The 72,089-nt window shown below is 37.7% G+C and overlaps 1 protein-coding gene across 3 annotated transcripts; it reads right to left on the reverse strand.

The window, feature by feature from the left end:
• Nucleotides 1-6,667: 6,667 nt before the first annotated feature.
• On the reverse strand, nt 6,668-48,503 carry LOC129237932 (tetracycline resistance protein, class C). 3 transcript variants are annotated; one of them, XM_054872928.1, is made up of 8 exons: nt 47,664-48,503; nt 46,303-46,377; nt 8,780-9,117; nt 8,313-8,714; nt 7,982-8,250; nt 7,816-7,917; nt 7,366-7,744; nt 6,668-7,282 (listed from the first exon to the last, which is right to left on the reverse strand). In XM_054872928.1, the coding sequence occupies exons 3-8, from the start codon at nt 9,100-9,102 to the stop codon at nt 6,916-6,918; spliced, it is 1,842 nt and encodes a 613-aa protein (XP_054728903.1). In that variant the 5' UTR covers nt 9,103-9,117; nt 46,303-46,377; nt 47,664-48,503; the 3' UTR covers nt 6,668-6,915. The 3 variants fall into 3 exon arrangements, with proteins under 3 accessions (XP_054728903.1, XP_054728904.1, XP_054728902.1); XM_054872929.1 differs by lacking the exon at nt 46,303-46,377; XM_054872927.1 differs by lacking the exon at nt 47,664-48,503 and having other exon boundaries at nt 46,303-46,624.
• Nucleotides 48,504-72,089: the final 23,586 nt, after the last annotated feature.

A 72,089-nucleotide genomic window follows, 5' to 3' on the forward strand; every position in this document is an offset into this window, starting at 1 on the left:
CGGTATAAAATCTCAATTAAAATTCGCCGCCACTGGGCAAACACTCTTCGTCTCCTTCAGCCCACTACTTATACGCTTCAGTCAATATTTGAACGACGCTGACGGCAGGCAACCGAAGAGATGCCGCGCAGTCGGGAAGCGGCGTTGCAACAAGCGAGCAAATATCGAAAGAAAAACTAATTAAAGTATCGGCGCACGTTTTGATGCAGGCTTTTATTACTTCAGCTGGTGGTGGTGCTACAGGTATTGTTATTGCATTCGACCTCTGCTACCTTCAACTGTGGCGGGCGTAACGCAGTTTATTTTTTTAATCGACAACAAAACCAAAATGATGGAACTGCACAAAAAGCTCTGATTCACTACTTTAGCGATGGTGCGATGGAGCTCAACGAAAACAGTCGAAAATGTGACAGCAAAATCAGGTAGAAGTCAAGAGTACACATGTCCATTGTTTTTGTTATTATTACTGGTAGCCACTACCCAGATAAACGCATGTTCGTCAGAGTGTGAGTGAACGCCTGCAACCATAACTGGTAATCAATTGCAACAAAAACATCAGCTACAACAACTGTCCCTGTCTCGGCATAGAGTTGAACGTTCCACCGCCTGCCATGAACGCCAATTATCGGCAACATGAGCAACTCAATCGACGAGTTAAATACAGGTTGCTCGCCTAACATGCCCACTCAACCTGTGCGCGTGTACGATACATCCTTCACCACGGCGCAGTGCGACAGTGCGGTATGCCTCCCACTCCTTTGACCACCGCGCTTCGATCTGGAGGCTGCTAGTTGGCGGTGCGCGTTAGATAGAGATTACATTGCAATTGCTTGCTATCAGTGCAACTGTCGAATGTGGCCACAATGTGTGGGCTGTTGCCGCGATTGCCCGTCACGCTTTGGGGCGCATACATGCCCTCGTCGGGCCCATGTGTGGCCGGTGGCAGGCGCGACTAGTAAGTACGGGAGAAAATTAAGCCGGGAAATTTCGATGCGACCACACAGCCCAATTGCCGCCACCGGCGCCGATGTCGCTGTTGTCGTCACCACCATTCACCTCCGCCACCTGCGTCATCATCACGACAACAGCCAGAGTGTATTATGTAGCAGCAGCAGCAGCAGCACCATCGACGGCTACATCGGATAACCGCCAAGCATTTAACCGCACGCCTAACACTCAATAGCGGCCTCTCAGCCCGCTCCCTCCTCCGGCGAAACATATGCGACAGTAGATAAGAGTGCTGACGTTCACGCACACATACACATGTTTTCATGCATTCGGCCATGGAACAATTGAGCAATTTTCATTAAGTCGCTGATAGCAATAGTGGTCATGCGTGCTTGGAACCAGGTGTATGCGGCGTGCAATGGGCGGCGCGCAAGTGAAATGCCATTTATACGCCAGTTTGCGCCGGTTGATGGCGAATTTTGTGCAACAAATGTGATTTTAATCATATTGCTTATGCATGGCTTAGCTGGAAATTAAGCAATTAGCCATCGTGGGGCAAGCGAGTCTATTATGGTGAGCATTTCGCAGATAAAAGCCGTTAACATTTAGTTATTACAATTACCAATTACGCTATTAGAAAGCTCTCGCCTGATTGGCATTTTACTTATTTGGCATGCCCATAATAACTATCAATAATAAAAAGATTTAAAAAGTTCAGTAAGAATTAAAAAAAACCAATTTCAATGAAATTTATGCCGCCAAAAAAGTGCCAAATCGATTAAGGATCCTTTGAGCCTACAATCCTTCAGTGTTCAACTTTTTGTTTTTGTTTTTAGTCATGAGGTGTAAATCAAAATGTCTGAAACATCATCAAAAGTGCCGTCACACCAATGGTATGTGGGGCATGCTCCCACTAACACTATAACATTCCTCCTCCTCGCACAGTGCGGCCGATTCCAAAAAAGCTGGCCAAAAGTCGAAAAAAAAAGTTTCTAGATAGAGTTTTTTTGTCTTTGGGTTGGCTACAGTAATGCCTTCAGTAGTGAAAACCGTTCATAGCAACGTTCTGTACCCTAAGTATCCTCTGTATTTTCAGTCGCAACGTGGCCTTCGTTTGAGCATCGTATTACTGTCGATGAATAGTGAAAGTTGTACACATTTGAAAGATTTTGTAATGGAGTAAATCGAACAAAACCAAATGGAATCATCTTCGGAAGATTAGTAAAATAGGAGAAATCTTTAGTACATATCAATACCTCGACACAAAATTTTTAGCTGCAGCAATACGTAGATACATTTTTTGCAATTTTTTTTTATAAAATTTGAGTTTTCAAACTGTATAGTACTCAAAAAAGTAATGGTTACTGAATAAAACAAGATTCAGTTGCTACCACTTGCTACCTTGACTTTTATGCTATTTTTTGTGCACAAGTGCATCTTGATTATGTTCTTGAATATACGCTATTCCACATTGCATAAAAAATAATCTAGCTGGTCTTGCTACCTAATTAATTTAGTATCTTAATAGTATTGAATACTTAGTCTATCTTTCTGCGTCTACTGCTGCTGCCGCTGTAGTTGCTGCAGTAGCAATTGCTGCTATCGTTTCTGGGCTTTCCTTTCCCAGTCAATGCGGTTGAGCCTCATCACGACTGTAGCCGCGAACGTTTTTGCGGCGTCCCATTTAGTGATGATCGATCACATATCCTGGACGAATCTTGCGCGGCCTTCGCCAGCATTGCTCGTTCTTCACTGAAACGTCTGCAGTGAAAGACAACATGTTCTGCGCTCTCGACTGTATTCGAGGAACTCGGGCAAAAAAGGCTGTCGGCTAGCTGGAAATGGTGTAGATATTCAAGGAAGCAGATGTGTCCGGTGAGTATCTGAGTTAGGTAGTAGTCAATATCACCATGCTTCCTTTTCATCCACCCTGCAAGGTTCGGTATGAGTTTGTAAGTCCACCGGCCTTTGGTTGATTCATCCCATCTTCTTTGCCATTCGACCATCGATCGCGTTCTTTCTACCGCCTTTACTGCTATCGTCGGTTTCACTCCTTTTACTCCATAGCGACGATACAGCTCCATCGCATGAATATCCACTGATATTTTTCTAGCAATAATGCATATTGCGTCGTCTGATACGATCAGTGTTCAACTATCTTGAAACATGTTTAGGTAGCTGTAGTTGCACTCAAATGGCTTAAAAGTGTTTTGTGGTCGAACTTTAGTTCCGGGGCTATGCACGACTACTAACAGGCCGGTCAGCTTCGATTATTTCTGTGATTTTATCAACATATCTTTAACTTCAAGAATGCATGAATGGAATCGATAGAGCCAAACTTGCACGTAATTAGTTCTTACAGTATCGGCACCATTCACCATTTCAGCGACCTGGCTTGCATTTTCGCGTTTATCAAAGAAAAAACTATAAACTGCGCCGAATTTTCTCTTTGTTGACTTTCATTGTTTGCACCCTGTAACGCACAACTGAATGGAAGAAGAAAAAAATTGCAAAAGAATTTTTTTTAGAATGAAATGTCACCTTCACAACAAACATACATTTTAAATTCTTTGATGCATACTTTACGAGATATCAATCACTACAGCCAGACAACAATGGATTTCTTTCTCCCCAAACTATATTAGCTAGCGATGATCCCACAGAGGAGAGGCAAATCGAGCACGAATGGGTTTTTATGCAGTGAGTCCAAAGGCAAGTTGCACAATTTACACACTTTTCAGCTTTCTATAATGATATTCAGGAATCAGCGCAACTAGTCTGATCGAAGCGGTATCGATTAGTATTTCTCCTTCTTAATTGGCGCGATAATCGCTTCAGCGATTTTGGCCGAGCGTAACAAAGCACGCCAGTCGTTTCTTTCTCGTGCTAAATGGCGCCAATTGGACACACTAAGTGTGTCGAATATTTTCAGAACCGTTCAAGCGACATGACCCAGCCAACGAAGACGCTGGAACTTTAGTCGCTACGGTATGTCTGTGTCGTCGTAAAGCTCATACAGCTCGTCGTTCCATCGCCTACGATATTCGCCGTTGCCAACGTGCAAAGCTCCAAAAATTTTCCAAGGAATTTGTATATCAAAAACTCAAACTAAGGAACGGCTCATTGTCCACGCTTCTGCGCCATATGTTAGGACGGGCATAACGAGAGCCTTGTAGAGTGTTAGTTTTGTTCGATGAGAGAGGACTTTACTACGTCATCGCTTGCTTTGTCCAAAGGACCACTTGATCGCAAGAGAAATTTGTAAAGCTGCCACAAACAAAATTCCTTTCGCATCCCAAAAAAAAAAACCGATGCTAACACCTTCTTGGCTGATTTCGATTTACGAAAAATCAGGTTCACACCACTCTTTCGCCTCTTGTTTTGATTCAGGATCATGGTGATAGACCCAAGTTTCATCTATAGTGATGATGCGATGCACAGAATCCACTTTATTCTTTCGAAAACGCTGTAAATGTTACTGAGAAAGTCGCTTGCGAATGTGTTTTTGTTCCATTGTTAGCGAATGCTGAATGCGGCACCCATTGTACACACAGTCGGAAACCCAATACTTCAGTCAGAATATTTCTTACTTAGGGCTTCTATAGGATTTTCCAATAAGAGGAGTTATTTTGAAAATATAATAATAGTGGAAAATAATATAACATCAGGCAAATGACCACCACGACCACGCTTACATGAAATTTTCCATAACCGAATTGCAAAGTGGCTGCCCTATGTCCTCGATAGCCTGAGGAATTCCATATTTGAGGTCTTGAATCCATCCTGGGCTGTTGGCGTAGACCTTCTCTTTCACGTGGCCCCAAAGAAAAAAGTCACAAGGTGTTAAATCACAAGATCTTGGTGGCCAATTGTGATCACCTCTTCGAGAGATAACACGGTCCGGAAACTTTTCCGGTAAAAGCTCAGTGGTTTCGTTGCTTGTGTGGCACGGAGCGCCGTCTTGTTGAAAATAAACGTTGTCCAGATCAATACCATCCAATTCCGGCCATAAAAAATCATTGTTAATCATCTCTCAATAGCGCAATCCATTCACCTGTTATTGGAAAAAGCTTTACTAAATCTCTTTCAGTCACTCGATGATTTTCCAATTGAATATCCTGTATTTTTTCTACGATTTCTAAGAATCGAGTTCCCAATGATTCCAATGGTGGTCATATGTTGACCCCATGGATTGTGTCCTGTAATAATAGCGACGATCAACCGAACGTCTTTTCTTCCAAGTTTTAGTAGAAAATTTAACAGTTTTCTGTTCGCGCTTGTCACAAAACACTTTGCAGATCTGCAGCGTTCTGGACTGGACCATACAAGTGTAAATGAATCTGAATCCATACAAGTATAAGCTTATTCTTCCTTGCAACAGAATTAAGCTTTTCCTTATATTCTTGAACAATCTTTGAGGTTTGCTTTGCGTTCTCCAGAGCCTTTAGTGCAGCCTGGCTGCCACTCAAAACTCCAATCTGTTTTCCGCTCCATCTCCTCTCATTCATTCGGCTACTTTCAGGATGGCAAAAATTTCTGTTTGGAAAAGAGTTGCCATTCCTTCCATAGCGTCCTGATCTTTATTACTATTAAGGACTATCTGGCTCCAAAACCTATTTGATTTTTAGACCCACCGTCTATCCATCAATTTTCTTTGAATGCACTCTGGATTACTCCACTCCTCTCGCAATTGACATCAAATTTCCTTCCAAATGAAACTATGGGCACGAGATCGTCCTGAGGTGCCAAAAACAGTGGATACTGCTCGGAAAGCATCTTCAAGATTTCTCTGTGTACCGAAGTTCCGTCATCGTGCTAGAAATCATATTTATGGAGTCTACACATTGCTTTTATTGATTCCTGCTGCATCGTACGATCCAAGGGGAGCAAATCAAACATAGCATTTAGGGCATCGCCGGAGGTTGTACTCATGTCACCCGTAATGCATAAACATACACTCCTTTGCAGTTTTTATAGTTCTTGTCGTGTGAACTTTACCATGGTCCGTCGCCACGCAACCACAGAGGCATAAGCGATGATTGGTTTGTCAAGTGCTGCATATATCCACTGGACCACAGCAGGTTTCATACCCCAAGTTTTACCAAAGCGAACATGTGTCTTCCAAGTCAGTTTCTTGTACAAGAGTTACTCCCAAAAGTTAACTTCGTCTGCAGGACTGAGTGTCACAACTTTCAGTGCTGTAAAACTCCAAAGTCCATCGAATTTCTGTTTTCTCGTGACAAAACTAAGGTAGTTTTGTACGGATTGACGGAAAAACCTTGTCTCGTGCACAAGTCGACGATTTTATCCAAAATTCTCTACACTTTCATGCAAATCCTTCTTAAGGACTCATCCGATGTTAGCGCCAGATATCGTCCGTATATGCTTGGACATGAAATCGGAGATCCAAATCTGAAATGCATCTCCGTTAGCAGAGAATCTTCGACCAAGCACCACAGCAGCAGAGAAAAAACACCGCCTTAGGCACATCCTTGCCTGGCTCTGACGATAATTAGCTCGTCACTGTTTTCACAAGCGATTATGAGATTCGAACTTGCATTCTCTTTGTGAATTCTGAATGGTAGTCACGCACCAACCTATTCGGCTACGGCGGCCGCCTTTTACAATAGTTTGTTTAATTCCATGTCGTTCGGCACAGCAACAGTTTGAGTCAAAAGTGGCATTATTATAAAAGCTTAATAGATAAAATCCACCTACGACTTTTTTAAAGAAAAAAATCTTAATATCATTTATTACAATAGTAGAATACACAGTGTTCAGCTTAAATTACTTAAAACTAATAAAAAATATATATTAAATTTTTTTACAATTACATAATAATAACTTTACAAACCTGCATATACTAAAAAATAATACATCACGCACTACCGAAGCACATCGCATATGCTCCCTCAACTTTCTGGATGTTGCATAACAACATTCGATGCAATAAGAAAAACAGATGGATTACATTTTTGTTTGTTGCCTTTGACGTAGCTCACCTTCATCACCCTCAAATGCCTTATTGTCGTTGCCACTCGTTTCCAAATGCGCTTGCGCATAAGCGGCCGCACGCGCCTCTGTATCCCGTTGCACACATTCAGCCGCATGTTCGGCTTGCTCCAGATTTTCATGTATCACATTCGTTACAATGCCATTCAGTTGTCCCTTCGCCTCGTTCGCCAACGCTATCACCTCAATCGCATTGATATTTCCATTCGCGTCCTTAGCGGAGTTGCAATCCGCCTTGGTAACGCCGCCAATACCGGCTTCATGGTCAGTGGCTTGCGCAATTTGTTTGCGCCGCTGTTTGCACTGGAAGCTGTACATCCAACTGTGGGTAGAGTACAAAATTTTGTATTAAAAATGAGTTTTTATTCTGCACAGTTTTAAACTACATATAAATGAAAGACTCACAAGAATATGAGCACCGCAGGCGCAGTGAGCGCTCCTCCCAACAGGTAGAAGGCGCCAGGCAAAACTTTTAGTGTAGCCGCATATAGGGTCGTGTACATGGGCGCAAACACCATGGGCATTAGCGCTTCAGCGACACCGAAAAGCGAGTTCACTTTGCCCAGCTCGTCCTTGCACACCAGCTTGGTGGCGATCGAGCGCATCGCTATGAAAGCAGTACCGTTGAATATCTCCACAATAGCACCGACATACATGTGCCAAGGCACGGTCGCAAAGGCATATACAAAGCCTGAGAGGATTTTTGACATGCTCGAGATGACACCGACAAGCGCATCATCGATCTTCAACTTGTGCGACAGAATACCAACGCAGAAGAGTACGCCTAAGTTATTAGATGGAAGGCATGAGTAGTGGTTAAGCGTGAAGTTTTCCATTTGACTGCAAATTACTCACCAACTAAACCCGTGACCATTGCGTAGGTTGAAAATACGCTGAATTCCACCTCACTCCAGTTGAAGCGATAGCGCGTAAAGAGATATGTGACAGCCATTTCACCTGTGGAAGAATACAATGTCTGTTACTTTCTGCTCTTGTATAGCACAAAATAAGGCCCTCTTACCATGCATTGGTCCAATCACAACCATTACGACGACCATCAGCATTATGACACGCTGACGTCGTTGATTTTCGCCTTTCTTAAATGCCACACGGAAGGTCTCCACCACATGATCCTTGTCGAAGAAGTCCGCCAATAAGCTCTTGCGCTCCGATTTGGGTACCGTCTTTTCCGGCTTAGCGCGTGGTTCACTCAAAAAGAATAGGCCATAGACGAAAGAGAACAGATAAAGACTCGCCGATATTGAGAAGACGCCATAGAAACCAATTTTCCTAGAGTACAAAGAAAAATTGCTTAAAAGACTCCAATTAATTAGCACTTAAATATTACTCACTTCAAAAGCACGCCGCTAAACGCCATGCCGATGGGCACGCCCACCGAAAAGCATACATTTAATATGCCAATACGTAATGTACGCTCCTCTTCGGTGGTGATGTCTGCTATATAACTGAAGACACCCATAAGCATTGTAAACCAGCCACCACTCAACGACGGGAATATAGCTTCCGTTAAGGCAGCCACCTCCATGGGTGTGCGTTCAAAATAGACACAGAGTATTAGTCCTACAGTGCCTAGAAATTCGCCAATGATCGGTATGAGAATGCAAGGTTTTCGCCGATGATGACGATCGCTCCACGAGCCCCAAAAGAGAATCAGCAAACAGGGGAACATCGACTGTATCACAGTTTTCCAAGCAGCCATGCGTGCGACCATCTGTTGTACGGTCTCCTCTTCGCTATATGGAAGAAAAAGCAAATGTGAGCATAAGTCAAAGCGCTCCTATGTGATTATCAAACTTACAGCGTGTAATTTGCGGTATCTCTTCGGGTGAGCGCATCGCACACCACCTCGCCATAGTCCATATTCACACGGCATGCCTTTTCCAAATTCAGATTCTGTGTAGCCAGGCCCGACAGCACGCTGGGCATAATGTACGCGGCCAGTATTGGCTCAACGGTGATATTGTTGATGACCTTCTGCAGTTTTTTGCGCCAACTTAGCGATGGCTTATTTTGCACATTTTCACTTGCATGGATGCTTTTCGCCGCAACAGGCGCTATAGTTGCCACAGCCATAGTTGTTGCCGGGCTTGTTGCGGTTGTGTCGGTAGCACTGTGACCCATTTTAAGGGTGGAATACTGAAATGAGAAAAAGGAAAGCGACTTAGTGAATTGAAAGCATTATACGGGAATTTTAATTATAATGAGGAAAAAGAAGGACTTTAGGAATTTCATTTTGGAATTAATTGAGTCAAACGGGGGAGCGCAAAAAAGTATAAAAAAAAACACCCACGTTTTCTATTGACTCTTTCTATTTTTGAAGTGATAACTATCAATAAAAATAGCCCGATTTGGGTGCTTGGCCGAGCTCCTCTTATTTGTGGCGGTCATCTTGTTTGTTGTTCCTCAAATGGAATGTCCCACAATTTTAAGCCGGCTCAGAACGTCAAATGGTTTTTTACGAAGAGTTTCTTCATGGCAGAAATACACTTGGAAGATCGCTATTAAAAAAACTTGTTCAATAATTTTGGTGTTTCATGCACGGAAATTAGAACTTACGCACTCGCGAATGGTAGTCACGCACCAACGATTTATTCGCTGTTTGGCGAAGGGTAAGCGTTCATTCGATAGAACTCTTTCTGCTCTACAAAACTATGTTAATTCTATTTTTGAGTTATTAAATTTCGGCCGCCGTAGCCGAATGGGTTGGTGCGTGACTACCATTCGGAATTCACAGAGAGAACATAGGCTCGAATCTCGGTGAAACGTTAAAATTAAGAAACACGTTTTTCTAATAGCGGTCGTCCCTCGGCAGGCAATGGCAAACCTCCGAGGGAATTTCTGCCATGAAAAAGCTCCTCATAAAAATATCTGCCGTTCCGAGTCGGCTCGAAAGTGTAGGGAGGAGGAGCTCAGCCAAACACTCAAAAAGGGTGTACGCATCAAATATATATACATATATGTATTTAATATTTTATCAGTTTTGAGGCTTGAAAATGGAGTGCCCAGAGGGCAAAAATTAATTTTTTCGACATCTGCTGCTTTTCATCGAGATCAAAAAGCTATGGAAGCAACCCGCAACAATTGCCACGTGTATGGAGAATGTGTCATAGGCGAGTCGTCGGCACGAAAATGGCTTGCAAAGTTCAAAAATGGCGACTTTGATGTCGATGACTCGTCCCGCAGCGGAAGGCCTTTTGAATTCGATGAAGAACGTCTCAAATCACTTTTGAAAGGGAACGATCGCCAAACCAGTCGTTAATTGGCGGAAAAAATAAACTGCGATCATAAAACTTTTCTCAATCACCTTCATTCAATGAAATTTACTGAAAAATTGGAAACCTGGATGCCTCACGAGCTCTGCGAAAAGAAAACCAAAGAAAGCCGCCTTTAAAATGCTTCTCAGCATCTCGCCCACCATCGGACAACATGCGGTCATAAACAGCGCTTTTTGTACCGAATCGTCACGGGAGTTGAGAAATGGTGCCTTTACATCAATAGGTATAAAGCAAAGAGAGAAGTGGGTGGCTCCAGGAGATACGCCAAAGCCTCGAGTCAAGCCGGATCTTCATCCAAAAAAGATCCTGATATGTATTTGGTGAGACTGGGAGGGCATGGTGCGCTGGGAAATGTTCTAAAAGAATGCCACGGCCGACGAAAAGCTTTACATTGCACAGCTACACCGCGTGAATGACTGAAAATATATGATCGACATGGTCAAAGCATACTCCTTCACGACAATGGCAGGCCCCTTATTGCACAAGTCGTCGAAGCCGCACTCCAAGAGCTGGAATGGGTGGTCCTTCAGCATCCGCCGTATTCTCCGAACCTTGCACTGACCGATTACCATCTTTTCCGCTCCCCGTCAAACCATAGGAAGGACGTTACCTTCGATAACAAAGAGGCACTTAAAACCTGGCTCAACAACTTCTTTGACACCAGACCAGGCGGTCTTTGGCTGAACAGCATCAACAAATTGGTCGAGAATCGGGAAGAGGTTGTAAACAGCAACGGCGAATATATAATTGATTAACTTATTGATATATTTATTATTTTTTGTTTAAATAAAAATCTTCGCTAAAAGCGCTACGAACTTATTCCCAAACCCAATATTTTGCTTCTTTCTTGGATATTTTTCTGAAAGAAGTTTCGCAGTGTATTAATTTTCGTTCATGACATACAAAAAAATATATCTTTCTTTGTCAAAAAGACTGATACAGAGTGAAAACATTTTAAATTTATTAAATGAAACCGAATATGCAAAATATTTATTCTATTTCACAGATTGGATAGACTCACATCCTGTTCCTTTGAATGCAGATTTCACTTTAGAAAACAGACAGCGAAATCGCGCGGCGCAAGAGTTGGCGAATAAGGTGAATTATTTTCCTAACATTAGAATTTTAGTTACAAATTTGGCGCACGTACACTTTTTTATGATAATGCAACAAAAAGAACACACCTCTAATACTTCTCACTGCTGTCAAGTCAAGAAGCTATAGTGACTTCGCTTCACTATAGCTTCACTATAGCTTCTTGACTTGACAACAGTGAGAAGGGCCGGTGTTGATTTTGAATAAAATACAATTTTTTTAGGAAGTTATTGTCATTTCTTTTTATTATGATAATATTGTTATGGCTCAATTACGTGTGGAACAAAATATCGGCCTCGGCGGCACACCTCCATCCGATGGTCCAAATTTTCAATGACGCTGAAGCATAATTGAGGTTCTATGCCGTTAATGTGCCGAGTTATCTCATCCTTTAGCTCTTGAATTGTTGCTGGCTTATCGACGTACACCTTTTCTTTCAAATAATCCCAAAGAAAGAAGTCCAACGGTGTCGTTGACGTTTAGGTGTGGTTCACATTCAACATCGGTCCTTGAAATTTAACCACCCTTTATATTCGAAAGCGAAAGCTTCACACCACACAGCTGGCAATCGTAGTGGCTTGGCGTATGCATACTTCCTCCATAGTCGCTTCATTCCCTTATTTAATAGTCACACGTCGTACATTAAGTAGCCAATGTTTGAAATCGTCGTATGTTGCCGTAGGGAGCCTTTGACTTTACCCATTATTTTTATGAAAATTTGTTCTCTGTTTCAATATAAATTGAATTTTTGAACTTTAAGTGCAAGGTAGGGGGAAAAGGTGCAGCCACACATAGATATTTATTTACACGCACACATGCACATATAAGTATATGACACTTGGCTAGTGCTAAAGGCCTTTTTTAAATAGTCGGTCATTGCGCCATAAAAGCAATTACAATTACATAAAATATGTCGATGTATGCATAGTTTTTGCTGTTGTTGCTCCCTATACCGATGCCCATTCGCTCATCACCTTTGAATTATACGAATTTACACTAATTACAACATCGTCGGCAACATGCTTTGCACTTAATTTTGCACTTAAACAGCAACACGAACTTGAAACTGAACTCTGACAGCCCCACAGAATATGGGTAAGTATGTATGCATGTAAATGTGTGTGCATGCATAACATGAATATTTATAACCATTTTAAGTACGCCAAACATTATTAGTAGGTAAAAGGCTTTGTGGTATTTCGTCCAAAAAGGCTCGCTAGCAAGCTTTGCTGCTCAAACTAGATTATGACGTCGCTGAAGTGGCATTGTTGGCATATTCCGGCTTGCCACTAGCTTAGTGGTGCGTGAACATAGGTATGTGTATGTGTGTGTGTGTGTACACTAGTGTAGTTACGTTTGTAAATTTAAATATAGAATATGTTTCTATGTACATACATACATACATACATACGAGTACTTATACATTTATAGCAAAAATTTCAAAAATTATATGATATGCGTATTGATGTAGGTGTGTATGTATGTAAGTATCGCCAATCAGCCGGTCGCCTTTGTTATGTTCTCATTGTTGTTCGCATCTTTTTCATTTCAATTCTGCCTGTATCTACTTGCTCTTGCTGTTGTTGTTGTTATTTATAGTAGATTTATTGTTGTAGCGCGGCATTGTTACCGGCAACATCTGATTGTACCGCGCTGTGCTTTACCCTATTTAGCGTACATACATATGTGCATACATACATACATACTACTGTGGGCAAAAAGTAAGGTGAATTTGTAAATCAATTTCATCCCCTTCAAAATAATCTCCTCTCGATGAAATACACTTATGCCAACGATTTTTTCAGTCCCCGAAACATGCCAAATAGTCCATTTCCGGTATAGCCATCAGCATCTTCTTCGATTCAGCTTTTATCTCCTCAATCGACTCGAAACGCGTTCCCCGGAGTGGTCTTTTGAGTTTTGGGAATATCCAGAAGTCGCACGGAACCAAATCAGGCGAATACGGTGGTTGCGGAACGATATGCGTGGAATTTTTGGCGAAATGGTCACGAAGAACGAGTGCAGGTGTGAGACGGTGCATTATCGTGATGCAAAAACCAAGAGTTGTTGGCCCATAATTCTGGTCTTTTTAGACGAATTGCTTCACGTAAACGACGCATAACGCTCAAATAATATTCCTTATTAACAGTTTGGCCAGGTGGAAGGAATTTCACGAAAATCGAAAAAATCTGTCATCATGACCTTTATTTTTGAACGACTTTGACGTGCTCTTTTCGGTCTGGTCTCGCCTTTAGCACAATATTCGCTTGATTGGTCGGTTGTTTCAGGGTCGTAAGCATAATCCAAGTCTCATCTCCCATAATGATGCATTTGAGCTTGTCCTGATAGTCTGAAAGCATTGTTTCACACACATCAACGCGACGACTTTTTTCCAAGAAATTGAAAGTTTTCGGTACCAAAGGAGATTTGACTTTTCGTAGGCGCAAATGGTCTTTCAAAATGTTTTTCACAGATCCTTCTGATATTCCTATCATATCAGTAAGGTCTTTAACAGTCAGCCGACGATTTTTGAGCACTAACTCCTTCACTTTATTAACGTGTTGGTGATCTGTTGACGTCGATGGTCCATGTCATCAACACGTTCTCGACCCTCTTTGAAGTCTTTGTACCACTTGTAAACATTTTTCTGCGACATGGTTGAATCACCAAATGCCTTCTGCAACATGCTAAACGTGTCCGCAGCCGAAATTTCATTCCGCAAACAAAATTTGATGGCACTTCTCTGCTCAATCAAATCAGAAATTGTAAAAATCGAAAAATGCACTCTTGGTCGATTGGTAAACACAAGCGTAAATATATTACTGATAATGACATTCACATGAAAGTTGGGCCAGATGTTATTAACAGTGCTGCGAACTCATGAAAAAAATAACTAGAGCGAAATTTTAATCCCGCGAAGTTTGACAAATAAATTCACCTTACTTTTTGCCCACAGTGGTACATACACATCATTCTGTATGTATAAAAATGATTAACAAAACAAATAAACGCGAATAATTGATAAATAGGATTAAGGTGTACCAATACACCCGCGCTTTCTTAGGCATAGCACATCGTACTCGTATACCTATAAACTAAAATACTTAACAGCAAACATACGCGCACATACTCTAGTGTGTATGTATGTCTGTACATATTTATTAGCTTGTGTATCATCTGTCATCTGACGTTGACATAAATCAAGTGAATTGCTTCTTGTCTATTTTGCGTTGCTGTTGACTGCGGCGCCGACGTCGATGTCAACGTTGCCTTCGTCGCTGTCAGCGTCGCCATCAGCCTTAGTAACTTAAATATCTGCAAGGCATTGTGCGTTGCGATTCTCTAAACACTTGTCATTGCACTTCTTTGTAAACGTATCTACTTGTTTAGTGTTCACATATGCATACATACATACATACATACAGCATACACTTGTGTGTAGCAATTTTGTGATTTTAAGTGTAAATAATTCGAGTGCATTTTTTTGTTGTTCACGTTAGTTTGAAAAACTTGCAACAGCTGATCTTTACTTTTCTAGATCACTGGAGCTGCAGCTGCTAGTAAAAGAAAATGAAGTTAAGGGGTTAGGGGTAGTCAGAATTTTTAAAAATTTTAATTTTTTTTTTGCATTTTCTTAAAGTGTAATATCGGGTGTACAACTAATTAGTTTCGTATTTGTTACTAACCTCATATCTATTTATGTAATCAATATTTTGACAGTAACAGCTATTCTATGTTAAAGCACGCCAAAAAATCAAGTAAATTTGATATGTCACAGTGAATATTAGTAGGTACCTAAATACACAAATTTTTCCTATGACAGTCAAAATGTCAAAACAAAACAGCATTTGCGGGGAGGTTTGCTTATGTTCTTCAATTTAAAGAAAAGTGCAACAGAAGCACATCGTTTACTCTCAGAAGCTGATCCTGAATATGCTCCGGAGGTTAGAGTATGTCAGCAAAATCATTGGAAGTCACTCAACAAGCCATTTCTAAACGTTTAAAAGCAGCCGGATACATTCACAAACAAGGAAATTGGGTGCCACACGAATTGAAGCCGAGAGACGTTGAGAGACGATTTTGCATGTCTGAAATGCTACTTAATCGCCTCAAAAAGAAATCGTTTTTGCATCGTATTGTCACTGGCTATGAAAAGTGTATTCATTACGACAATCCAAAGCGTAAAAGATCATATGTGAGGCCAGGCAAACCAGCCAAATCGACACCAAAGCCGAATCAGGGATCAGAAGGGTGTGCTGTACTAGGAACTGTTAAAATCGCGCCAGACGATCCCGGGAGAGCTATACAGGCAACAATTGACACGTTTGAAGCAAGCAATAGCCGAAAAACGGCCAGAATAGGCGACCAGACACGAGAAATTGATTTTCCATCATGACAATGTTCGGCCACATGTTGCAGTATCGGTCAAAAATTATTTGGAAAATGCCGGATGGGAAATTCTACCTCACTCGCCTTATAGCCCACACATAGCTCCTTCTGATTACCCCTTGTTTCGGTCGATGCAGAATCACCTTTCTGGAATACGGTTCACCAATGTTGAAAAAAAATGGCTTGATGACTTTCTCGGCGCAAACGATGAGAAGTTTTTTTGGGATGGAATCCATAAATTGCCTGGAAGATGGAAAAAAGTTGCCGCCTCCGATGGACAATATTTTGAATAAAATATTTTTTCACTTTTATACTTAAATAAATGGTGTTTTTAACAAAAAAATACGAAATTAATTAGTTGTACAGCGAATATCTTAAAAATATTGTGTGAAAATTTGAAGTGAATCCGACAAATACTTTTCGAGTTATTCAACAATTAACAAAGGGCGCTCAGGCGCTCCGCAGCGTTCGCAAAACTTTAAATGCGTTTTTCTCACAACTATGTTTTTTGAACTGGTGATCACTGTAACTTAAAAACCGCTTTATACTACTCTTGAAAAACATAAAAAACTCGTGCTTGATCGAAGATTTTTTTCTCAAAAATTTCGATTATTTTAAACAATTAATTGTCGTTTCTTTCACGAAAATCTGAAAAAATATTTCCTGAGGCCGCCGTATTAAAAATTTAAAAAAACAAACAACCCTTCGATCAGGCACAAGATTTTCTATTAATAGAACTAGTTCCTCCTGTCCGATTGATTTTAGATGAATCTCCAAGGATTTGTGATAATCATCGCAAAGGACTATTGGAGAAACGGGCTCCATACAAACAGCGATAACATTTACAATTATTAATTTTTTTTTTTTTTTGCTAAAGTCAAAACGCAACATGATTTATTAATGCTATGTTTTTATTTTTGTACAATTGACTAGCAAAAAAAAAATTATTGAAAATTATCATTTTTTCGGGCCTCTGACTATCCTTAACCCCTTATTATATTTTAATAAATTAAATAATTAATTCAATATTAGAATTTTCAATAAATTTTTTTTTTGGTTATTATGTTGGTACAGTCTTCTTTTAACACGCATTAATGTTTGAGCAAATGTAAACAAAATAATTACTGAATTTCAAGCATTTTTCGGAGAGGACACCCAACAAGAGATAATCTTTTTAACCTGTGTTCAGCTTTAAGGGGGCAGCACTTTCAAATTTTCCATTTTTGTTTTTGATCCCAACAACAAACAATTCCATAATAGCCACATTCGCGGATGACACGGTTTTAATGGCATCAGATAAAATAGAAAAAAAGCTACTAACATTCTTCAGCAAACAATAAATGACACTGTACATGGGAATAGAAGTCAACAAAGATAAAACGGTATACGTAATATATACAATCAGAAAGCCTTATAGCTCGTGGATAAAAAAAAACTAAATTGGAAACCACATTTAGAATACAAACGAAATGAAATCGAAAACAAGTTCAGACAACTATACTGGCTGTTGGTTAAAAATTCCAAACTAAGCCTGCTTTAGAGGCTTCAAAAAATCGATATTTTTTTTGCATAAATGTCTTCCCAAACTATCCAAGAATGTGTCCTCAAAATTTCAGAAGCAAATTCAAAATATTTTTGGAGTTACAGAAGAAATTGTGACGCACACCACAAATAGGAGGAGGAGCTCGGTCAAATACACAAAACGGGTGTACGCCCCAAATATATATATATATACATATATATACCTTTCCCGCCTAACGCTAACCTAACCCGCCGCACGACACATGCACACTCCAGGCGCCTCGGCAAAATGCTTGTACCAGGCATAATATGACATATATTTTAATGAAAAAATTTGAGAAGACTGTTGAAATATATAACAATAAAACCTGAAAGTTTCGTTTTAATTGAATATTTCTTTCCTTCCCAAAAAAATCCACGAAAAAATCGATTTTTTCAATTTAAATTATTAAAATTCACTATAAAAATGGTGACAATTTGGCAGAGACGCTTCGACTCGAACAAATTTGGGTCATCGTGTAACACCTTGTCGGACTGCAACACAGAAATTGGTGAGCAAATTCGAGCTGTTGGGACGAGTTAGTGATGTGAAGAATAACAGCCGTGCACGTCGCTCAAGAACAGCCGAAAATATTGCTGTTATAGCCGAAAGTGTTGAAGAAAACCCAGGTTTGTTCATTCCTCGTCGATCTTTGGAATTAGGCATTCCACAAACGTCATTACACCGTATTTTGTACAAAGCTTTGGGTCTTAAGGCTTATAAAGTCCAGTTAACACAAGAACTCAAGCCGGCCGCTCATCAACAACGTCGAGTCTTTGCTGATTGGGTGGTTGAAATGCATGAACATGATCCGAAATTCCATTGAAAAATCATCTTGAGTGATGCGGCCCATTTTCACCTCGGTGGCTTCGTCAACAAGCAAAATTGTCGGATCTGGGCCTCAAAAAATCCAAGAGTTATTATTGAAAAGCCTCTCTATCCTCAAAGTGTGACTGTTTGGTGCGGTTTATGGTCCAGCGGAGTCAATAGACCTTACTTTTCCGAAAATGACGCTGAAGCAACAGTTACGATGAATGGATTGCGCTATCGAGAGATGATTAACGATTTTTTATGGCCGGAAGTGGATGATATTGATCTGGACAACATCTATTTTCAACAATATGGCGCTACGTGCCACACAAGCAACGAAACCATTGATCTTTTACGGGAGAAACACCTCTTATTGGGAAACCGTTTAGTTTAAAATTAATTACTTATTGTTTAAATTTAACAGATTGTAATTTAAAAAGGGGAATAATAAAAAAATAATAATAATAAAATAAATAATAAAAAATAAATAATAAATTTTGGTCTTATAATTTTTTCGTGAGGTGTATCCATTTATAGCACTTTGTACGTGGTTTGTTGTTTGTATTAATTCGCAACAAACAATTGTCGTGTGTCGCTGTTTAAGCGGATTGTTTTGTAAAACATAGAGTCAATATAAATAATAGAGAGATAAGGAAAATACATAGCATCCGATAAATAAACAAAACATTTGTGCGTGCAAGCGAATCTAAGAAAGCGAAAAAGTAATAAACAGTAAACAGAAGCTTTAAATGAAATAAAGGAAATACATTTTTTTGTGTTTTTTTTTTCTTGTCTTTTTTGTGTGTTTGGTTTTTACATTGCCTTTTTTTGCTGTTATTTTTATTTTATTCGAGCACGAGCTAACATTTTTTCGCATATATAAATATTACATAAGGTGTGTATTTGCTTATCAATGTATGTACGACTTTTTCCATTGCCCTGTAGGAAAATCTTACCGCATTGAACTGATGCGCTTGTAATGAATTTAAAAAAATACTAGTTGAATTTTCTTATTTGCTTTATATAAGTAGCTGATGAATTTTACACAGAAACCTGCAAGAAAGTATTAATCGTCGACCGCTGCGTTGCTTTTTTGGCAATATTTAAAATTTGGTCATGTGAAACTTAATATGCTTTTCATCCCTTTTTCGATGGTTCTCAATCAGTGCAAATTTATACAAAATATTTCCACAAAAAACTAATCTGCAATCTAGCTCACGCTACTACAATTCTTGCCAAAAAGGTTGGAGCTTTGACGTGACATTGAAAAGCTCGGAAAATCTTAAATTTTGATCTTTATATTATATTTCCAAATTGATTTATTTTTATAAATTCATACATCATTTTATTTATAAGTACCTACTATTAGGTGCGCAACTAAGTTCTCGCTTTTTTTATTGATCAAAATACAACTTTATTCTGAAAAAGTGGTAACTTTGATTTCGAATCATAAATCGAATACACAAAGAAAGCTTAAAATTGCATAAACACAAAATTAAGGATATTTAATCGAAAAAAGAAAAAAAACACATACTAGCGTACAATTTCTATAAAATTATTGGAATACATATAAGTATTAAAATATATATAAAATAGGTTGGGACGTACGCCAACGAAAGAAAAATTTGTAAAGTATTGACGGTATTTAAAATTTTTTTTTAGAGGATTTCCACACATAAAGAAAAAAATGCTATTTTCTCCTAAAATCCACCGAAATGTTATATTTTTTATAATTTGGCTATTTTACATGCAATTTTCAAAAACTATATGACATTTTTCCAATCTTGAGTAGTTCTATATTTCGTGCTTATTTGTAATATTTTTAATATATATTTTTGTTTTTTGTTTTTGAGTTCCTGTAAATGAGAAAAGCAGATTTTTGGAACTATATTTTGCCCTTGACATCGTCACATTCTGAAGTCAAATGTTACTATCCGAAGTGGACTGGAATCTCAGATTTATGTATAACCAGTACAACTTTTCCCTGCAGGGTATGTCAATAAACACATGCGCTCCCACACAAGCACATATTTTCCGGCTGAAAATGCATTCTAAAACATGCGTGACAAAACCGCGTGCAAATATTTTCCTGCTACTTCTTAAATTGTTTCAACAATCTGTTAAAAGTATTGGATTGCACAGCACAAAGCTTTGAAGAGCAACGAAAAGCACGCAATTTTCCAGATAATTTATTACACAATCAGGAAAAGCATGCCATTTCACCTGATATATATTACGTATACATACATATATATATTAGGGCGGGTCGATTTCAAATCGCTCATTGCTCTGTGAAAATCGTATTCTAGGGATCAAAATAAGAAACTTTGCCGAAGGAACCTTACCTCTAAAACGAATTCTGTTGTCTCCCAATTCGGGTCGAACGAAAAATCCCACTTTGACCCATTTAGAGTACTCCAATCGAGTCCGAATGTATGACCGACCCCCACTAACTTTGGACGGTCAATCCACCCATGCCAGTGGCAGACCCCGTGGAACTCTCCTGGGGGGTTTCCCATACAATCATTTCAAAATATCGCCATTTTTGGCCTTTACATGAGAAAAGAAACTAAAAAGTTCGACCCAAATTAGGGGACAACAGAATTCGTTTTAGAGGTATGGTTCCTTCGGCAAAGTTTCTTATTTTGATCCCTAGAATATGATTTTCACAGAGAAGTGGGCGATTTTTTAGCCTCCCCACAAATCGACCCGGCCTACCTGCAATCATATATAAATATAATATAATATATGCCCTTTTTTAACTGCATGACAACTATCGGTATGGATAACTATGGATTGTCAGCTGAGATTGGCAAACTGTGTTGGCATTTCTCCTCAGTAGAGCTTGGCAGGTCATCATGAATCGTTTAACGCCAGAACAAAGCTACCAAATTGTGGATGAATAAATCTGCTCGCGAAGTTCAAAGCGCACTGGCGGCATCATCGGTCCTTATTTCCTTCGAAATGAGGAAGGAGCTGCCGTTACGGTGAGTGGCGAGCGCTATCGAGCCATGCTGACTGAATTTTTATTTCCAAATTTTAATCAGCTAAACATCAACGACATTTGATTTCAACGATTTATTACAATATCCAAGCCATCATTGACGACATTCCGCCAGATTTATTGAAAAAGTTGTCAAAAGTTGAACTGATCGAAAGGACTAAGTAACTTTTAGCCGCGGCGGGCGTAGGCCAGATATCATAGTCAAAAATAAGCGCCATAAAATTATCTACCAGGTTATATTAAAAAAAATGCATTCCAATAATATTTCTGTTTTGTATTATCATTTTAGGCTCTCAAACTCTTAAAAAGCACCCGATAAATGCAGCTATTTTCGCTTGTTTTACATTTTTTTTTAATTTGTCATTGTTTCAGCAAAATTATGAAATATGTTCGACTTTATAGTAGCAAAAATGTTTCCTGCCCACACACAACAACAAAATGAATGATAGCAGAAATTTACGAGTCGCTATAATTACCTTTCGTGATCACACAATTTTGCAATATTTTCATTTTTATTTATTTCGTCTAGCTAGAATTTACTCTCCATTAACTTGTAATTAGCCGTGACTGAAAATAAATTAGATATTTCGGTAGATATGTGGGTAGTATTTGAAAATTACAATATGTTCTAAGAAAATACGTTACAATCAGCAGTATAGAGTTTTCCATTAAGACGGTCTTGTTTGAGTACATTTTATATTTTTATTTTAATAAATAATTTTCTTTAATATTTGTTATGTTTGGAAGAAAATTGCTGATAAATTTTCAGCTAATGAAGGAAATTTCGATGGCATTTTAGCATTTGTCTTTCTGGTGAAATTTTCAATGACAGTCGGGCTGGTTGCGTTATTCATTTCCGAGTGAATTTCATTGTGATTGACAGACAAATTTTATATGTAAATGAAATAATAAAATGAAAATATTTACATCAAATTCACTCGGAAGTGAATTGCAGAACATGCCCGATTATGACGTAATGTCAATTCAATTACAGCAATGGCTTGCCGAATTCTGTCGTTCCGAAAGGGAACTCACCTTAATTTTATACGCCTTTGCTTTCATAAAATCACTAAGAAAAAATCTTACGGTGTCAAATTAATGAATTTTTTTTCGAATCATTTTCGAATCATCTTTCTTTTATTGTACATTCGGTATGAATAATTCTTTATGATTAAACTTAAAAACCCACAAATAGCAGCTACCAAGCAAATCCGCTGCACAATCGACACAAATGGCGATAAATACAAAATAAGTAGTCTTAACCGAACACCCATTTTACTAGGTTGTTCAATATGGTTTGCGGTTCGATAAGAGAGGGTGTTGCTACTAGCCTTACATGTTTTTGCGTTATGTTGGTACAGTCTTCATTCGAACATACGTGAAGTTTCATTTCAATTCGTCAATTCATTATTGATTTACAACCCGTTTGGTATGGACGTTTCACAGTATTTTCAGTAGTAGAAAAAATTAAGTATCGGGCAGTGATTGCATTTTTATTGTTGGATGGTTTCAAAGCAACGAAAATTTATGAACAAATGTTAAAAGTGTATAAGAACTCTTCGCCATCAATTATAACAGTAAAAAGATGGGTTGCTAAATTGAAATACTCAAGGACGTCCAAAACGAGCAACACAGCAACAACACCAGAAAACGTAGAAAAAAATCAGAAAATCGTATTGGAAAATCGTCGCGTGACTAAAAGAGAGTAGAAGCTCTAGCATCTCATTGGGTAGTGGACGCAATATTTTGACTGAAGTTTTGGGCTTCCGAAAGCTGTGAAAGTTGTGGACACAATGGGTGCCGCATTCGCTAACAACAGAACAAAAACTTATTCAAATCAGACTTTCTCAGCAACATTCAGAGCGTTTTCGAAAGGATAAAGTGGATTTGGTGCGTCGCATCATAACTATGGATGAAGCTTGGATCTATCACAATGAGCTTAAATCAAAAGAAAAGGCTAAAAAGTTATGTGAATCTGCTACTTCATCTCCGGCACGAGTTCGAGTCCTGAAATTGGCCAAGAAATTGTTAGCATCAGTTTTTTGTGATATGAAAGGAGTTTTCTTTGTTGATTACTTGTAAACTGGTAAAACAACACGAGGGCGGATCAATAAGTCCGTGACTTTTTGTATTTCTGACCTCTTTACTGAAAAGAAATACTGCTCCTGTCAACAGGCATCTGTCAGTTGATTCCAAGCAGAAATACAAAAAGTCACGGACTTATTGACCCGCCCTCGTAAATTCTGAACATTATTGTAACCAGATGAAGGAAAAAATTGGTGAAAAAACACCCAATTAGCAAAAAAAAACGAATATTTTTCAACAGGACAATGCACCTTGTCACAAGAGCATTTTGACAATGACTAAAATCCTGGAATGAAAGTTCGAATTGTTGGAGCATCCACTGTATTCACCAGATTTGGCCACTAGCGACTTCCATCTGTTTCCAAACCTTAAAAATTCACGGGTGGAAAGCATTTTTGATCAAATGATGAGGTCATAACAGCTGTGGCAGTGTATTTCGCAGCCCTTCCAGATTCTCACTTCCGGAATGGATTTGATAAACTGGAATCTCGTTGAAACGAGTGTAAAATATTGATGCTCAGTAAGACAGACTACTGTATAAAAAAGTGCTTTTCAAACAATAAAATTGTGTTTTTCTAATAGAACCGCAAAACTAATTGAGCAACCTAGTATGTAATTATATATGACATTTTAAATTTAATATTTTAAAACTGGGTATTGGAAGCGAAAAAATTGTTTAACTTAAAAAAAGCTCATATAATTTACAGCATTTGATAGCGCACTAACAGTGATATGGAGCAGAGAATTTTACAGTAAGTCAAAAAAGTTTTCGGACAGCGAGTTTTTTTTTTACAATATTCAATATATGTTTTTCTCACAAAATAAACAACAACAATATAGCGTAAAAAACAGTGTGAAATTTGTAAAAAAAATCACTGCGCTAAAACTTTTTTAACTGACTGCATACATTGAGTGTCGTCAATGCGTATTGAGTTCGAATATTGGCGCGTACACCCTTTTTGTGCGTTTGGCCGAGCTCCTCCTCCTATTTGTGGTGTGCGTCTTGATGTTGTTCCACAAATGGCGGGACCTACAGTTTCAAGCCGACTCCGAATGGCAGATATATTTTTGAGGAGCTTTTTCATGGCAGAAATACACTCGGAGGCTTGTCATTGCCTGCCGAGGGGCGACCGCTATTAGAAAAAACTTTTTCTTTATTTTGGTGTTTCACCGAGATTCAAACCTACCTTCTCTCTGAATTCCGAATGGCAGTCAAGCACACACCCATTTGGCAACGCCAGTTGAGTTCGAATAGCTTTTATAATAAACTTCTATACTTTGCTTGGTGTAGAAGGTAAAACATTACAATTAAGTGCAATAAATACTTGCGTTGTATGCGCAATAAATCATGATACCTGCACACTCTAAAACTAAATTGATTCGCAAAAGTGTTTTGAAAGCATTTGACAAATGTGAAAAGGGAAAAAAGTACTCTCTAAACCTGTACTTCCCCACTCACATAAAAAGGCTGCTCAGTTTAGCGGTGATGTGAAATTTTAACACTTTTTCCGTGTGCTTCATTGCATGACTTATCGTACGAGCAACATCGTCGGACGGTAGCTTCATTTCAAATGTCAAGGCTAGCGAAAATAATTATACAATTAATCTCATACTCCCACTAGCAATTTTTTGTGAATACTAAAAACAGACACACACGCCATCAAACTGGCTTATTTAAAGATCAATTAAAGCAAATCCGCAATGTTGCCGCAATGTACCGCAAACAAAATACTTATACAAGTGCACAACATCTACACGTGCATAGGTATATACTCGTACATATGTACATGTGCGTGTGCTTAGGTGTGAAGTGTGCATAGATGAGCTTTTATTTATAAGGCAATTAAATGTTAGTAGCTTCTTTTATTGGCACACAAAAACATATCCGAGCTTATAATTTATCTTTATAAAGAAGACACATCCTTCCATTCTACTAAAGCTGGGCAATTACAGCGAAATTTCTCCGCATTTCTTACCTCCTACAGGCGAGCGACACATTTTTGGGTTGAAGATGATTTCAATGAACAATTTTTCATAAACAGTTACAGCAATGGTTTTCATTTCGTTCTACTCAATTAGAGCAGAAATTTTGCAACTTTCCAATACTCACTTTTAGGAGTGAGTTTTTATCTCAAGCTCTTCAGATTCGCCTAGCTATTCCCTCTATGCTTAAGGGTATAAATACAGTTACCATAAAAAAGAATCGAAAATGCAGGACAATTTCTCAAATTATGTCCATATATATGCACGAGAGTTGTTTGAAAAGTTCGTGCAAAAGTAAGAACTACTTCATTGTATGGGGTAAACCTTTTTATTTTTCGGCATAGTCTCCTTTTAGGCTTCTAAGCTGCGTTCAACAGTGTGCTAGTTTGTTGAAACCTACCGAATAATAGGACTTGTCCAAGTCTGAAAATAGCCATTCGTTTCTGCAATCACCTCCTCGTTTGAATAGAATTAGAAATTTCTTCAAATTGGGGAACAAACAGTAGTGCGAGGTATCTGCGGGAGCCAAGTCTCGACAATAGGGGGGTGTAAAACGAGTTTCCATTAGTTTTGCACCACAACTGCGGAGGCGTAAGCTGATGAGTTGCCGTGATGGAAAAGGAAAGTCACCCGACCTCCTCGATTCGATTCAAACCAATGGCAAACACAACCGATCTAGACCGATCTGACTGATACTTGGTGTGTGTTCTTCCAAGAGATGCTACTAACTAAGCATAGCCTCGATACGCGCCAGTAGTGCCATCTCTCTGGCTTTGCACGAACCTTTCAAATATTCAAATATTTAAACCAGAAAGCTTAAATATATTTCTTCAACCAATTTTTAGCTAAGGATATGAATCACATTTTTCTCATTGGCCTTAAACATTTTTTTTTCATTAATATAATAACATAAAAATAATTATTATAAGAGATAAAGTATTAGTCAAAATGAAAGGTTTTTAAACGACGCGCAGAGACTTTAGAATAAATCATGTAAAAATTTAGATTCTTTCAGATTTCACTATTTCAAAATTTTATGTGAAAAATGAAATCAGTTAAATGTCCACCATGAAGACAGCTACAGATAAAATCCGCCAAACAGTCCATGCATGAATGCCGTTGAAAACGTTGTTGAAAACGTCGAGTTGTCGATGTTGAAGATTCTTCGGCACCACTTTGTACTCCATTGGCAATAGCCTCAGAAAATCAAAATGTATAAAACTTTGATACGTCCATTTCTTACTTATGGTGCTGAAATCTGGACACTGAAAGCTAATAATATAAACCAGCTATTGCGATTTGAAAGATCCATAATGGGAAAAATCTACGCTCCTATTCAGCTTGAAAATAGCACGTATCGCATCCGTTACAAAAACGAAATTGAAAAACTTATTGGTGGTGGGTGAAAATGTACTACTATTAAAGCGCAGCGTATTAGATGGATTGGCCACATCATAAGAATGACCACTGAAAGAATCCAAAGGAGAGGCCGACCAAGAAAGGGATGCCTTGACGACGTAGAAGCAAACTTAAAAGCGATGAACGTTCGCAATTGAAGAAATGAGGCAAGAGAGAGATTGAATTGGAGGAGGATTGTTGATGAAGCTATGGTCCACCACAGACTGTGAAGCTAAAAGAGATAGAGAGAGAGGCAATAACCTCAACAGAGGGTCCAGTTTTTGGTCTGCCAGATCTTTTTCTATTCTCGACCGAACCATTTTTTTTTTAATTTTTTCATCAACCTTTGAATTGTCGACTCATGCGGATGATTTTTTTTAATATCCTTGCTCACTCCGCTCTTGTCAAGGCCCTAGACTCTTCCATCGTACACGGTTCTGGGCTGTTGTTTTTGTGCCGTGCATTTTGTTATGCGAGCATCTGCTAGTTCGCGCAACATCAACCTGCGCTAAGTGAACTTTGGCCAACCGCAACATCTGCTCCCCCGGCGGCTTCCAATTCAGTGTCATTCTCGTATTCCTATCTGGTGGTTTTTTAAGCGTGCGACCTATCCATTGCGATATTCTGCATTTGATTTGAGATAGGATGGGCTCCTCATGCGTTGATCTCCACAGCGCGTCTTTGCTGATGGTGTTCGGCCAGAACATTCTACATATGCGAATGATTATTTCCACAAAGAAAATCATGAGTTTTGCGATATGTTGTTCTTGAAGATCGTTTATTTTCATAATAAGTTTCAATAATTTTAACGCGTTGTTCTAACTATTGTGCAAAATCGTACTCCTGCCTACTTGGCAAATGTCAAAGATGATGTTAAAAAAAGATACCGTCTAGGATTTATTCACTACTAGGCAATTCTAGGCATCACTTTTGACAGACCAGTTAAAAGCATTTTCATCAGTTTCGACAATTTTTCTTTTGTTTGTTTAATGTTTATTATTTTTTTTGTATGAACTGTGCCATTATATAATAAAAATTACACATATCCAAACTTCAAATTTTTTACAAAAGTCAGCAAAGTTTCATGGGAATTTCAAGCCATGTATGAAAATTATAATTTCTAGAAAAACATTTTTATATGGAATAAAGCAGCACGGCTGTTAAATTTTCATTACTATTAGTAATCATTAATTTGTTTTCTCTTTAGTTTTAATGATTACTTAAATTTTCTTACATAACCCAGCAATTAATACTTAGTTATATTTAAAGATATGAATGACTATTTCTCTTTGAAAAAAATCAAAATTAATTAAAAAAATAACTCCTCATTTTAAATAAAAACAATCAAAAATAATTAGTTGGGTAGGTGAAATGGTTGAAGTACCAAACTGGCACTCCCCAAGTAGCACTGAAGCGCCGTTTTAATACCATAATGGGAACTCCAAAAAGCAGATATCTACAGCCAACCAGAGCTACTGATTTAATGGAGAAGATTGATCGGACTTGGGCTGTCGAAGAAAAGACCATCCCTTGACTTTAGTTGTCTAGCTGCCATACCCGCACACTTACTGAAAAAAGTGCTCAACAGTCTCCTTCTCTGAAAGGTCCTCACAGCTTCTGCAATGGAGATTAAATTCCTGGCTTATCCGCTTGTATACCGATCTTCCAATAATCGGTAAACACAGCTACGAGTTTGGAAATAGAATGGCGAGGAGTCCAAAAGACTTTCTGAGTCCTCAGTCTATTGTACTGGTGCCACAGAGTTGTCGAAATATCACACAAAGAAATGGAGCTGCACTTTTCTGAGAAATAAGTTGTTCAATTTGCTTATAACAACAGCATCTCTCTGACATCCCGATGACCGGATGGAAGACCTCTGAGGCCAATTCAATTGACCCCTTTCCAGGCAAGCTGATCAGCAATTTTAATTCTCTATATGTTCTTATATATCCTGGAACTCAGATCAGAAAAATCTTAAATGCACACCCAAGTGATTTGATCTCTTCTTTACAGGAATGTACCAGTTTGTATCTGCACCATGGCGTCGTCATAGACTATAAAAAAAATGTTAAATCTCCCTCGCCCCCGTGATCCCTAAGCATTTTGCATATCTGCAGGATCGTGCCAATCAAGAAGAAGATGAATTAGCTTATTTAGAGAAAACCCCTGCTCCGACTCCCGATTCCACCTTGGTGCCGTCAGTGAAGACAGAGGTAACAGACTCGGTACAGATTTTCCCCTTGTTCCAATCCTGCCTACTTGGAAAGATTGCCCTGGCGGATAGAGAGATCTGTCCGAAGTTCGGAAAAATATGCTGTTAATTATTTCATTACTTTTAATTATTTTATGTTAATCAAACCCGAAACCGTGATATGGCGAAGTCCCAGAGCTCGGGTTATGAGAAGGGCTAAGGAGCGAGCAATACGAAAGCCGCTTGAATTGTGCGCGGTTGGTGGCCGAAGAGAAGACACCCAAAAAGAAGTTGGCTCGAAGATGTTGAAGCAGACCTTGAAAAGCTAAACGGGAGACGTTGGAAGGAAATTGCTTTGAATAGGGAGAGATGACCCGTGGTTGGGAATGAAGCAATGGTTCATCAAGAACTGTGATGCTAAGAAGAAGAAGAAGGAGAAGGAGAAGGAGAAGGAGGAAGAGAAGGAGGAGGAGAAGAAGAAAAAGAAGAAGAACTGCGATAGCTTTCTTTTGATTTTATTTAGAACAATTCTTTTATCATCCATTTTGAATGCTCACAACGTTTGCAGCTTAAACATTTCAGAGTGTGAGAGAAGTGTGTTGCCACTCATTAAATTCAAATTGGAGAAAATATTTCAAACTGCTTGTCACTTTCCAGTGGACGTGAACTTCGAGTATATTCAGCTCGTTTCGTTTTTGTAGCTCCGTCAGCGGCGTTTAGTCTAATTTATAAATTTTTTTTTTTTCACTTCAAAACGTGCAACGTGGAATATGATGTACACACAGATGCACATACAGGCACATGTACGTACATTTGTATTTGCAATAATTAACTCGCATTTTATCACTCGAGCGATTACGGTGTCTTCGTCATCAAACTAATTGCCGCAAAGTGCAGTTCGTAAATTAAAAACATTCAACAAAGATTAACTAGCAAACATATTTACATCCATGATATGTACGAATGGAGCTGCAATAATAGAATTCACAGTTAAATAATAGGAATCGCTCGAATGCTTTAAATAAATGCCAGTTTGTAGCTGTCGTTTGAGAGAAGGAACTTAAATTTAAAAATGATTGCATATATATATATATGTGTGTATGTGTGTATGCACACATACTTATGTACAATAACGGCAGGAAAATTTAAGGCAAATGCTAAATTCGCAAATGCCTCACCAACAACTAGCAACAAATGACGTGAATGGATGGAATATTTTAACAATACCGTTGCAATCAATTACACTTTTTTCGTTTGGTGTTGTATTTTTATCTCATTTTCCATTTTTTTTTGTTTTTTTTTTTTTTGTCTATAAAAAGACAATTTCACCTTTTAGAATTCGTACATAATTGTACTCATTAGTTTGACTACACGCTTCTCGCCTGCTGGGTATAGGTGCATAGACATTTAAACCAAACCGGAAGATGACACTTTTGATGAGTAATCAATGAACAGTTCTAATCACAATTCCATTCCCATTCAAGCTTTTGAATAGAGCATCGCGTTGCTTATGTATTCTACACGTATAGGTTAGGTTAGGTTTTTGTGGCAGTCAGCTTGGAGTAGCCAACGCACTTAGAATATGTAGGTCTGTTGTGCACCACGGAACCTTACTGCTTATTTTTTTTCGTGGAATCAGTTACACTCTTTTATGAAGCGTAGGATAGGTTTTATCCCAATAACGGATAGTTCCGTGAGAGAGTCAAGATGGTATTTTCCTAACAACCTCACTCTACTTCTAGCTACGGCTGGACAATTATAGAGGAAGTGTTCCACTGTTTCTTCCTCTTCCTCGTCTCTAAAACTTCTGCAGTCTTCTTGTGAAAATACTCCTAGCTTAGAAGAGTGCCTACCAAACAGCTAATTGCCCGGTGACGCAAGCCACGACCTTCGAGATGTGTTCTCTTGAGATATTAAGCCATTCTCCTAACCTTTTCTTATCTATTTGCGGCCAAACACGTGTTTTCTTCCCTCCGTAACCTATTGGGCCCTCTGAGGAATATTATTTTTTATCCTTAATTTGCAAGTGGCCTCTGTTTTCAAGCAGTGGAAGATTAGTACCCTTTCTGGCTAGCTCATCGGCCTTGATATTTCCTGCAATATAGAAGGCTGACCTTGAAGATGGTGCTAATATCATTTAGAGCTGCCAGGCATTCCTGTCTTAGTATAACTGCCTCCATTGATTTGATGTCGGCCCAGCTGTCCGAGAAAATATTTATCGTAGTTCATATTACGGCGTATGTGTGAAGGACCACAGTTACCTCCTTTATAGCTAAGACTTCTGCCTGGTAGACGCTACAGTAGTCTGGAAGTCGGAGAGTTAATTCTAATCCTAATTTTTTAGAAATAAACTCCATAGCCTACATTCTTTTTTAGCTTGGATCCATACGTGAAAAAAATTATTTCCCCTCTTCTCCATGGTCTGTGAGTTTGCCATTCTCTTCTAGACGGAACATTTATTTTATGCATCTTTCTCCAAAGGGCAGATATCTACAACCAACCAGAGCTGTTGATGAAACGGATAAGGTTGAGGGGACTTAGGTTGGCGTACTGCCCCAAGCTGTCGAAAAAAGGAGCACCCAGTGACATTATTTGCGTAGCTTCCAAACTCGGACCTTTACAGAGAAAGTTCTCAACAGTCTTCTTCTCTGAAAGGTTCCCACAGCTTCTGCAATGGGGACTAAATGGCATGTGTGCCGATCGTCCAATGACCGGTAACCACAGCTAAAAGTTTGAAAATTGAATGACGTGGGATCCTCAGGACTACCTGCGTCCTGCGTCTATTGTACTGGGGCCATAGGATTTTCGAAATAGTACACGAAAAATCGGAGTTCCACCTGATATGTGCTTTTCTGAGAAATAAGTTGTGTAGTAGTCGTAGTCAGGGGGAGACCTCTGAGACCAATTCAGCTGACCCCTCCCTGGCAAGCTCATCAGCAATTTCATTTCCCTCTATGTTCTTATAAACTGGAACTCAGATCGGAGAAATGTTACCTGCACACCCAAGTGATTTGATCTCCTCTTTACAGGAATTGACCAGTTTAGATTTGCACCATGGCGTAGTTAGAGCCTTAATCGCATCTTGACTATCGGAAAATAATGTGAATATCTTCCTCCGCATACCTGCAGGATCGCAAGGACTTCTGCCTGAAAAACATTAGCAGTATTCGGCAGTTTTAAGGAAATAGATAAATTGGCTAATTTATATAAAACCCCTACTACTCCATCTTGGAGCGGTCAGTGAAGACAGAGGTAATAGCCTCCATACAGATTTCCCCCTCATTCCATTACTGTCTACTAGGTAATATTGCCCTGGCACGACACTCAAACTCCAGTGTGCGGATAGAAATATCTGAGGAAGTTCAAAGAAATGCGGTGTTAACTGCCCAAAAATGCTACCATGTCTCTTGAGAGATTGCCTCCAGGTGAAACCTCATTGCACTTTGAGCAGTGATGGAAAGATGGTGAAAGCCGATGAAAAGTAAGTGCAAAACGACATTAAAGGCAGCAATGCGTGAAAATTGTACCTTTAAACGAGGGAGGCAGCTTTTTATAGGAAAAGAATTTTTCTCTTTTGATAACTAACTTGGTAATATCACTAAGCTGGGGAAAGTACAAAGGACTGCATGTGTTCGCATCTCCGAAGCATGGAGAAAGAGAAAAATTCTTTTTCTATAAAAAGTTGCCTCCCTCGTTTAAAGGTACAATTTTCAAAACAACGAAGCACACCCTAGTAATACTCGTTGATTATAAATTTCGTTAATAAAACGAAAAATATTTTACATGGCACACTATTAACTCAGTATATAAAGTACAGGGTCCGGCACTCGAGGTGTAACCAATTAAAAAGGTCATACCCTTGGTTTGGAAAATTGCCTTTATTCAATTCAAAGTAAAACATGTGTGAAAATAATACAAAATTAAGAATAAATTTACTTTTGTTCGATATAACCACCTTTTGCCTTGACTACAGCCTTGAGACGGTCCAGAAACGAATCGCAAGCTGCCCGAATGTGACTTGCAGGTATTTTGATCCACTCGCGGGCAATGGCTTTTTTCAGCGCGTCGAGACTGGTGAATCTTCTGACTTGGACCTTCTCTGCAAAATGGCCGAAAGAGAATTATCCATCAGACTTGCGTCACTCTTGGTTCACTCGAGCTTTGTGAGACGGTGCCGAGTCCTGTTGAAACGTGCACGGTCTGCCACGGTCTGCCCACGGTAATATTTCGCATTTACCTTGACGCCAGGCTCGGTGAAACCGATTGGAGAGCACCTATCTGCGGTTACAGCAGCCCAAACCATTACCTGTGGCGGGTGCTGTCTCCTGGTGGCCAATCGATGACTTAAATTCTAGTAAGAACGGTCGGTCAAATACACCCTATCGTTTTGGGAGTTTACGAATTGCTTAATTTCAAAAATATTCCCGTCAGAAAACACAATGTTCGGAAATTGACGGCTTTCGGCCAAGCGAAACAACTCCTTCACTCTCTCAAGTCTGACTGGTTGCTGCTTTGGTGTGAGATCATGCGCCTTTTAGATCTTGTAAGGCTTATCTTTGAGATCATTTTTCAGTATGCGGCGGATGCTATGGTCAGATATTTTCAGTTCTTTCACCATTTGATTGGCACTTCGTCGGGGATCTCGCTCAATTTGCCCCTTCACTTTCTGAACCATTTCACGTGACGTTGCAGTCTTTTGATGACCACCTCCATGACGTTTCGCAATGCTACCAGTATCATTGTAACGAGTAATGGTGCGATAAACAAAAACTTTATTTAATTTAAGGTGCTCGAGCTCACGAACAATCGCTGGTTGTGATTTTCCAGCCAAATATAATGAAGTCACACTATTACGTTTGAAATTCGTTACTGGTTTTCTTTTTCGCGTTTACTCTCGGCAAAATGCTTCCGCGCTCTTGTAAATAATACTGGGGACTGTCATTTAGCCAACTAACAGACAGCCGATGCCCGTGCATCAGCAAGTTGGTTACTCTTCGAGTGCTGGACCCTATACATTTATATGTAAATTCTTGTCGTAGTTTGCGGAAGGTCGCTGAATAACTTCCACTGAAATCGAAAGGAAGTCCGTTGAAGAGATTTGGTGTTCTCCGCAAAGGTAGCTACAACTCATATTACATAGTTTGTACTATTGCTGCTTGTAGTTGTATTTATGATTCAAATAAAAACAATTGGCCTTCAGCTGTTAAATTTATAATTAGCGATAAATAACTCTAAAAATAGTCTCTACCAGTATTTCGCTGTTTTTACTAGAAGAGTAAACAACAAAGTATAATTAATTCGAAATTAGCTAAATTAGTAGCATTTCAAGGTTCCATAAAATATGATATTAACTTCTAATAAATATGGCTTCCAATGCAACCATAAACTTAATATCGTTCGTGTGGCTTCAACAAGTTTTTATGATATCGTTTTTTTTTTTTTTTGTAATGCCTTGAACTTTTTAGCACCGAAAACTGAAATGCAGTCAAACCGCTGTAGATATGCATACGCGCCGGCATCTGTTTCAAAGTTTCGTTGCACTTAGGTACTCGTACATATCTACAAATGGGTATAAATGCATTCATCTATGAAATACACGGATCGGCCAAAAACAAAAAATTGCCATCTGTGTTTAACTTAAGAAATAAAATATTTTTAGGCTTGAACAGGCAGATATTCAGGTATGTACTCACACACTAGCATATATGCAATACGTGCTGTGCTCTTGTGTGCCCATTAAATGCCCACTTTTTGGGTGTAGCATGCTGCAAGCACGCTTACTTGCAACACGCGAACTTTTATGGAAAATCATAAGCAATTAGTGAGTTATGAGCCGTTAAAGGTTGGCCTTTAGGCATAAAACGTGAAAATTGCAGTTATATGGGTTTTATGTTGATTTTTTTCTCCAAATTTTTATAACAGACACACAAATATATGTACAAACGTGCATTTGTTGCTTTTCGAATGCTTTGCGAATGGTTTGTGAATGCCTGTATGGTAAGAGCGTTGACTTTTGCTGCTGGTTTTTTACATCGCACTTGGATTTGGGTGTATCTTTATGTAAATATGGCTTTATATCCACATACAAATATATTTTCATTCATACATACATATTTACATATGAAGCAAACAAAATATTAAAAAAAAAACAACAATGATATTTATACTCATTTTTATGGAGTAAACAAAATATTTTTAAAACAAATAAAATACCAATTTCAAGTTCTCCCTCATATTTCAATACTAGAATAACACGAACTTTATATCAACGCTCGAATTTTTTGGCACAAGTGTGTATATGTACGAGGTGTGTTCAAAAAATAAGGTGAGTTTTCAAATCTCATGGGCTACGTACATTCGACTTTGGATTATTATAATGTTTTGATGTTGGTACACTTGTCGGTCTCGAAGATTTGTTCACGGTTTTGGCAATATCGCATTTTTAGTTTGTTTGTGAGAGGCATAAATAAGACAAGTGGTTTGCGTGCTCGGCGCTTTTCTCCTATCAAAAAAGTGGATAAAAAAAGTTGCATCAAATTTTGTGTAAAAATTTGAATTAAGTGCTCAAAAACACTTGAAATATTGACAGTGGCATACGGTGAGAGTACTCTGAGTCAAAAAAATGTTTACAAGTGGCACAAGCTTTTCACAGAAAGTCGCGAAGGTGTGAATGACGACGCTCGCGCTGGACGCGCCAGCACATCAACTACCGATGAAAATATTGAGGAAGTGAAGGAAATTGTTATGGAGAATCGTGGAATCACAATTAGAGAAGTTGCTGAGGATATCGGCATATCGGCATATCAGTTGGCTCATGTATTGCAATCTTTTCGGATCAAGCGTTGAGCATGAAGCGTATGGCAGAGAAGTTCGTTACAAAATTGCTGAATTTTGACCAAAAACAACGTGCCATGAACATCGCTCAGGAATTGTTGAATGACGTCAACGATGATCCAGATTTGTTTAAAATGGTCATAATTGGCCACAAATCATACTTATATGGTTATGACATCGAAACCAAAGCCCAATCGTCCCAACGAAAGAGTCCAAGAGAGCGAAGATCAAAAAAAGCACCTCAAGTTCAATCAAACGGCAAGGTTTTGCTCCCTGTCTTCTTCGATTACCATGGCGTAGTGCACAAGGAGTGCTTACCACAAGGAGTGCTTACCACAAGGTCGTACGATAAAAAAGGAGTATTACCTTGAAGTTATGCGCCGTTTGCGTGGTAGCAATACGAAAAAAGCACACGGAATTGTGGAAAAAAATTGATGACTTTTACATCATGGTAATGTACCTGCTCACTCATCTTTGCTTGTGAGAGATTCTTTGGCCAAAAACAACACCGTTATCATGCCTCAGCCACCGTATTCACCACATTTGGCTACCTGCGACTTTTTCCTGTTCCCAAGATTGAAGAGGCCCATGAAAGAACGGCGTTTTCCGACGATTGAGGAGATAAAAACCGAATCGCTGAGAGAGTTCAAGGACATACCAAAAAGTGCATATCAGAAGTGCTTCGAGGATTGGAAAAAATGCTGGCACAAGTGTACGAGTATTATATCTGAGGCGGACTACTTTGATGGAGATAAAATAGAAATTGCTGAATAAATAAATATTTTTTGAGAAAAATGAAGATTCAGCTTATTTTTGTGAGCACACCTTGTATGTGTATTTTTATTTTAACGGATTTTTTTTCACTCTTACTAACGGTATCAATTATTTTGGGTATGCAAATTGTTTTTGTGAAATTTTCTGATTTATTTACATATTTCCGTCCATACCATTCTCAGAGCCGTTGCCATCAATTTTTGATCAGGCTCACGTTGCGCCTAGGAAATAAATATGTATAGGTGCAATCAGAAATTAGTGCAATTCGGAGTCTATACAATTTAAGTAGTGCCAGAGTTTGTAGCTATAAGACATGTACTGAAACGGGCCTAACAGAGAAACCACGTTTTTTTTTTGTTCAAGGTTAGATTCATTCATTCAACGATGTTTTCTGGTGCGTTGCGCAGAATCGGTGTCTCCCGCATTTGAAGTCAGCAAACCGTCGTTTCATTGCTGTTTCTAATGGAACGGACTGCTCATAACACTTTCCCACCCATTGCTTCGCTGAACTGTATTAATTAAAACCCAAAATTCTTTTTGATCCATTTTTTTTTTTTTGAAAATAAAAAAAATAGCGTCACTCTTAGCACAAACTGTCACGAACTATTGTATGGAATATCATGAAATTTTAACAGCTGTCTTTTTGAGGTTAGTACTAAGTTGATACAATGCACAAATGCCATCTATGTGTTAGGCCCTGGACTTTTCAGCCGACGTGTTATTTAGCTGCTAAAGTGAATCAACACAAAAATATGATTTTTAATCTTCAAACCATTGCGATAGTCGCAATCAAGCGCTGTAGCACTCCAACCATTACGGACGAATGGGTTGCATGCACCCAATTCGGTGTCTAGTTGTTGAAAATAGCATGACGTTGCTTACAGATCAAGACTCATTTAGATCTCAACATATCCGAAAGAAGAGTGAATCAAATCTTAACCGAAAAAATTGATTAGGTTATGTTCCACAACTCTAAAAAATTGTGTAAAATGAAAAAATATTTTTGCGAAAATCCGTTCAAAAGAAGTAAGAATGCAATCCGTATTAAATAAGAATACAAAAAAGTTTTGCAAAAAATTAGGAAAAAAATCAATTTTGCAATTATTCCTGCACGTTCATTATGCACTGGACCGAATATACTATCATCAGTAGATATGTGTGTCAGATATGTCCAGCCCATCTGTCGTTTTTGAAGGGAAACTTCTTAGGCGTCGATGGACGAGCGAGAATGGAGAGTAAAATTTCAAGGCCATGCAACGTTTTGGGCATTTTCGTTCCGCAAGCGAGAAAAAAGATATAACGTAAAGAAAACGGAGAGAGAGAGCTATATACTTGTGAGCTAGACAGCTGCGGTATACACACTTCATTTTTGTTTTTTTATTTAGTAAAAATTTGAGCTAAATGCGATCTAAAGATTATTATAAAGATGATGTTGAAATTTTAGTGCACTCACAACGCCCAAAAGAAGAGAGTTTTACTACGCAATTAAAAAGACAGGATGGGTTTCTATATCGACGAGCAGACCAACGTAGACCAAAGCAGGCCAACAGATCCATAGAAAACACCAGACTTAATTGATTTTTTTATCGCTAAGAAGTATCAGCCGCTTATGTAAGCATTAAGAATGGATTGAGCATGTCTTCAAATCACTCTCCTATTTAATAAAATAAAATAACTATAAAACTTAGATGCGAAATTGAAATGTGCAAGAACGGTTCAGTCACAAAATACCTACAAGAACTCACAAATGAGCGAGAGACAAATTATTCACAATGGAAATGTACAAAGAAATTAAAACAACCGTCATCGCAGAACGCACCAATCAAGCCACGCACCAAATAAACAATAGGCAGATATCTTCGCAAACTAACTCAAGGACCAGTTCACACCATATGAATCGGTAATGGCTTCTGATACGGAACACGTCGGCGATTGTAATGCTATTAATAAGATCCCTCTGGTAACACAGCACGAAGTTATAGAAGAAATTACAAAACTAAAGGTAAAAGTATCGCCAGGCTACGACCTCATTACTGCTGAAATACTGAAGTAGTTTGACGAATTTCATCAACACCACATGAAGATTAAACCACCACGTACCACATACGGAGGCCTCTATTCTTGTTAATCCAACTGGTGGGGAGGATAGTTACACAAAACACCAAAAGACTTAATGGACTAAACAGAATCACATCTTAAGTGTTGTGTATATCTCGTATTCTATAAGGTGAAGTCTAAAATAAACAAAACTGAGCTAAAATAGAAACTACAGGAGCTTTGATCTGATAACCTCGGGTTTATATAGGGTTATTCAACTGCTTCAACTTTTTTCCGATAGGGAGGGCGAACGACGCAATATTTTTTCATTTTTCGCTTGTCATTTGTAAACTTCATTAGTATACATTTCATCATGGTACGCTACACACTTGAGCAACGATTGCAAATCGTGCAAATTTTTTATGAAAATAATCGTTCTGTCGCTGCTACTTTAAGAGCATTACGGCCATTTTACGGTCCATTTAATAAGCCGTCCCGTTTTGGGGTCTACAGTAACAAGCCGGCGACGATTTGTGAGCTCAGAGCCAATATTGAACGCGAAATTGCTGGAATTTCGGCCGATTTATGCAAAAGAGTGGTCGAAAATTGGGTTCAACGATTGGACTTCGTAAAACGTGCACGCGGTGGTCATGCAAAAGAAATCGAATTTCATACTTAAATGTATATGTTCAAACTCGATAATAAAAAAAAAAATAGTTAAAAAAGTCAAACCGTTTGTGTTTTATTCAAAAAAGTTCAAAAGTTGAAGCGCTCTTACTGAAAAACCCTGTATATTCGAAATAGTCCCCTCTGGCCTCGATATACTGTTTTCGCGATCTAAACGCTTTTCGAAAGAGTGTTTCAGGCTATTGACCAAAATGTCCTTCAGGATGTCAGTGCAAGCCTTTTAGATGGGCTCTACGGGCTCAAAACCTTTTCCTTTCATGGGCAAATGCAATTTCCCGAACAGGTAGAAGTCACAGGGTGCCATATCAGGCGAATACGGTGAGTGATTGATGGTTAAAATGTGATTTCTAGTCACAAAATGAGTCACAAGAGTGGGTCGATGAGATGGTGCATTATCATGCAATAAGCGGCAGCTTCCTCTTTAGCAGCTTCCTCTCACAAGTACTCTGGCACGAGATAGACAATCAGTACCATAAACATTTTTCATCAATTCAAATGTTTCGGTAAACGTTTTATTGATGTTAAAAAAAATTTTATATTAGCTCTGTGTTCGAAATTCATTCGAGAACGATGGCAAGAAGCTGTGATGGAAGCAATGGTTCACCAAGGACTGTGACGCTAAGAAGAAGAATTACAACGATCCGAAACACACCGCGCACATAGTGAAAATGAGGCTAATACATAAAGTACCTCAATGTTATCAACGCCTCCACAGAGCCCAGATATGAGCCCTTTACAGCGTTTATGGGATCATTTGCAAAAACCGTAAAGGAAACATCACATAACTTCCAAAAATCAACTTAAGAGATTGCTCCAAGTCGAATGGCAAAATATAAATTAGGATTATACAAAAAAAATTATTCACTCAATGCCTGACCGACTAAAAGGTGTTGTTCGATTACGGAATATCCTACTATATATTAAATGTAATTTTTTTTTAAGTTTTATTAAACTTTTTGATACATAAATACTTTATTGCAAGAGTATCAACACTTCATTTGTATACATCTGTGTTTCAAGCGGAGGTGTGCGCTGTTCAAGAAGCGATGAATTTTGTTGGGGAAAACAGATGGAGAGACAGATCTGTATGTATCTGCAGCGACAGCCAATGTGCGCTCATGGCCTTAAACAGCCCCACAACCACATCAGGAGTAGTTGGGTCCTGTAGACACAATATCCTGTTGTTAACATGGGTTCCGGGACACGTGAGTATCACGTTTAACGAGATCTCTTACTCCTTAGCTAGGATGGACTCTGAGACCAACTTCTTTGGTCTACAACCCGCAATCGTATAAATCAAGCTTGGCAGGCTGACAGAGGCTGCAGATAGAATAAACTGATGTTGCCTGTCGTGTCCGACCGACTGTCGCAAATGCTCCTGTCATTAAGCAGAAGGGACTACAGACAGCTGGTTGTACTGAAGACGAGCCACTTTTTGTGGGCGAAGCACATGAAAAAGGTAGGCATGTCTGACAGTGTACTTTGCTCAGCATGTGCTTTTGTTCATCTTCCGGCCTTCGCTCGAATCAGGCTTAGGGTCTTTGGCAGCGATTTGTTAAAAAGCGACCACCTTGGCTGCTTAGCACCACAATATCTACTCAGATTTCTTCAGAGGCCGGGTAGATTTAAAATTAAAAGAGAATCCGAGTACAGTACAATGGGCCTAATTGCATCTGAGTGCTGTTCTGACAAAAAAAAACAACTTTTGCTTTACGAATTTTCAGATTTTCTATGGGTTTTTCTTTCTTACTGGAGAATGAGATATTTTATATTTTCTTATATTTCACACGGGAATAATTGGATTTATTTAATTTTTAATAAAATATCAAAATACTCAAAAACCTTAGTGACATTTTTTATAAAACATCTTCGAAGTGGTCGGGTATCAAGACTTCTGCTGTACACTGTATGTAGAAGGATACTCTAGTTCTTCCGTTTTTTCTTGCCACTCACTGCGACTTTCAAATATGCAAATATTAAGTAAGCAAATGCCATTAATTCAGAGAAGATTTGCGCTTGTTTGCAAGCGTTCTTATCACTTAAAGCATTTGCTGAGCTGGAAAAATATTTATTTCGATTTCATTAGTGGTTCCGCATAGTACATTGAGATGCCTGAGCACAGATCTATAGTTCAATACAGACTCTTTATACCCCTTAATTTCTTACATTTTCATTTATTTTTTGCCCAATTAAAATTACAGAGATTTCAAAAAAATAGTTATTTTTATAAATAACGCTACTCTTTCCTAGATCATCTTATGATGCTTTCGTTTCTGCAAAAAATGTTGCCCTGTCCCGGTGTCTACTTAGACAAGAGTACAAAATAAATACAACAACTTTATCTGACACACGCATTTCTTAATATTTACGTTTTCAATAGTCAACTGCTGTTCAGGAGAACAAACTCCCCTGAAAACTCTTCCCAAGGGAAGAAATTTGCATCTTTTGTCTTCATTGAAGTTGACAATTTTAGCATTGAACGCAGTTTTTTCTCAATGGCTTACAATAATTTTATTTATAGAATCGAACATGAAAGAAACAGATAGGCATTAAAGGCAGCATTTTTTTGGGACAAACGAAATCGCGATTAGACGAGAGTTGCGTCTGATCACAGGTATAACTTTTAGAAACATAAAATAATTGAATAAATTTAAAGTGCACATGGCCTAAGAACTAATACCGTTATATATTATTGGGTGTATAACTTGCAAAGTGTGGCTTGCAAGAGATGACGTAAGTCGTGCTAGACCGCTCAAAACGATACTGTAAATACCTTCATACCAATACTTGATCATATATGGCTTTATTTATCGGTACGTGCAAAATCGCCAAAGTATAAATAAATACTTAAGTGTTTTTTTTTTTTTTGTTTTTTGTTTTGCATGTTCAAATATGTCAGCAAGCGTGCCAAGAGCAGCATTTGTATTTGCCACCAACTTAATTTCTGTAATGAGCGGTAACTAGGAACGAAAACTAAAGCTATAACGGCAACTCTAAGAGCAGGAAGTCATAAGTGAAGTCCAGTCAACCCGAATATTCATGGTTTATTGTTGCAAGAATCTTCTTCTTGATTTTAACAAAGCGCGCCAGTCGTTTCTTTCTCGTGCTAACCGACGCCCGTTGAACACACTAATTGAAGCCAAAACCTTCTCTACCTGATATTTCCAACGGAGGGGACCTTCCTCTTCGTCCAAGCAAGGATCAGTAGCAAGCTATATCCCATAAAGCTATCGCGGCCGAATATGTTTTGTGGGTCAGTACCCGGCATCAACCACCAAATGATAGAAAAATTGTTTCTATTTAATATCAAAGGGCAAAGGCAAACCTCGAAGAGTGTTTCTGTCATGAAAAAGGTCCCCTGAAAAAAGTATCTGCCACTTGGAGATGGCATGAAACTCCATTTGTCACACAGCATTAAGACGCACAACCCAAATTGGAGAAGAAAATCGGCGAAACAAAGAACAACAGATGTACGGAACAATTATATGCATGCATATAAAGGGTGGCGCAATATTAATCACTCCATCGGAAGATGGTAACTTTTACAAATGGCGTCGTACGTCAATCATATTTAACATTTGTGTAGTAGAGTTACTTTATTTTTCGCAATTTTGACAAGTCTGACGTCAGCTCAGTTCGCAATATGAAACAGAAGTAGGAAAAATTACATGTTTTGCGAAAATTCAGTGAATGACTTGGTAATATTCTGATTTGTGAGATTTAAACTAATCAAACTAATGAAAACGAAGTGCCGTGCGTTAAATTGTGAAAGCACAAATTAATATGAAGCCTCCAACCGCAGTTTTTTCGTTTTTATGTGGAAGACGCCGTGGCTAGAAAGCAGGTGTGTGTGTGCGTATAATTTCTTGTGGTTGGTTGCTTCCATTGCTTTCGCCTACTCTTCTTCTACACCAGGGGTCTCGCAACTTTGAAGCCTTAGGGCCAGGGGTCGCGCAACTTTGAAACCCTAGGGCCATAATAATTTTTTCGGAATGTTCCAACGGCCAAAACAATTTTAATTTTTCTGCACACCTAAGCAAACAGGCTAGTAGTGCTACTATGTATGTACTGTACTACGTCATATCTATTTCAGCTATCCACAACAGGTGGCATATTTAGGAAATTTTTTATTGTTTTTTTTTTTCTTCTGAAGACAACAGAAATAAATATATGAATGTTGGATGTCAAGAAGTTCTGAAACAATTTTAGGCAAAATATTTCTATTTTTCTTGATTTTTTGCCATCAAAAATCCGACAATGGCACAGGGGGTAGGCATAAGGGAATAGTCAGTCTGTTAATCGGTCTGACAGACAAGTTGACAGACGAAACGCCAATGAAGTTCTAATACCAGTCACATCAGTTGTCAACTTCATCAGATCCACAGGACTTAATCATCGACAATTCCGGGAGTTTATTGAAGAGATTGAAGAAAATGACTTCCCGTATCATACTGCCGTACGCTGGCTTAGTTGCAGAAAATCCTTAAGCGCTTTTTTGAACTTCGAGCAGAGATCAAAATTTTTTTGAATGAAAAGCATCGCCCTTGTGTCGAATTAAGAAATAGTGAATGGCTTTGGAAACTAGCATTCTATGCTGATTTCACAAATTATATGAATGAACTGAGTTTGAGATTGCAAGGAGAAAATCAGCTTCTCCCTAATTTATACACCAATATCAAATTGTTGAGGCAGAAAATAATACTATTTCAATGGTAATTACGTAAAAAATGTTTCACACAATTTAAAACATATGAAATATTCAGCCACACTACAGAGACAGAATTTCCCGTCGCTTTTGCAGTCGAAACTTTAAGTACTTTGAACAATAATTTCGATAGCCGTTTCTCAGAATTTCATGCCATTCCGAATGAAATTAAGCTCAAAATCCTTTTCTTATTCTGACATTGAAACCCTGGCTGCGGAAATCCAAATGGAAATGATTGATTTACAGTGCAGTGATATGTTTAAGAACAAATATCAAAATTCATCTTTGTTGGAATTTTATAAGAGTCTTCCACTGGCACAGTTTGATAATTTGTAAAAGTTTGCTCGTTGATTGTTTTCTGTTTTTGGTACTACGTACTTGTGTGAGAAAACGTTTTCCAAGATGAAATACACAAAGAATGTTTACAGATCTAAATTAACCGATCAGCATCTTAAATCTCTTTTAATAATTGCTACAAGTAAAATTAATCCACAACTACAAACAATAGTCGGTGGGAAATCACAACTACATAAATCTCATTAGTATTTTTTTCTTTTATTACTGGGACAAATTTCAATTAATTGTTTTTTAGTTATTAATATGCTTAGGTACTTCATATTTCTGTCGTAAAGTTTTACCGTGCAAATAAATAAAATCGAGTAACTACAGGGTTATTAATATTCGACGGACCCATCTGGCAACCCTGTATCTTTTGACAGAGACGTCAGATCGCTTAATAACATACCGCGTTGGAAGCGTCAGTCCAAGCAGATTTTTACCATGGAACAGTACACGCCACGCGAGCGCTCCCAAATTGTTGAAATTTACATTCAACAAAAGAAGTCAATTGTGAAAACTCAACGTGCATATAAAAAATTAAATAATGTGAAAAGGTTTTCGACTGGTGATGCTCTTTCTAATCCAAAGAGGCCAAATCAAAACCGACCAAGGCGTCGCCAAGGACATCCCAAAATCGCCGTTCTCAGCAGTTGGGCATTGCTGGGACCACTTTAGAATGAATTATCCGCATTGATTTGCATTTATTGACGTATAAGATTCAATTGACGCAAAGATTGTTACCTGCGGACAAGCCCCGTCGATTGGAATGGGCCCAAAAAACACATGGGTCCGTCGAATATGGGCAACCCTGTATCATTGTATTTTCATTCCCCTCCACTAAAATTATAACAGCAATAGTAACAACAGTAAAACATTAGCTGTCGTGGGCCATATTGATAACCCTAGTCTTAAGCTGTTGCGGGCCGGATGGGTGCCACTAGCGGGCCGTAGTTTGAAGACACCTGTTCTACACAAACAATTAGGGCCCCTTCCTTTTGCTTGTTTATTCATCCACTCTTACGACACGATGAATTCGGAAGGCGCAATCAGTTTCCCTATCATTCTTGGTCGACAGCTGTGGTATACAAACAGACAAGCAGCTTGGCGCGTAAATGTCAGAATACAGCTTTTCATCACTCAAAATTTCATCACACAACTTTATTTATTAAAAAATTATTCAAAATTGTACGAATTCAACAGAACTAATCACTTTTGATTTTCGCCCGCTCCTGTCGATAAAATGCGCTTTCAGAAGTGCGTTGCACTCGAATGGCGGATGACAAAAATTGGCTGGATTCGATTTTGGGCTCATCAAATTATACACAGTTTTTTTTTTTAGCGAAGGGACCATAAACTGTCAGACTCCTGGAAAAATTGTATGGACTCCAATGGGCAAGCTTTTGAATATTACTTCTATACTCATTTGTGGGTATTTAAAAGAAAACCATATTTTTGTAAACTTTTTGTTTTTTTGTTTAATTACATTTACCTCACTTTCACGCCACATTTCACATTACATACCAAGTTAAATAATATTAAAATAATCTATGAAAATTATCTCCAACAGGTACTTATGACATTTTTTAGAGCCTTCCCCATATAACTTCCGTTCCAATGCGCGACCCTAACATATAATTTTATACAATCTCCCAACAAAAACTATTGGTGAATTAGCTCAAATTATTTTTAAGTAGCCAACAACAACAACAACAACACGAGTAATAATAATAAAAATAATCAATGCTGCTGCAGCAACTAAACAGCTTACAATGACTGCTCATAGCGTCAACAAGACCAACAACAACATTAGGCGCAACAAAAGCGCGATTTTAAAAGAACAAAAACAGCACATCAGCAGCAACAACAAAAACTCTACAGTAAATAAAAGCCGATTAACGATTTTATTGTAGTACAATAGAATTTAAAATAAGCACACAACAAAAAAGAAGAATGCAATGCAATGAAGTGGTACGCTTAGAAATAGAGGCAGCAAAGGTTGGTTGGCGGGGCAGTTGAGATTTAGGGGTAGTTAAGAGCTTATACATAGAAGAGAAGCAGCTCATAATTGAGGTTGGCATTTTGAAGGAGAAAAAATACTAAATAAAAAATATGAAAATTTAATAACTAAAAAAACATAATAATAGAACAGCGTACCTTTAGAAGCCGGTTGTTGAAAATTCACACAATTTGCGCCTCGGCCGGCGAAAAACTTCAAACAAAATGTTTGCACTTTACGTACACACCGATTTGTTTATGTAATTAGCGGTGAAAATCCCAAGCGCAAAGTTTATATATTTACATAAGGTTTTTAATGCAATTAAAAAAAAATTATTTTTATATGAAATGGCAAGTAGTCGTAGATTAGCAAAACTATGGGTTCGATATTTTTTTTATTTTTTTGTTTGTTTTAGCATTAAATGCTATTTATTGAAAATGTTTATATTTGCTTCTTTTTTATTTGGTTATTTGTATAATTTTTTTTTTATTATATTTTAATTTGAAAGTGTTTCAACTTTTACCATTACTTGTTTTATTGAAACAGTTTACTTTTGCATTTTTTATTTTCTTATTTTTTACAATTTTTCTTTGCCTTAAATGTGGATTTTAGAGTATTTTTAGATTTCGCAGAAAATGTTATTTATTGAAAATGTTTATATTTGCATATTTTTAGATTTTAATTTAAAAAAAATTAGAGTTTTTATTAAATAAAATTTATTAATAAGTTTATATTTGCATTTTCTGATTTAAATTTTTATTTTAATAACAAATTTATTTATTAAAATTTTTAAAAAATCTTTTAGAATTTTTTATTTAATAGAATTTCACTAAAAAGTTTATATTTGCATTTTTCGGTTTAAATTTTCATTAAAAAAAAATAAATGTATTTATTAAAATTTATAAAGAACTTTTAGAATTTTTTATTAAATATAATTTTATTTAAAAAGTTTATATTTGCATTTTTCGATTTAAATTTTGATTTTATTAATAAATTTATTTTTTAAATTTATAAAATCTTTTCGAATTTTTATTAAATATGATTTTATTACGATTGAATTTTATTATGAACGCTTTATATTTGCATTTTTTTATTTAAATTTTGATTTCAAAATAATAAATTTATCAAATTTTGCTTAATCTTTTTGAGAGTTGTTATTAAACGGCATTTTACATAAAAAGTCTATTAAGCTCGCTTAATATTTTGTAAGAAGTTTTTTTTTATTTAAACATTGGTTGGCAAATAAATGTTTTGTTGAATTCTTACGATTCTAAATAGTTTGTTAAATAGTCTTTTAGTCTTTTATACGACGAAATGTTGAAGTTAATTTCGTTTAATTTACCTTTGCGTTCCAAATAGTTAATTAATTAATCGATTTCTAATTTATTTGCATATGTGTATGTATGTTCTCGTTTATCAAGTCAGATGTTGGTTTAAAATCGCTTATTTGCTTTCACATTTAATTTCGAAATTTATTCAAAACGTATTCGTATTTTTTTTTTTGTTTTTTTGTACTTACAGTTAATATCTCCGAAATATTTCTCAAATTTGCATTTCAGGTCTAAATTTGTTTTTCGTTTTCTGCAACTAGTTATTCATTTTAGTTTCTACAGTTGTTTGTTTGGATTTTAATATCTCTTATCTCACGGCCAAATGCTTCAACTTCAACACTCTTAGATTCTAGTCATAACACTCATACGCTCCCGAGTCCCGTCAGCAGCCAGGAGAATACTCATACGCAGGCGCGTACCTATTTGTAGCACTAATACTGGGCTAAGCGCAATTCTCGCACTTCCAATTTCACTTGTCGATTATTATTATGAGCAACATAAATTTTATCTACTTTCATCGATAAGCGCTTCAAAAATTAAGTTTTTTTTCAATCCATTTTTATCTTTTATCGCTTTTTAAGCTGCATCTATTGCTTCAACTCAACGCTAGAGACAATTTCTTGTTGTCTCACCTTTAACTTGCAGTTTATTTAGTTTTTATTGCAGATATTACTATTCCTCCAGTTTTTCTGGTACTTTCATGCATTCGTCAGTCACTTTTTCACTATTTCGCATACCAAACGTATGTTTGTATGTATGCCTTTTGGCTTATTTGGCGACTGTCCAAAATTTTTTCTAGCACATTCTCCCTTTTTCTTTTCTTTTCTTTTCTTCTCTCTCTCTCTATCTTCCTCCTCTTGGGTCTACAACTCCAATAACTTTTTTTTGTGAGCTCTTTTTTTATATTTTTGCAAGCTTTGAATTTTTTTTTACAAAAATTTCGTTAATTTTCTTGCTATTCACATTCGGCAGCGTGTTTGGAAAGTAGCGATCCAGCGGCGGCAACTTGAGCGCAGCGACTAAAATTTGAATTTTGCGTTTTGAGTAGATGAAGTCGCGCGCGCACACAATCCAAGTCGAGTCAGGCCCAGCCAAGCCAAGCCAAGTTCAACGGCAGCAGCAACGACGACGGCAACGACAGCAGCAGCGTCTGCAGCAGCAGTTACAGCTATAGCTGCGGCAACGCAAGCGCAGCGTATTCAACGTACATATATGTATTTGTGTGTGTGTGCACATAACCATCCATCGACTGAACAAACAAAGCGACATATTCGTGTGTGTGTATACAAACATAATATATATGTGTAAACATGTCACCGTTGTCATCGTCTTGGTCGTCGCTGGCTAGGCAAACGAAAAACTGCACAAAAAAAGTGAAAAATTGTAGAGAGTACAAGTAGAAAGAAATAAGCAGCAAAAAAAGCAGAAGCGGCTGCTCAGGGTTACCAAGATGTATACAGTGACGGATATCCCAACACCTGAAAGTCAACGTTGTGAGAACTTTGCACAAAAAGTTTCATCTGCAAGTACAAGTGTATATATGTATGTGTGTAATACACATGAATTAAAACACAATTCAAAATAAATATTTGATATAGTAAAAATTTGTTGACTTTATATATTTTGCAGGTACAACAGCTATGCCTTTATATTCACAGCGGCTTTGCTACTATTAACTCTAAAAGATCATTCAAAAATCATCAAATTCTTCTGCTATGGTCTGCGACTGTAATTTGTTCCCTTGTTTCTACGACATATCACAAAAGAGGTGGCTCAATCAAGGCGCTCCTTCACTTTTAATTGGAAATTATTCTAATACTATGACAGTTAAGCGCTACGATCAGAAAGTCAAAAAATGTGCTCCAAAGAGCAGCAGACCTTAATTTATATGTTAAAATATATTATATGTAAAAACTCATCCCCCAAACTCTACTCACTTTGCAAGGCAGATAAAGGGTCGTGAACCTTCAGTATATAGAGAACTTAATCAGTCGCTGGGCAGGTATTGGTACACAAAAACTAACTGTTTCGCAAAGGATTTTTTTTTTCATTTTATACCTTTATTTGCAATCTATTCATAGAACAATAAGCAAATTATATAACATTTTGTCTAAATAACTTATATTATTGATCTCCAGTGAGTCCTTATTTACTATATATGCAAGCTACGAGGGCGGGTCAATAAGTCCCTGACTTTTTGTATTTCTGACCTCTTTAGTGAAAAAGAACTACTGCTCCTGTCAACAGGCATCTGTCAGTTGACTCCTATCAAAATTTGGACGTGCTGTGTCAGTTAGTTTGTGTTTTACAGCTACCTTTATCAGACTACCCAGTAATTCACAGTCGACCACAAACGCAATCGTGTAACAACTTCACAGGAAGATTTGGCGTTATTTTATCGCAATATGGAGAAGTTTTTGCGCCGTTTTGTAACCGTGTACGAAACATGGATCCATCACCAAACATGGATCCATCACCACACACCAGAGACCAAACAACAGTCGAAACAGTGGGTTTCTGAGGGTGAAACGGCTTAATAAGCACACGAAATTCAGTTTTTTCCATTTCCTCCTCAAATTACTGGGTAGTCTGATAAAAGTAGCTGTAAAACAGAAACTAACTGACGCAGCACGTTCAAATTTTGACAGGAGTCAACTGACAGATGCCTGTTGACAGGAGCAGTATTTCTTTTTCAGTAAAGTGGTCAGAAATTCAAAAAGTCACGGACTTATTGACCCGCCCTCGTATTCACATATTTACATAATAAAGTTAAGAAAAGCATTTTAGGAGAATATGAGTGTATGACTAATTTCGATATGGAAGGTCCAAAACATGATGTCTTTTAAGTCTACGGCTTTCATTGGTTTCATCTAAAAGTATACTTTCCAGAGAATTTTCGTGGTAGCTGATCCTGTGTAAGTAGGCTGTGCTAGATCTTTTCATATCATCTTTTACAAAGGGTATAAGGGCATGTGTAGATCTGATTGGATGACTTTGTTAGTGATTAACCCAGGAGCATTTGTAATAAGTCTCATAGCTTTCGACTGAAATCTCTGTAAGATTTCTATATTTGAATTCGAGGCCGTGCCCTAAAGTTGAATGCCATAAGTCCCTAATGGCTTTGATATAGCTTTCTACAAGAGCAATTTAGTTTCGTCGTATAGTGGTGACTTATGTCCAAGTAACCAAAAAATTTTTTTGGTTTTGGTTTTCAACTGATTAAATTTTGCTTTGATATGGTTTTTCCCTGTTAACCGTTTATCCAGATGCAAACCTAAATACTTAACGCTGTCAAATTTTAGAATCGTACTACCATTAATTCACAAAGGAGGGCAGTCATTTCGTCTTAATATGAAAGAAAACATCTGCAGATTTATTTGTATTTACTTTAATTTTCCATCGGTCAAGCCAGATTTCTATCTCGTTCAATTCTTTCTGTACTAAATTAGGAGCTTTGGTTGGACACTGATCGGAAGCCAATAAAGCAGTGTCGTCAGCATATGTAGCAATTAATACGTTTATGGTTTCCGGCATATCTGATGTAAAAATTGTATATAGGACAGGGCCTAGAACACTTCCCTGAGGTACTCCAACTTTGATGTATGCTATACCAGAAGTATCATCATTAACCTTTACGTAAAATGATCTATTGGTAAGATATGACTTTGAGAGTTAAGTCAATCGGTAAGGGGAATTTTTTTTTTTGTATCACACACTATCATGCCAAACTTTATCAAATGTTTGTTGCAAAGGGTGGTTAAATTTGAAGGGCCGATGTTGAATGTAAACCATACCTAAACGTGAAGTTTTTTCTGCATTTCACTTCATATTTTTCAATTTCAGACTAATTCAATTTCATACCATGGAAAAATAGACAATCAAGCAACGCGTTAAAGTTATTCAGGCTTATTATGAAAACGGGTGTTCAAATCAAAATGCATATCGCGCTCTTCATCTTCAGTGATGAGGCACATTTTCACCTCAGTGGATTCGTCAATAAGCAGAATTGCCCCATTTGGGCTAATGATAATCCAAGAGTGATTGCCGAAGAGTGACTCTTTGGTGCGGTTTATGGGTTGGCGGCATCATTGGGCCATATATTTTTTCCTAAATGAGGCCGGTCAGGCAGTTACTGTGAATAGTGTTCGCTTACGTGAGATGATAACGAACTTTTTATGGCCCGAATTGGAAGATGTGGATGTGGTTTCAACAGGACGGTGCCACTTGTCAGACAGCTAACGAAACAATGGCTCTTTTGCGCGATAAATTTGATGACCGAATAATCTCACGTCGCGGCCGCTAAGGTCATGTGATTTGACACCGTTGGACTTCTTTCTTTCGTGTTATTTGTAATAAAAGGTGTACATCGATAAGTCAGCCACAATTCAAGAGCTAAAGGATGAGATAGTTCGGCACATTAACGGCATAGAACCTCAATTATGCCTCAGCGTCATCGAAAATTTGGACCATCGGATGAAGGTGTGCCGCCGAGGCCGATATTTTGTTTCGTACGTAATTGAGCTATACCAATATTATCATAATAAAGAGAAATGACAATAATTTCTTTAAAAAATTGTATTTTGTTCAAAATCAACACCGGCCCTTAAAACTTAACCACCCTTTATATCCAAAAAAAAAAAGCTGAGCAGAATTATTTTCGTTCAAAAAGAATCAGTAATAAAATTTACAACGCGGTGGCATTGTTCAGGTGTGCCGTGATGTCGGCGAAATCCAAATTGATGGTCAGGTATTATATTATTTTCTTTTAATATTGGCGAAATACTACGCAGAAATATTCTCTCAAATATTTCTAAGAATAAAACCAATAAACAGATAGGCCTATAGGAGGTTATTTCATTTTCTGGTTTATTTGGTTTCGAAATCATCACTATTTCTGCATGTTTCCATTGCGAAGGAAAATGGCTTAACCTTAATATAGAATTCTATGTCAGTGTTAAAAACATAATACCTTTCTTTGGTAAGCACTTAGCTACTTTATCATCAATCTTATCGTACCCTGGTGACTTATTTCTCACAAAGGAAATAAAAAAGTTATTCAACCAAATTATGAAAAATGCATGCATAAATTTACATTATTAGTTATATTTATGTTAATATACCTTTTTGGGAGTTTGACCGAGCTCCTCCTCCTATTTGCGATGTGCGTCTTGATGAAGGGTTTTACAGTTTTAAGCCGCCTCCAAACAGCAGATGATTTTTAACGAGAAACATAAATTTAACAAAAATGCACTCGAATATTTGTTACTGCCTGCTTGACGGGATATTAGAAACAACTTTTTCTTTTTCTTGGTGTTTCGTGCAGAAAATTTCAATCCTGGGCACTTGCGAATAGTAGTCACCACCCCATTGGCTACAGCGATCGTCAGAATTAATTGGTGCGGCCTATTTAGCTCACAGACGCGCCTACAAACATTCACAAAAATTAAGCAGAAAAACCTAAATCTGAAGAAATCGCATGGGTATACTTGTGATTATGTTTCTTTGAAAAGTTGAATAGATGCATGCATTTTAGTATGGCGGAAAATCAACTTTGATCGAGGCAGGAGACCTAAACGATAGGACCACAATTGTGTATAGGAAACAGAGAACGATGGGGAATATCGCAGGGTTAACTCCTCTTCAAACTTAACTGACGCCTTGATTTAACTGAAAAGTTAGTCGAGGCATACAGAATGTAGCTGAGGTACTCCCTACATATCTGCCCCAAAAATGTGCCTTCTTAGTCTAGTAAAAGCCGGTCAAAAACAGAGAGAAAGTGCTCTAAATTCTCATCTTCTTCCCGACAGTAGACACCTATCTTATCCACATTATGGTCCCATGGATTATGCTGTGTGATCAATCTACATATTCAACTTGATAAGAAATTCCGCTACTGTCGGCTTTTCAAGAAGCACGATAATGTTACACAGATTTAAATGCTACACCAATGGTCCCTGTGTCTGTCCTACACGTATTCTCGTGTTAATACACCCAACGGTTCCTGCTTAACTCACTAGTTCTACTAAAAATTTTCAGCATTTTGGAAATTTTTTTGTTGGAAAATGAAAACGAATTTTTTTCTCAACATTTTCGAAAAAAAAAAAGTTTTACTAAAAATTTTCAGGAAAATCATTTATTCGAGAAAATTTTAAATAAAACATTAAATTTTTCAAAAACTAGAAAAAAAAGGGTTTACTAAAATTTTTAGGAAAAAAATAGAAGTCTTACTATAAATTTTCAGCAAAAAAAAGTTTTTTTACAAAATTTAGAATAAAATTGATTTTTTCAAAAACTACAAAAAAAAGCGTTTTAGTAAAACCTTTCAGGAAAAACATTTTTTTTAGAAAACTTTGAAGAAAATGAAATTTTTGAACAAAACAAAACAAAAGTTTTACCAAAAATTTTCAGCAAAAAAATTTGTTTCTTTCGAAAGTTTTCCAAAAATATCAACGAAAGAGCTTTTTTCAAAAACTGCAAACAAAAGTTCTACTAAAACTATCCAGCAAAACAAATTTGTTTTGGAAAATATTCTTTTTGGAACATTTTCGAAACAAAAAACAAAAACAGAGTAAAAAGTGTGTTTTTGAAACATTTTTGAAACACAAAGTTTTTCAATAAATTTTTAGGAAAAAAAAATATGTTTAGAAAATTTTGAAGAAAAATTTGAATTTTTCAAAAACTACAAAACAAAAGGTTTACTAAAAATGTTCAGCAAAAAAATTTGTTTCTTTCGAAATATTTCCGAAAATATCAACGAAAAGCATTTCATTTTATTGAAAAATTTTAGAAAAAAAATTTTTTGGAAAATTTTAATATAGAAAACATTTTTTTGGAAAATTTTAGAAAAAAATTTTCGGAACATTTTTAAAACAAAAAGTAAAAAAACAGAGAGAAAGCGCGTTTTTGGAACATTTTCGAAACAAAAGGTTTTACAAAAAAATTTTAGGAAAAACAATTTGCTTAGAAAATGTTAAAAAAAATTTAATTTTTCAAAAACTACAAAAAAAACAGGTTTACTAAAACTGTCCAGCAAAAAAAAATGGTTTTGGAAAATATTTTTTAGAAAATTTTGGAAAAAATTTAATTTTTCAAAAACTACAAAAGAAAAGGTTTATACAAAATTTTCAGTAAAAAAAATTTTGGAAAATGAGAAAAAAATTGTTTTTGGGAAGCTTTGAGTTTTTTGGAGTTTTGAAAAATTCACTTCCGCAGGTTTTTTCCTTTTTTCGAAAAAAAAAAATTTTTTGCTGGAAATTTTTAGCAAAACTTGGTTTTTTAATGTACAATTTCTCCTAAAAAATTAAGAAAAGGCTAAGGTTTTAATGTAAAAAAAGGTATTTCACTTTAAAAAACTCCATACAAAATTGAATAAATTGCAAAATTATAAAATTTTTTTTTACATTTTTTTTAGTTTAGCCTTATTAAATGCAAGGCTTAAGCCAATTTTAAGCAAACTTTATGAAATTCTTAGACCAGTAGATATGGCTCGCTCTCATACCAATACATATGACTCCATACAATTTTAGAATAATACTTAACCAACAAGCGATTTATCGTTATAATAGCTGAATGTAATTCTGAAGATTTTAAAAGAGTGGCGGTTCTGCCTCAAAGAAGCACACTAGGTCAAGGTTGTGCCTCATATGCACATCAACAGGCATTCCAGCAAGCAGAAAAATACTGGCAAGCACTTTTGCATAGAATGCTGCTTTACTTAGACCTAAGCAATGCCCTTAACAGGCAACAAAAATGTCGGAGGAACACTTACTGGTCGGTGCAGAATGGCTTGCCAACTGGCATATAAAAGTCAACGAACTAAAACGCAAACATGTCACAGCCATAATAAGGCCACAAACGTGTCCGGTAACCAAATTACACAATATGAGTATACGAGGGTTGTTGATTATATTTTTAGATAGGCAAAAAAAAAATAAATTTGTGTAATTTCTTTCAAAATGTTTTCGGTGCACTTGCAATCATTTGAAACACTTTTTCCAGTAGTTTAAGAAGTTAATAGAAAATAAATGTGAATCTCAAGAAAGCAAAGTGCAGCCACATGATATTCCAGCAGTTTACGAGTTTATTTGCCTGTACTGCCAGTTCTACAACTAGTCGTATCAAATTGTCACAAATTTTTAAGTTTTCCAGCCAGCTTTTTATGTTTATCTTTCAATTAATTATTTTTTATTTTTTTTTTATTGGTGAAGAAACTCTCCTTAATGTGGCATGCAATGTCTGCTTTATAGAGCAGAATGAAATTTAATCGCGTGTGTCACTTTACTGAAATAGGTATTGTAAATTTTAGTTCCTAAGAATGCTAGTCTACTAGCGGAAGTGCTCACATCTTCGGATTCCAATCTCTGTACACTTGACATATGGCTTTACCGCAAGATGTAGAAAGCGATTGTTCCTGCAACAGAACTAAATCGCTCAGGTACAACATTTTTATGGGCGTCCAATCAATGATATGTGCCGATATGACGCTCAAATAACCGCATATTTAGTTCCAGTTTTTTTAACCTCATAAAAAAGCGAAGTGTATTTTGACAGACGATTTTATGAATTTCCTATGTTTGGTTTGCTTCTGCTGATTTGAAGCCGACGCTCAAACGTCTCCCAATAAGGCTAATATACAATAATTTTAAATTTTTTTAAAGTAGTTTAGCAGGATTGCGCATTTTGCACTACCAATAATTACACTATCACTAAGTTTTTAGTGGCAATTAAAATAAGGGTTTCATCATCACTTAATCTTCAATTCACTAAATCCGCTTATTTATTAATTATTTCGTGCGCTATGCCGAAACCAGATTTTTAATATTGAATGTTCAGTGGCAAAAAGTAAGGTGAATTTTTGTCAAACTTCGCGGGATTAAAATTTCGCTCTAGTTATTATTTTCATGAGTTGGCAGCACTGTTAGTAACATCTGGGCCAACTTTCATGTGAATGTCATTATCAGTAATATACTTACGCTTGTGTTTACCAAACGGCCAAGAGTGCATTTTTCGATTTTTACAATGTCTGATTTGATTGAGCAGAGAAGTGCCATCAAATTTTGTTTGCGGAATGAAATTTTGGCTGCGGACACATTTAGCATGTTGCAAAAGGCATTTGGTGATTCGACCATGTCGCAGAAAAATGTTTTTAAGTGGTACAAAGACTTCAAAGAGGGTCGAGAACGTGTTGATGACTTGGAGCGCTCCGGACGACCATCGACGTCAACAGATGACCCACACGTCAATAAAGTGAAGGAGTTAGTGCTCAAAAATCGTCGGTTGACTGTTAAAGACCTTACTGATATGATCGGAATATCAGAAGGATCTGTGAAAACCATTTTGAAAGACCATTTGCGCCTACGAAAAGTCAAATCTCCTTTGGTACCGAAAACTCTCCATTTCTTGGAAAAAAGTCGTCGCGTTGATGTGTGTGAAACAATGCTTTCAGACTATCAGGACAAGCTCAAATGCATCATTACGGGAGATGAGACTTGGATTTATGCTTACGACCCTGAAACAACCGACCAATCAAGTGAATATCGGTCTGGCCTCGAAAAGAGCACGTCAAAGTCGTTCAAAAATAAAGGTAATGATAACAGTTTTTTTCGATTTTCGTGGTGTGGTGCACTATGAATTCCTTCCACCTGGCCAAACTGTTAATAAGGAATATTATTTGAGCGTTATGCGTCGTTTACGTGAAGCCATTCGTCTAAAAGGACCAGAATTATGGGCCAACAACTCTTGGTTTTTGCATCACGATAATGCACCGTCTCACACTCCACTCGATCTTCGTGACCATTTCTCCAAAAATTCCACGCATATCGTTCCGCAACCACTGTATTCGCCTGATTTGGCTCCGTATGACTTCTGGCTATTCCCAAAACTCAAGAGACGATTGATGAGATAAAAGCTGAATCGAAGAAGGTGCTGATGGCTATACCGGAAATGGACTATTTGGCATGTTTCGGGGATTGGAAAAATCGTTGGCATAAGTGCATTTCATCGAGAGGGGATTATTTTGAAGGGGATGAAATTGATTTACAAGAATAAATAAAGATTTTTCATTTTACAACCAAATTCACCTGACTTTTTGCCCACAGTAATAATTGGCGCGTACACCCTTTTTGGGTGTTTGACCGAGCTGGTGGTGTGCGTCTTGATGTTGTTCCACAAATGGAGGGACCTACAGTTTTAAGCCGACTCCGAACGGCAGATATTTTTATGAGGAGCTTTTTTATGGCAGAAATACCCTCGGAGGTTTGCTAGTGCCTGCCGAGGGGCGACCGCTATTAAAAAAATGTTTTTCTTAATTTTGGTGTTTCACCGAGATTCGAACCTACGTTCTCTCTGTGCATTTCGAAAGGTAGTCACGCACCAACCCATTCGGCTACGGCGGCCTGATAATAATTGTACATTATTAGATGAAACTCGACCGATTAGGCCACATACGAAGTGTGTTCAAAAAGTTTCGCGGATTTTTTGTTTTTTCAAAAACAATTTATTTTTCATTAATATCTATTTTGTTCCCTTCAAAGTAATCCCCATTAGATATTATGGATGAATTAATTTATCGCTCATTCGGACCAGTGGATTGGAAAAAATACTGCTAAATGAAGTTACGAAAATGGTAATCTAGTCCCACTAATCACCAATTGCACTAAGGAGGTGTCACGAAAATCAGCTGATATTGTCAAAATCGTTGAGTCGGAGCAATGTAACGGTATCACGATAGGTGCCATCCCATTGTTCTTCCAACATTGATATGTGGTGCTTGGTACTGCCAAGAAAATGATTTTCTATGCACAAAATCAAATCTTTGTTTCATAAATTTTTCAGATTACAGGGCACTTTTATAAAAATTTATCACAAAACACACATTTCGTGTATCTATAAAATTATACAGATTTTTGTTTACTCACCCATTGTACTGATGATTATCGTCTTTCTGCTGCACGCCGGCTACTTTTACGGATTTCTTTATCCGCCACTGCTGGTACCTACAAGCAATATATGTATGCATGTATGCGTGTATCCATTTTTATTGTTTGAATGCATGTACATATGTGTGTGCACACACTATCTTCCATCAGCATCGACTAGCCACTGACTAAGTGACTAAATAACCGCCTCACTCAATGACTGATTGCCTATCGGACTATCTGCCCGCTACGTTGTAGGTGTGTGACTGCATACGAACGGAGGGAATAAACAAAAAAATAAGTACGTAAAACGCAGAAAAAGTATTTACAGAAGTCAAAGAAAACATCGTACATTTAAACTGCGAAGCTACGCTTTGCTTCCCGCTGTTTTTCTTTTCTTTTATTTGTCGCCATATTAAATCTTATAATTCTTATAGTAGTGTAGTTATGATTTCATTGTCTTGTTCGTTAGTTGTATTTATTTATCAGCTTTGCTGCTATTTGCCGTCTGGCTATTATGTTGCTCTTAGGTTGTCCATAGCTGTGCTTTGTTTTACGTTCACTATTACTGATTAACTGCATCAGTACTCCAACTCGTCGTTTTTCGTTACTTGAATATGCAAAGTGACTTTTAGTAAAGTTTTTCACATAAATTTTGCAGGAAAAATTTTAATTGCAACATCCAAGGTGTCTTGCTTTTCAGTAAAAAAATTCCTCGATTGTAGTTAGACAGTTTTTTATATGCTTGCTTCAATGTTAGGTAAAATTAGGTGGAGATGAATGTTTACGTTTATCATAATCTAAACATAAAATAAACATAAAAAGCAGGCACTTACATAGGTATACACAATGTAACCACCTTCGGTACTATTCGAGGCCGTTTAGAAACTTTGTTTAAGTAGCAAATGGCAGATAGGTAAGTGAAATAGTTGAAGTACGGGGATAGCTCTAAAGTGCTGCTTTGATACCATGACAAGACCTCCAAAGGGTAGATATCTACAACCAACCAGAGCTGTTGATGTACGAGTAATAGGGAAGGTTGGGGGAGATTTAGGTTGGCGCACTACCCAAGGCTGTCCAAAAAAAGAGCACCCAGCGACATTAATCGTCAGGCTGCGAAACCCGGCATTTATAGAGAAAGCGCTAAATAATCCCCTTCTCTGAAAGGTCCCCACAACTTTGGCCCTTCGACACTCACGCCTCGCTAGAAAATGGCAAACCTCCAAGGGTACGAGTATTTAAGCCATGAAAAAGCTCCTCTTAAGACCGATCTGCCATTTCGAGGCGCTATGGCTAGGTAATATCACTAAACTGGGGAGGGTGCAACGGACTGCATGCTTTGGCATCACCGGAGCATGTAAAACTTGCCCCAGTGCTGCCCTGAATGTCCTTTTGCACTTACTTCCCATCGACTTCTCCGTCAAAGTTCCGCAGCTCAAAGTGCAATCAAGTTAAAGGAGGTTGTCCTCTGTCGACAATCTCCCAAAGACATGGTAGCATTTTCGGGCAGTGAACACCGTATTTCTCCGAACTTCGAACAGATCTCTCTATCCACAAACTAGAGTTTGAGGGTCGTGCAATCTTTCCAAATAGGCAGGATTGGCTCGAGGGGGAAATCTGCACCGAAGCTTGCACCTCTGTCTTCACTGACGGTTTCAAGATGGAATCGGGAGTCCTATCAGGGGTTTTCTCTAAATCAGCCAATTTATCTATCTCCTTTAAACTGCCGAACACTGCTAGTATTTTTCAAGCAGAAGTCTTTGCAATGCTGCAGGTATGCAAAATGCTTAAGGAACACGGGAGCGAGGAAGATATTAATTATGGCTTATTTTACCTCCACATCAAAAAGTAGAAAAAAATCGGTTTTTTCAAAATTGGTAACCGCTACGGAAAATCCGGATTGATTTTTGAAATTATAGTGATGTAATCCTTTCAAAATGAGTTTATGCGATGAGGCATCCCTTGGAATGCTGGAGAGAAAGCTTCTGCGGAAGATTTTTGGGCCTTTGCACGTTGGCAACGGCGGATATCACAGGCGTTGGAGCAATGAATTGTATGAGCTTTACGACGACATAGGCATAGCGCAGGGAATAAAGATTCAGCGGCTACGTTGGCTGGGTCATGTCGTCCGGATGGATACAAACGCTCCGGCTCTGAAAGTATTCGATGTGGTGCTAGCTGGTGGTAGCAGAGGAAGAGGAAGACCTCCTTTGAGTTGAAAATATCAGGTGGAGAAAGACATTACTTCACTTGATGCTTACAACTGGTGGCAGTTAGCACGAGAAAGAAACGACTGGCGCGCTTTGTTAAGTTCGGCTAAGATCGCGTAAGCGATTATTGTGCCAATCAAGAAGAAGAAGAAGCAATTACAATTTAAGCATAAAAATGATTAGTTGACTTGCTTTTTTAGAACAATGGCATTCATTTACATGAAAAAAAGGAAAGTGCTCAGTTTTTTCCCCAGGCTAGCACAAAGTTGATTAGTTTGTTAAGCCCTTCTGGCTTTATTCAAATTTAGAATATAAGCACTTATTTGAAATTCAGCTGCCTTGCAGTGAAGACTTTATGCTATTTCTACAACAACCAAAAACAAAAGCATCAACATCCGATCAATTTTTTCACCAACCGCATGCATCAACAAAAATTACCTTATTTCAGAGAATTTCAGAACCCATCAACGCTGACAACTCAACATGTCCTTATCTCTTAACGACGCCACACAATTTAATTTATTGTGCTCAATTCATGTTAGGAAAACAATCAACCTTATCGGAAGCAAAATTAACACTAACAAATTATTGCCTACTCTCCACAAAGCCATTAGGCAAATTACTGTAAATAGGCAGTCGAAAGAGCGCTACTTCAGAAATTTATTGTCCTTATAAAATTAGTAATTAATGATTATGAACGGAACATGTGCGTGTAATGACTGATGTATAACTTCAAACAACAACAACAATAGTAGGGTTTTAATATTCTAAACAATACTGACATAATAAACTTTGAATTTTGTAGTAATTTTGTAGATGTGTGTGTGTGTGGTTACTTTTGTGGCACTTTTTTTTTGACAGGAATGATTGTTTTTACATTTCTACAAAACGGAATGAAATTCGTGATGCCACAGTTTCAAACAACCATAATAACGACCGTAATGAAATGTACTGGAGTTGAACCAAACGAAAAATAACGTAGTTAAATGCTTCAGTTCATATCAGTTATTTAATAGATGAAAATCAACAACAAATAATTACATATTTCTTTTGTTCGCGCGAAATTTTCATGTGGAATTGGCAGAGCAGTGAAATTAAACAAATTTGTAGAACAACAATTAATTACCACTTTTCGGCTTTTAAAATTAATGTGTTTAAATAATAATTGCATGTGTATTTATTTTCACAATCAGTCTGATATTGAATTAAAGAAAATTACAATTTTTTTTGAATAAATTAAAATTTTTGTTTTTCGCAAACTGTAAATCCGTTTTTATTTACTTCGGACCATCGCACAGCCAACCAAAAATTCGATAAATTTCTGATATTTGTTTCGGTGAGGTAAATATTTGTTTTCACAAGTACAGTTCACAAAACACCCAAAATTTATCAATAAAACGCAGATGGTTAAGCGATGGTTAAAGGAAAATATTGGTTTGTAGGAAATTATTGTCACTTCTCTTTATTATAATAATATAATATTAGTATGGCTCAATTACGTATAAAACAAAATACGCGGTCTCGGCGGAACACCTCCATCCGATGGTCCAAATTTTCGATGTATCTCATCCTTTAGTTATTGAATTGTTGCTGGCTTATCAACGTACACCTTTTCTTTCAAATAACCCCAAAGAAAGAAGTCCAACGGTGTGAAATCACATGATTTTAGCGGCCAATTGACATCGCCGCGTCATGAGATTATTCGGCCATCAAATTTTTCGCGCAAAAGAGCCATTGTTTCGTTAGCTGTGTGACAAGTGGCACCGTCCTGTTGAAACCACATATCGTCCACATCCATATCTTCCAATTTGGGCCATAAGAAGTTCGTTATCATCTCACGATAGCGAACACTATTCACAGTAACTGCCTGACCGGCCTCATTTTGGAAAAATACGGCCCAATGATGCCGCCGGTCCATAAACCGCACCAAACAGTCATTCTTTGTGGGTGCATTGGTTTTTCGGAAATCACTCTTGGATTATCATTCGCTCAAATGCGGCAATTCTGCTTATTGACGATGATGAAGTGCGCGATATCCATCATCCATTTGAACGCCCGTTTTCATAATAAGCCTGAATAATTTAACGCGTTGCTCGATTGCATGTCTTTCCATGGTTCAAATTGAGTTAGTCTGGGATTGAAAAATGTCGAATGAAATGCAGAAAAAACTTGACGTTTAGGTGCGATTCACATTGACCATCGGCCCTTGAAATTTAGATCGTCAACCGTGACGACTCTATTCTTTGCGTTCGAGCGCTGGGAGAGGTATAGTTATGTTGCCGACTTTAGACGCGTTTTTCTCAAAACTATATTTTTCGAATTGGCGTACACGATAACTCGAAAATTTATTGACCGATCTCCATGAATTTTTGCGCACATCTTTTTTATGATATTATTTTCTATGTGAATTTACACGTTTTCGAAAATTTTTCGAAAAAATAATTTTTTCGAAGCAAAAATAGTAGGAAAATTCGCCCCACAATTATTTTTTTAAGCATTTTATTCCGCGATTTTTTTCCATTTTTTTTGAAATTCATATAGAAATTATGACATTAATAAAGAAAAAAATTTTTGGGTTTTTGTATTCAGGTCACTGACGCCGATGACACAATGCCCGCCACAATGTCCGCAATTTTAAATGATTAAAATAAAAAAAAAATGTTATGTTGTTTTAATTTATAAAGAAACTGTATTCCAATTTTGAAAAAAATATATTGGCTTCTTCATTTTAAATGATTTTAATGAAAATCAGGCAAAATATGGCAGTTTTCAGGTATCTGTCCCCTTAAGGGGTTAGGGCTATTCAGAATTTTCAAAAAATTGGTTTCTTGTTTTTGCATTTTCTTAAAGTACAATATAATATCTTAAAAATATTGTGTGAAAATTTGAAGTGAATCCGACAAATACTTTTCGAGTTATTCAACAATTAACACAGGGCGCAAAACTTTAAATGCGTTTTTCTCAAAACTATGTTTTTTGAACTGTTGATCACTGTAAACACTGCTTTTGAAAAACATAAAAAATTCGTGTCTGATCGAAGGACTTTTTTCAAAATTTCAATTTTTTTTTTAACAATTAAACTTATTTTCAACGCCGGCTTTAACTCTTACGGAAACATATCTTAGTGACCGATTACAAGCAGTATGTGGTGATAATACCATATCCCACTTCCCACCTGCAACCAGAGGTGTACCCCAAGGCTCTATCCTTGCCCCTTTTTAATATGTCTTATACATTAATGATTTGTTTGGTGTGATTAAATATAGTGATGTCCATGTATATGCCGATAACGTTCAATTACATGTTAGTTGTCCCATTAGCTGCATTGAAATTTGCATCAGTAATTTGAACTTTGACTTGAGGCTCACAAGCAAGTGGACTTCTGACAACGGATTAATTCTTAATCCTAATAAGTCCCAATGTATCGTTATATAAAAAAAAATATCTCAAACTCAATGACTATACAGAAGTCAGAAGTTTTTTTTCGTGCTAACCGTCACCAGTTGGAAGCTCCAATAGAAACCAAGTCCTTCTCCAGCTGATCTTTCCTGGTACCGCATCGATTACTTTCAGAGCCGGAACGTTTGTATCCATTCGGACGACATGACTCAGCCAGAGTAGCCGCTTGATCTCCAATTAATTCTCTCAAGATAGAATGTGCAGAATTGTCCATCTAACATTTGGAGTTTGAACTATCGGTTTTTTTAATTATGGCAGCTCAAGTAGTATCTTTAATATGTCATGAACTCGGCTTATGGTTACACCTTTGACCATCCTCGGTTCGCTTTTGAATTAAAGATGAGCACATTTTCATAATGGTGGCTATGTTAACAAAAAGATATTTCGCTTTTGGGTGCCGAAAAGTTCACACGTCGTTCGTTGTCGAGAAGTCGAATGCATTCACAACGCGTGACTGTTTGGCGCGGATCATATGACCCTTTCTTTGAAAATAAGCCAGGAGCCGTCGTTACATTCAATGGCGAACGTTGAATTGAAGATAATGGTATAAATGACTTGTGATTCAAAGCGGATGAATCTACGTGGCACACGAAAATCAAATAGCACTGGCCCACAAATTTTCAATAAAGGCAAATTTTATAGTTTCGCTCTCAAACATACATTCGTGCATATACAGGGTTACCGGGAGAGTAGTGATAAGACGAACTGCGTTAAACAGCCTACATGCAGTTGGAGTTAGAAGGGTGCAACGATGGTGCGAATGAAACAGCTTTTCGTCATTTCATTTTGTGCTGGCAACTGAAAGCGAAAAACCAAATCAACCGGTCTACTGATATCCCGTTTAATAGATTAGACTCACTTGGTGTTTCGAAATAGCACCAATTAGCCAGTGTGCTTTGTTGGACTCAGCCAAAATTGCTTTGGCGGCTGCGGTACCAATCAAGAACAGGAAGGAAAAGCATATTTAATCTTGGAGAAAGATGTGTACATACATATATGTGTCTTTACAGTCAGAGAGTATAGAAGTAAGTAGGGGCAGGACAGCTTTAATACTAAACAGTTGTTTTTACTTACAATACTTCCTGATTTGAAAAAAAATGTGCATACTTCATTAAGGATGTTGTTAAACCAAAGAAGCAGTTTTCTTTTGGTGAAAAAAGGAGGTACATACGAAAATGCGCATATGAATAAAAAAATATCAGCCACATTGCTATTACGTCCATCTATGGCAATTTACGAGCGCAATTTTATTTACTTAGTCTATTTCGTCCACACAGCTACGCTAATATTTTTAAACTCAATTATTTCAAGCACATACTGGCATTTAACTTCGCGCAAAAACTCAATTTCGGACAAAAACAAATTTGGAAAATAATTGGTATGCGTAGTAAGGCACATCACTACAGGAAAAGATAGTAAAGAACACCGGAACTGAATCAGTAAATCACTACAACCTCGTTGACTCCATTTGCGACAAAAAGCAAATAGGAATTATAATCATAGCTGAGGGGATCCGAAGCCACAGCCTGAGGGAATTTAATATTCCAAGCATGCAGTAGATTTAATGAATTTAGCGAGTAATAAATTCGCTGTATACCACAAAAAATGCTCACGCTGACTCACAAATTTTTAGTCATTTCAATTATATGCATAAATTAAAATAGAAATAAATAATTAAATAAAATATTCTAATTTTAGTTTTTATAAGGAATTTTGAAATAGAAGCCTACAACTTTACTTTCACCTAATATTTATTATTATTATTTATTTTCGTAGTGCGCAAAACATTTACAACGTAACCGAAAAACAAATATTTTTGAAATCGAATTTTATTTTGACAGCTTTTTCTCGCAGAAAATCTTGACTGTCATTCAGTACGATACCTCGGCGGAATGAGATGGGTAGCTATACACTTGAACGGTGTTAGAAAATATTGCAAACTATTTTCGAAAGAGGGAGCCGTGTTGTTCAAACTATGAAAATAAGTTTTTGGACGATGCTATTTTTCACCTCAGCGGCTATTTCTACAAGCAGAATTGTCGGAAAACTCTCAGGTAGACGACGAGCAGCCAATGCATTCGCAGAAACCAACATTTTGTGGTGGATTTTGTAGTGATGGCCAATTTTTTCGAAAATACTACAGAGCTATGACAACGGATATTTTGTGAGCTAAAATTAAAGAGAGAAACTCGCACGATCTTTTGTTGCCACAGGGTGAAGCAACTTGCCGCAAAGCATATCCATTAATCGTTAATTACGCGCCATAGGTTCTTCTTCTTCTTAATTGGCGCGATAAACGCTTACGCGATTTTGGCCGAGTTGAACAAAACGCGCCAGTCGTTTCTTTCTCGTGCGAACCGGCGCCAGTTGGACACATCAAGTGAAGCCAAGTCTTTCTCCACCTGATCTTTCCTACGCAGAGGAGTCCATCCTCTTCCTCTACTACCACCAGCTGGTACCGCATCGAATACTTTCCGAGCCGGAGCGTTTGTATCCATTTGGACGTAGCCGCTGGATCTTTATTCGCTGCGCTATGCCTATGTCGTCGTAAAGGTCATAAAGCTCATCGTTCCATCGCCTGCAATATTCGCCGTTGCCAACGTGCAAAGGTCCAAAAATCTTACGCAGAATCTTTCTCTCGAACACTCCAAGCGTCGCTTCATCGGATGTTGTCAGCGTCCAAGCTTCTGTGCCATACGTTAGGACGGGCATGATGAGAGCCTTGTAGAGTGTTGGTTTTGTTCGTCGAGAGAGGACTTTACTGTTCAGTTGTCTACTTAGTCCAAAGTAGCTCTTGTTGCCATAGGTTAGGATAGGTTAAAGAGCTACCCTAACTTAAGGCCCACTTGGATAAATTTTCAAAATTCCTCCGTATTGATGTCATACAGGGGGAAAGAGAAAGGAGAAGGGAAGGAAGAAGGAGCCTTGGGATTAGTGAGAGATGATCATGCATTTACGACAACGCCGTCGGTGGCTGATTTACGTTCGTAATTAGCCGCAACAAGCTACTGATGAATTTCACCAGATTTGTGATATTTAGACGCGCTATATCCGCAGGCGCAGCAAATAAATGAGAGCCCAGATGTCTAAATCTTTGCCAAACGAAAGCAGGGCAGCTGAGAAGAAGGTGTTGAGATGATTACACCTCGTCCTCAAGACAACTTCTGCAGAACGAACTTGAGGCAATCCCAAGTCTCACCGCATGAATGCCTAACGGACAATGTATGGTAAGGATACCCACCAAATTCAAGAGCTGGGGCTATGTTGGCTTTAGGAGTTCTCTCGAGCCTTCCCGATCTACCCGTCGCCCAGCGCTCGTTGAGTTTGGATGCCGTTAAAGACCAACGATCTGTGCATAATCCAGAAATGGTGCATGCCGTTAAGAAAATAACTGTTCGAGCCTCTCATGAGATCCAGAGAGACCGTAGTTTTACGAAAAAGGGCAGGCCCACACGAAAAAACTCGTGTGCCATAAATAACGGATATACAAAGTGCGACATATTTTATATCGGTATGAAAGCATTGAATAACTTTGAAAAAAAAAACAACTTATTTGCATAAGTGAGGTTTTTTTTTATTTCGTTAAGTTATCTACAATTTATTAAAACTATTTTTTGAATACAATATCAATCAAGTGGCCACCTTTATTAGCAATCACAAACTGCGATCTTTTTTCGGCGTTTGTCATCACCTTGTCAAGCATATCGGGTTTTATAGCGTCGATTTCGGCACGAATGTTTGCCTTTAGCTGGTCAATAGTCTGGGGCTTGTTGGCGTAAACCTTACTTTTTAGATAGCCCCACAAAAAGAAGTCCGGGGCAGTTAAATCAGGTGATCTGGGGGGCTAGGCGATGTCGCCTCTTTTTGACACTAGACGTCCCGTGAAGTTTCGTTGCAGAAATTCAATTGTGCATTCACAGTGTGGCATGGCGCACCGTCTTGTTGAAACCAGTAACCGTCTAAACCTTTCTCATGCATTTGCGGGCAGACGGAATGAGCCAACATCCATCGATATCGGTTTCCATCGACCGTTTTGTTTTCTCGGTAAAAACATGGCCCAAGGGTGGTTTTTGCGCAAATGCCGACCCAAACAGTTACTTTCCGCATTTCATGGATCTCTCGTGGGTTCTCAGTTCTGATACGTCACTGTTGGCTACTGGGCAACGCTCTCCCTCACTGCTTCAACAAGTTCATTGGAACGTCTTGATCGTTGATGAACGGCATATTCACGATCTTTCCCGTGCCCAAAAAATTCGTCACCAAACGACGAATAGTATTGTCAGACGGTGCCTGTTTGCCGCGTTGCGTTAGAATAATAGAATTACTATTTTCGATATACCTATAGCATCACTATTTCAGCGCATTGTTTCAGTGTAAAGCGATCCATGGTTGAAATTGTACTGAATTGACCTATCGAAAACAGGTATGTTGAAGTAGATCGGTTGGTAAATGACAAAGTTATTCAGCGTTTACATACCGACATAAAAGATGGCGCACCTTGTAGTTGTACTTTCGACAAGAAATTAAGTTTGGTTCAGATTACTTGATTCTTTTTAATATACTAATGGGTAGGAATGTAATTTTATTATTATTATATTATACTTCTGTATACGCCAATGTATGTGTGTACAAGATGTCTCATTACTTGGAACTTTTTTGCAGCACAAGTTGATTTTAAACTTTGCGTATGACTACTCACCTCTCCTTCGCCAAAGTTATTCAAATTTTAAGTTCTTAAATCAAAACTTTATCAGTGGTTCTCTAGAAAGTAGGAGCAGGAGGTTTCTCTGAATCAGCCAATTTATCTACATACTTCCTTTAAACTGTCGAATACGGTTTTTATTTTTCGGGCAGAAGTTTTTGTGAACCTGCAGGCATGCAGAATGCTTAGGGAACGCAAGAGCGCGGGAGATATTAACATATTTTCCGTTAGTGAAGCTGCGTTCGAGGCTCTGACGACGCCAATATGCCGATTCAAATTGATAAACTACTGTAAGTAGGATATCAAATCCCTTGGATGTGCAGCTAATATCTCTCTGATCTGGGTTCTAGGTCATAGCAACATAGCGGGAAATGAAATTGCAGATGGACTTGCCAGGAAGGGGTCGACTGAATTGGTCTCAGAGGTGTTCTGCTCGGTTATAGGCATCCCCCTGACTGTTGTTAAAGGGCCATTGACCCCAGTTCAATAGATGCAGAAAGTTCTGGAGATTCCACGCCATTCAATTTCCAAATTCACACGCTGAAGAGCTAGATGTACCATTTAATCCCCCGTTGCAGAAGCTGTGGGAACCTTTCAGGGAAAAAGACTGCTGAGCACTCTCTCTCTCTCTGGATCTGGTCACTAGATGCGCCCTCGTTCTCCATTACGTCAACAGTTCCGGTTGGCTATAGATATCTGCCTGTTGGAGTTCTCAAAATTTGTGTACAAAACGGCGCTTTAGTGCTTCAGGAAAATTTAAGAGCTATAACACAGTTTTTCAAAAAAACACGTAAAATTGAGAAAAATGCATGAACTTTTTATTCAAATCGATAGTACATCCCATATAATTTAATGTTTGAAGATTATTTCATGCAAATGTTGACCGCGACAGCGCTTCAAATGGTCCATCCGCTTAGTCCAATTTTGGCATATACTTTCCAATGTTTCAGCCTGATCTCACATAGAATTGCTTAAATGTTGTCTTCTAATGCGTTAGTTGAAGCAGGCTTGTCTGAATAGACATAAGTTTTAACATAGCCCCACAAGAAATAATCTAAAGGCGTTATATCGCACGATCTGTGTGGCCAATTGACAGGTCCCGAACGTGAAATAAAATGTTCAGCGAACTCGCCTCTCAACAAGTCCATTGTTACGCGTGTTGTGTGTCATGTGGCACCGTTTTGCTGAAACCACATGTCATGCAAGTCAAGCTCTTACATTTTGGGCAAAAAAAAAGTTGGATATCATTTCACGGTAGCGCTCATCATTCACAGTTACGTTACGATTCGTAGCATCTTCGAAGAAGTACGGTCCAATGATACCTCCAGCCCATAAACCGCACCAAACTGTGATCTTTTCTGGATACATTGGTAGCTCTTGCAATTCTTCTGGCTGATCTTCACTCCAAAATCGACAATTCTGCTTATTTACGTACCCATTGATCCAAAAATGAGCTTCGTCGCTGAGCACAATTTTTCGATAAAAAAGTGGATCTTCGGCCAACTTTCCAAGAGCCCATTCACCAAAAATTCTGCGTTGCGGTAGGTGGTTCGGCTTCAATCCTTGCACCAGCTGTATTTTGAAAAGCTTCACACCTAAATCCTTTCGCAAAATTTTCCACGTTCCAAACTGTTGAGTAACAGAGGCCCAATCGCTGCGAACGGCGACGAATCGATAATTAATGGTCATCATTAACACTGGCCGATACACGATATTTTCTTCAGTTCGCACTCTACGTAAGCGTGTTGGTGGTTTGATGTCCAGTAATGTAATTTTGGTTCTAATAAATAGCTCGAATAGCCGCTTCAGTGGGTCGATTAAACTGGCCAAAAAATGGAAGAAGCGCGCGATAAACTTTCTTAACAGAACACGCATTTTTATAATAAAATTCAATGATTTGCAAGCGTTGTTCGTTTGTAAGACGATTCATGGTTAAATTATAGAGCAAACTGAAGATGGTTGACAGTGAAATAAAACACGAAACGTGCGTCAGCTGTTTAAACCAACTGTTAAAAAAGATAATAGCTACAAAATCACCCGTTATATATATGTATGAATATTTTTAGAGTACTGAATATAGGGCGAAATGAGACAATTCACAATGGAAAAAGCTACAAAATTAAACAAAATGTATATTTTTTTCTGATACCTGTATTCATACATGCACGCCTAGTTATTCTTTAATAAAAAGCTGTATAGACTATTTTATTTTTGGCAATGATGCCACTGAAACAAAAGCTACACACACACAGAGAAGTTTTACGGGCGATTCGGTGCTTCCCAAAAAAAATGTATTTTTATTTTTTATTTTTATTTTGTTGTTTATGGAAAATGTTCGTTAAGGGGGATAGTCGTTAACCTATGTGTGTTTTGAAATTCATTACATGTACTAAATGTGCACAAATGTGAAAAAGTTTTTGTCTACCTCCGATATTTATATATGTACATATATCGGGTGTGTTTTTGACAGCTGAGAATGGCAAACATTTCTATTCAGTAGAGTTTGGCAAGTCATCACGAATCATTTAATGACGAACAACGTTTCAAAATTGTGAAAATTTACTTTGAAAAAAAAAATAAATCTGTTCACGAAGTTCATAGAGCACTGGTGGCATCATCGATCCTGAGAAAGGAGCTGCCCATTGTTTCTAAAAATGAATCAGCTAAACATTGACGACACTTGGTTCCAACAAGACGGTGAAACTTGCCATAGAGCGCACTTAACAATCGATTTGTTGCAATATTCAAGCCACCATTGACGTCATATGGTCGGATTTAGTGGAAAAATAGTTAAACTTGAACTGATCGGAAGGACTGAGTAACTCTAAGCCGCGTCAGACATACAGTGACCGACAAAAGTCTGCATACACCTCCCATATCCACTGGATTTAAAGTTCACAAACTTTACTGAAAAATGTGTTTACAGAGTTTTATTTGAACGCTTTTTTTTAATCATTATAAACTTAAAAAAATCCATACATTCCTCGAAGCTAGCTGACTTAAAAAACCAGTATTTTCATTCATTTTTGAAACAATTGGAACCCACAAACTATGATGAGCACAAACTTTGGAGAGCTACTAAGTACCTAAAACGACCGATGAAGCGTAATGTTGTCATTAAAAATCTTGATGGATTATGGTGTAGGAGTGATGAAACAAAAGCAGAGGCTTTTGCCAAACACCTCTATCTGACTTTTCAGCCTAATACTTCGAATAGGAATAATAATAATACAGATACTCTAAACTTCATCGAATCTCCGTGCCAATTGGACCTCCCGATCACACAAATATCAGATGACGAAGTTACTGAAGAAGTTTCCCGATTGA

Source organism: Anastrepha obliqua, chromosome 2 (genome assembly GCF_027943255.1).
Source record: "Anastrepha obliqua isolate idAnaObli1 chromosome 2, idAnaObli1_1.0, whole genome shotgun sequence".
Classification (NCBI taxonomy): Eukaryota; Metazoa; Arthropoda; class Insecta; order Diptera; family Tephritidae; genus Anastrepha; species Anastrepha obliqua.

What these genes read in the sequence shown, in the direction of transcription:
- LOC129237932 (XM_054872929.1), bottom strand. Translation starts at nt 9,102, where the DNA reads ATGGGTCACAGTGCTACCGACACAACCGCAACAAGCCCGGCAACAACT. An exon ending in TTTAGCGGCGTGCTTTTGAA is followed by an intron (nt 8,251 to 8,312) that starts GTGAGTAATATT and finishes TTTGTACTCTAG; the next exon opens with GAAAATTGGTTTCTATGGCG. An exon ending in TGTGATTGGACCAATGCATG is followed by an intron (nt 7,918 to 7,981) that starts GTAAGAGGGCCT and finishes ATTCTTCCACAG; the next exon opens with GTGAAATGGCTGTCACATAT.